The sequence below is a fragment of the Bidens hawaiensis genome, unplaced genomic scaffold (genome assembly GCF_021521415.1).
Source record: "Bidens hawaiensis isolate Kalapana, Puna unplaced genomic scaffold, B.hawaiensis_p1.1 tig00011151_1, whole genome shotgun sequence".
Lineage (NCBI taxonomy): Eukaryota > Viridiplantae > Streptophyta > Magnoliopsida > Asterales > Asteraceae > Bidens > Bidens hawaiensis.
Window position 1 is genome coordinate 409,038 of NW_027491863.1, and position 58,328 is coordinate 467,365.

Below are 58,328 nucleotides of genomic sequence, written 5' to 3' on the forward strand. Positions count from 1 at the left end.
ATAACCAAATATTCATAACTCAAATATAACAAAATATAGCAAATCAAATATTGTTTATTTTTGCTAATATCCTAACGGTATTTGTGATGTTTTCTTCACCGAACTCCATAATCAACCTAGATGCAAACCTGTAACATTTCATAAAATAAAGTTTATCAACACAAAGGTTGGTGAGCAATTCATAAGTTTGAACAATAGATATATAGTATGAAAAGCCACAAAACTAGTATACAAAACCATAAATAATAGCTATAAACTTGGATAAATAGTTATCGCTAACAAGTTAGCGACACCCAACTATAAGGGGTTGCCAAATAGTTTAGGATTTTATAGTTATCTTTAATTGCATTACGTTAACGACACCTTGCCATGAGGGGTTGCCACATGGTCTAGGATTTATAGTTCCACCATCCAAAAGCGATAAACACATAGTCAAATAAGCATAGAACACCAAATCGAGCAATTATTCAAGTAAGGTATACAACAACGTTTGTGGTTTAAGACCCCAAGTATAAAACATTTAGTTTAGATAAGTTGAAATGTCACCCCCAAAATAAAAGATAGAAAACGGGGTATGAAGTTACTCACGTTCAAGTAATAAACTTGAAAGATTGATTATTTGGAGATTTGCCGGAACGACGAGTTTAACGTATGAAGCCTAAATAAAAGAAAGTCTTGGATTTAGAAAGGTTGTCTTGAAGATCTTTAAATAAAATAATTGTTGCAAAAACTAAGCAATTAAAGTTCAAGGTTTAAAATGTAATTATTTAAGAATTTATAATAATAACCCTTTTAAAAAATGTAAGTTTGCTCAAAACCGGGTTATAGTATCTAACCTTAATATTTACTTAACCAATGTTAAGTAATAAGGTGGGGAAAATGCTAAAATGCAAGTTCCATTAGGCTAAAGATACTAAAACGGGTTTTTAACGAGTGTTCGGGTTGTCGGTTCGGGTCTTGACAAATGATCGAACCCAAAGTCAACTTTCCAAAATATTAATTGTTATGAGATAACTCATTAAAACATACTAACACTTAACCAAGTACGTAGATCTATTGTTTAGAACTAACAACGCACGTTAAGCGAGTGTTCGGTTTTGTCGGTCCAAACTATGTTATGAGATCAAGTTGGATCCAACTATTCCAAGTACTTAAGAAAAATAATTAAAATCAGTTTGTAAACTATTTTTTTTTAAGAAATATACAAGTCTTGATAACTAAAAACACACTTGTGTGTCTTAAGCGAGTAAAAGTCGGTATAGTTCGGTCTCCATCTCACAAATAGTTCATAGATGGTTTCTACATGCCCAAATATCATAGAACTTGTATATTGGTTTATAAATGAAGAAAACTTAAATTTTACAACAAAAAAAGTTAACTACAAGTCTTTTAAGCAAAAGTTTCGGTTTAGTTCGGTTTCCATCTCCCAACGAGTTCATAGATGGATTCCATATGCTTAATATCAAAGAACTTGTAAAAATGATTATTGAAACTCAAATCTAGCAATAAACATGTTTAAACAACTATTTTAACAAAACTAGTAAACAAAAGTTCGGTTTCCGGTTTGGACTAGTTTCGGTTAAACCGAGGTTAGTCTTATACAAACCCACACCATGGAACTTGTAAATAAGACGAACAAACTAAAGGGTAAGAAGTTAGTCATAAGTGATATGTATAATAAGTTATGTGTGTGTAAATATATATCAAGAACACGAAGTCCTCCATGAAGCCTTGCCTTATGACATTCGAAACTTAACCAACCAAAGTCGGTGAAGTAACAAATAAAGAAAACAAGGGGTGTGTATTATATATATGTTGTACCACCATATTCAAGAGTTAGTAATGTTAGATGAACAAGTTAGAATGAAAGACTATAGTTAGTTTGACTTGAGAAGTCAAAACTTCAAAAAATACATAAGAAATAACAACCTTGAATCTATGGAGTTTGAGAGAGTTTTTTGGAGATGTAGCAAGAGTAAAATGAAGAAGATGGGTGTGTATATATAGGGAAGGAGTGAAGGGTTGGGTATAAAGATTCTTTTGGTTTGCATAAAAATGGGTATGTTTAAATGGTCAAACAATGCATAATATAAAAAAAACAATATTTTATATATTTTAAATGACAAGATCCAATATTTTATATATTTGAAATGTTCGGGTTACAAACGGGTCGGGTTTACATAACAAAAGTGACCCAAAATTGACGAATGTCACATTTTTCCTTATATTTTTGTATATATATTTATATATAACCTTTATACACTTACTTTTGCAGTATTTTATATATAATAATTATTATAAATGTATATATTTGATTTAGTAAATTAAATTAAATCAAATCAATTTAAAGCTCGTTTAGCCTAGCAAGCTGACTTAAACCCAGGCTTATTCATTAAACAAGCTTATATTTAAGTCTGAGCTCGGGCTCGGGCTTGTTTAAGCTCGGCACAATCCGAGGTTTTAACAAACCGATCTCAAGTAGCTCACGAATGATTTGGCCCGTTTGCACCTCTAGCTTTTGTTAGGTATCTAATTAAGTGGACTTAAAGTTGTAAAACATATATAAGATTGCATTTTTTATAAGATGACTTTTATAAAAAAAACCATGCCTTTTTACTACGTACATTAATTTCAAATGATCTAATACTACAACTAAGTGCTCATCGGTTTTAATCTTGCTGGTTTTTATTTCTATAAATTTGAAACTTTTATAATTATATTATTTACTAGCTTTTGAACCCGTGTATTACACGGGATTTATCAAATAATAAAAATAAATTAGATCCATTATTTTAATTGTGTTTTTTAAAATACTTATAAATTAATTTAATGTAGATTTAGTGGAAAAAACAAACGGGTGGTTGACAAAAAGTACTAAAATAGCATGGTTTTAATGGAAACGTCAGATGTTGATCTGCAAGAAATTTAAAAAAAGTACAAAAGTTGCGTAAATGGTCAAACATCAGGTATGGAAATGAAACTTTAATTCAATAATGAATAAAATCCACACTATGTTATAACCCACTTGACAAAATGATTTTGACCCATGACTCATTAATAACTAGAATGAATGAGATGAGAGATTATGGATTAGAAGAAATGTAAGTTTGACACCTAAACTTCAACATTTTCTATTAGTATTGTAAGATTTGTGCAAAATGTTAAATATATACAATCATACAAATACAAAAATAATGAGCACCGGTACATTTATTATCATGGGAAGGGCAGACAAGAAATCTCCTAGAATAATAATAACTTAGTACGAATACTTTATTAAATGTGTTGATATCATTTATCTAGTCGTATTCATGGACAATTATTCTAATTTTAAAAGAGGAATTATGTTGTTTTCAAGAACAACCCAACTAAGATGGCTTTTAGGGAAAGGAAGTATGATTTCTTCAAAGATATGTTTTAATATAAAGAATAGTTAGTATATGTTATGTGAGTCTAAATAATAGCTTTGAATAACTATAAAAAAAGTATGATTTTTTAGCATTTGATCATGTAACGGATAAATTGAGAATAATTCATGGTTCATAAAGTACAAGAGATATAAGATAACTTATTCACTACAAATATAATAAATAGTAAAAGAACACACTGGCGAAACTTGGACATATACGTCGAGGGGGCCGGACTCAATATATATAAAAAATTCGTAAACTAAAGGGGGTGGGCTCAAAATTTCGGTCGGGAACAGGTAAACTTACACTATGTATAACAAATTTTGGCCGAAAAATGATAAATTTACACATCTGAGCAAAAAGACGGAGGGTCGGGCTCAAAATTTTCGGTCGAAAACAGGTAAATTTACACTATGTATACAATTTTCGGTTAAAAAGGGATAAAATTACACTAACGAGTGAAAAAACGGAGGGGCCCGGACTCAAAATTTCAGACAGAAACGAGTAGATTTACACTATGTATAAAATTTTCCATTGTAAAATGATAAATTTACACTAACAATCGAAAAAACGAAAGGGGCCACCCCTAGCCCCAAGTAACCTACGCCCCTGAAAGAAGAATAATCGTACATATAAAGTAGAAGAGACATAAGATATTAGCTTTTATTAGGTTTTTAACATTTTTATCGTAAAAAATAAACTCAGATACATAAATGTCTTGTGTATTACATTTAAAATAATATATATATACATATATTATCTGTTTTTAGAGTTCGCAACACATTTTTGAAACGGGAATGAACCGTCCTCGCACACTCTATATATACATATACATATAATTATGACTATAACAAACCCAGAAAACAAGACGTTTTCTACAGTGTTGGGTTTCTTTTTTAATGATGTTTATGGGCAAGTCAGACCTAGAACATTAAAATTAGTATAGACGGTTAATATTCAGTTTCAGAAATGCTCACTCAAGTATTATAGCAGTTCAAAGATGTTTAACAAAAAGAATAGTTATATATTTATTCTAATTCTAGTTTCTTGGAATAGACAATGAGTTAGTGTTTGTGTGAACATTGTCCAAGTCCAATCATCACACCCACCCTGTTGCCGGAGCTGACTGGTTTTATGCATTCTAAAGTCTCTTAACCACGTTGAATAAAAACAAAATATCTTAAAATCTAAGTATCCAACCCAACAAAATCACATCAACTTCTATAGTTGTATTTTTTTATATATACACGTACAATGTATAAACTATTTGTGTATATAAACATTAGTGTTACATAAGAATCAAGCAATATGTAACAAGTCAAACCAAAAAGTCAAGAAAAAAAAATTAAAATCAAGAAAAAAATAATAAGACAATCGACTACAAACCGCCAACTGTCACCGCCAAGTGTAATATAGAAGCAAGAATAAGAGCTGCGATCACTTTAAAACGAGTAATCTGCAATGACGAGCCAGCGTTGAACTGACCAGCGTTTACAACTTCACTTCTTCCGCCTATTGTGGTGGCAGACACGTTTACGGATGATGTACCTAGTAACATGGTTTTAACAACTGTTAGGATATTATTTAAAAACCAGACACAACATGTTTTGTTACATTTGATTATCACTTGTAAAACTAATATATGTAATGCTATGCAAACTTACAATCATAATCCGACCACCCGATCCGTTGACCGCCCAAATCATAAACAATAATCTTGTCTTTAAGAACAAGGTCTGCATCACCAAATAAAATCAAACAAAAATGTTAAAAAAGCCAAAAAAAATTGTTAAAAGTCGTAAAATCTTCGGTTTCTATGAAATATAATTATACCTCCTAAAATGGTAATTCCTTGATTGGAAATTGTTTGAAAGCCAATGCACCACACTTCAGCCCCGTTCTGCAAACACGTTTTGTTGTTAAAATAAAAGAACAAATATTATCATCTACTAACATAGTGATATTATAACTTATAACATACCACTGAATTCTGCTGAAGAAGGTAGTCCTGAGGTCTTAAACGCATTGAAGCCCCACCCGCGAAGTTCAAGCTTGCAGTCGGGAATACATCAGACACGCTGAAAATAACGTTAGAAGCTTCGTGTTATATTACCAAAATGAAATGTTTTGCATACACTAATCAGATAATAATCTTATTGTATACCTTGAGGTAATTAAATAACACCGGTTGCCCTTTGAAATAAGCGGCTGCACTGATTGTGAAACCGACTGTGTGATCTGCATAAACAAAATTAATATCAACATTAAAACAAAAGTGACATCTTGTACATCAAAACTAACATCATAAGTTAATTCATAAGTGTTTTGCAAAACTTTGAAAATATAAATATTTGAATTGTAAAGTTTTGTACTTACAGCATCGACAAAAGGCGTTTAAGCATCTTCTGCAAGGTATGTTAAAGTTGTTCCTGAATCGATTATGGTTCCACCTTGGTTGTCCGATATTGCAAAAGTGGACGGGTCAACGGGCAACGTTTGACCGTTCACAGAAATACTCTCCAAATTCACATTGTAATGCGGCCTAAAAACGTCGTAAATTAAAATCTGAGTTAGGAATATTATTCGCGTTTATTTGTTACATGCATACATTATATATACAAATGTTTGACACGTTTATAGTTTAGCGAAACTTTTTATTATATAGAAGTATAAAACATAATCTAAAGAAAACTTACTGTGATTGGACAAGTGGCGTATAAACCATGTTCGGGTCGATTATTTGACCAATTACCAAAATACCCCCACCACTGCCCGTGCCAACAAGGCAATGAGAGAATGAGTCAGGGGCAATCCCTTGTGAAGAAAGTTGTGAAATTATAGACAAACCATTTTGACCATACCCAAATATCCCTTCAACCGCTCTATCGGTTTTAGTCAAATCTCCTGTCTGCGACGTGCTACAACTGTTGCATAAACCCGTAAAATATTAAAAAAAATTGTTATAAAATATTAAATAAACAACAGTTCAATCCTTGTAATAATAATTTAAAAACTTACCCAAATACAACATTGGCTGATGAATTTGATGACTCTGGACCGAGACCGATTGTGTTCAAATGCATGTAATCAGATACATAATAACCAGAAGTACCGCTACCGTCTCCATACTGAAATTTGTAACTGCACTGGCCGTTAGAACAGCCCGAATCAGATGACCGGCTCGCTTGAGAACACCTTGAGTCTGAACAACTAACTTTAGAGCTCGTTGACGAGCTTGACGGGTCATAGAACTCTATAGGAATCTGTTACCAAAAAAATAAAAACATAACATCATTAATTCATAGTTCACTTACAAGTGACAATAAGAATATGATTCTAACTTCTAAATTTAGGTGCTTTAGAAGAAATATAAGTGATTGCATATTTGCCTGTGGTTGAAGTAACAAAGTTTCAAATTATTTTTAATTTAATAGCTCATGTAATATATAATTTGATTTTCTCAAACAACTTTTGCAAGTTAACTTTTTTAGAGAATTTAAATGCATAGTTTGTTTAATTTTTTTCAACATCATGATATAAATTTAAATGATAACCGAGTTCTTTCGAAATAATGTATTTTTATGACAAAAAAAATACATTTTGAGAAAAGAAAAAACTCGTTTTCAATAAAATTTATATCAAAATGTTGACAGAAAAATTAAACAAAACCATGCATTAAGATTCTTTTGAAAAGTTACAAGTTATTATCGAAAAATAAAATTATATGTTAAATGGGTTACCTAATAAAACAACAAAATACTCGATCTTGAAAGATTCTTGAATAAAATCAAATTATATGTTAAATGAGTTACTGAATAAAATACTCAACCGGCGCTCGAGTGGACCACCTAAATTTGATTAAAATTTTTTCGTTCACATAAAATCACTTATGTTTCCTCTAAAACACCTCAAAATGCATAAATTTATGAATAATAAATAACTAGAGTAATCATACTTGAAGTCCGCTAGATGTCGGGCACCCGTTACACGGGTTGCAACTGACCCATAACACATCCCTTCCGGTGTCAATTTGCACATAATAATCCCTTGGTGGAGTTCCTAGTTGTACTTTTGTATAATACGCCTACAATCATTAATCTCTAATCACAATTCCAATCATTTAAAGAATAATATCCAATCATCCCTTGACTTAAAAGTCAATGATAACCAACAATTAACCAGAACAAAATGACTTGAAATCTGAGCATAAAAGTATAAAACAATCAAAATTAAGGTAGAAATGAAACGAAAATAAAAATCCGAAACCGAAAAAATCGAATTAACCAAGCCGGAACAAAAACCAGCAGTTTGGTTTTATGTCTTTGTAAACTCGAGCATTTTGTTCAGTTTTAGTTTTGCATGTAGTTAAAGCTGAAAAAGGCATAACCGAAACGAACAAACTGACTTTTTTTTAGTCTTTTAAGTGATTTATAATAGTTTAATATATAATTTAACCCAAATATATTAACTCGAACGTATAATAATCAATTAATTCTTAACTAAAAAAAACTAAGCCTAAATTCATATTTTTTCCCAAAATTTTCAAACCCAAATGAATATTTTTTTTCCATTTTTGTCTTTAAGTAATTGATAATAATTTAATATATAATCTAACCCAAATATTTTAACTCGAATGTATAATAATCAACTAGTTCTTAACTAAAAACATTAAGCCTAAATTCACATTTTTTGCCAACCTTTTTATCTGGCCCAAAATTTTCGAACCCAAATGAATTTTCTTTTTCCATTTTAGTCTTTAAGTAATTTATAATAGTTTAATATATAATGTAACCCAAATATTTAGCTCAAGTATATAATAATCAACTAATTATTAACTAAAAAAAACTAAGCCTAAACTCATTTTTTTCGCCAACCTTTTTTTTTTTGGCCTAAAATTTTCAAACCCAACTAAAATAAAAAACCAAAAAATCCGAACCAAAACCAAACAGTTTTCAAAACTCTGTATTTTTGTTCCGTTTTATCCCAACCCAAACCGAACCATGCACACCCCTAAAAAAAATAAAATCGATTACCCGACACGATACGGGTCATAAGTCCCTTCAACCGGGAAGTCAACAACATCCGGATAACTCTGCTGCTGTAATATCCTCCGGTGCCGGAAACTATCTCTGTTCTTAAGTTCACCTAATTCTATCCGATGGTTCACCGGAAAAGCTCTTTCCAGCGTCAAACTCGCCGGAAACTCACCCAAAACCACCACCACCGTCTGCAGTAACAACACCAGTGCCGCTGCACCGGTTAATGTCAGTCTTGTCAGCATTTGATTGTCTTTTGTTACGTGAATTTTGTATGTGTAGTTTGATGGGTTGGGTTGAAATGTAATGATAATGAAACAGAGGTTTGAAAACTGTTTTTCGCTGGAATAATCAACGGGTTGATTATTGTTGTTATTATATATAGTATATTATTTTGTATATGTTTATTTGGTATAGCCGACAAAGGTTTTAATTCTAAAGCACGTTACTCATCTGGCCCTTCAATTATGGTTTAACTTGCACTTTGTAAACAAAATGTAAATTATTAACCTTTAGGTGTGTGTACGGTTCGGTTTTGGTTAAAATCGAATCCAAAACTGAAACTTCAGTTTGCAAATTCTGAAAATTTTTGGTTTATGTTTTTTGATTTTCAGTTTAGGCTTGGTTTGATTTCGGTTTTTTTTTGGTTTTGTCATCTGAGCTTGAAAATTTTGGGCTGAAAAAACCTTTGGTTCAAATAATGAAGCTGGACATAGATCATTTCGTTGGTGTGTGTAGTGGGCGACAGGGGCGATTTTCACTTGGAACACCGCCACCGGGAGACAAATGGTGTGATGGGGGGATGTGTTTTTGTCGCTGGTTTGTGTGTATGTTTTTATTATTATTATATTGTGTTTGTGTGATATATATATATATATATATATATATATATATAAAGCTATAACACCACTACACACCTAAAACTAAAACCCACAATTTGATGATTGGGCGTCACATGGCATAAAACGTCCTATTTTGTAGCTTATCCACTACACATAGCCTAATAACAAAACTGATTATTATAAATTTGGGTGAATAGATTTGAGTTGCATATTTATTAAAGTGTTATAATTTTACTTAAAATAAAAAAATAATTTTTTAGCAGCTTCAAATGATAAATTGCTTAGCCATGTCATCCGATCATTATCAACCAAATTCAAAGCAAAACCAAATTGAACCGTAAGTTCGTTTTTTACAAAAAAACAAAAAACCAAACCATCCTTTATGTTTCGGTTTTAGATATTTATCTTCGTTTCATGCCTATTTTAAAATCATAGAATTATAAAATTAGTATGTTTATCTAAACATTTACCCTTTTCCTTGGAAGTTAAAATAGAAATGATTAAATTTTCAACAACGTAACTTTTCATGCTAAAGTAGGTTGAAATCTTATAGGCAGTGTTGAATAACCGATTAAACGACAACAAGTAAGTATTAACAGCTACAAGGATTCAACTCGAACATGAACATCAATCGGTTTCTACTTACATCATCATGTGAACACGACACATTACAACAATCAACGAAACAAGAAAATACGATATATGTGTAATGACCCAAAGTAAAGGGGTTGCAAGGTTCATCATAATAACCTAGATGGAACCTTCGTAGAATATGAAAAGAAATTGCGTGCATGCCATCATCATATACGTGTACACCACCCTTTACCATTATTTCAATTTTGACCAAGAGCATTGAAGACTTGTACCATGTTCCTAAACTTGTTGTACCAAACTAGATATTATTTTCTATATAACTATATTACTAGTTTCTTGACTTTGGAATTTGACTTGGTAAATTTTATTTTCTGGACCTTTAGTTTTTTTGTGGTCAACGGGTCGTTTAGGAGAGTAGGTAAACTAATCCAATAAATATGATAATTTCTTGAAACTACCGAGGCCGGTTTGGGGCATTGACTAGTTCTTTTATAGTTTTATCTTCAATTATTAAAATTTATAACGAGTAGTTATGTGATATATAATATTATGTTTTATGATATAATACGAAGACTAAGGACATGTGTCATATCGAGTAGCTAGTGTCGTTCATTGCCATCTCAACTCTACAATCTAACTTTCTTTGTTTAATCATTCAACATATGTTACACCTCTCATTCATCATTCACTGTTTATATTTTAATAATATTTAATATACGTTTTATTCATCATTCCGTTTATGGCATCTCATGGGTGCGAGTGAGCTCACTCACCCATAGTCTCACGCATGAGCAATGTTTTCAGACCCTATAATGCCTACAATGCTCATATAATCCCATCTTTATTAAGTTGGACAACGATAATCTAACATAAGAAAATTGTTATCATTGATCCCACATTTCACACCATTTGTTTTCATTGGTACCCTGTTAAAAACTTAACCCCGTTAAGTGTTTTCTGGATTTCAAACTGATGTTTTAAGTTTTAAGGATTTTGATCGAGAAGATGAATCGATTGATGTAAAATTTACCTAAAAAATACTTCAAAAGTTCAAATGACGAAACTGTGCTTCAATTCAGGTGTCTGAATTTCTAATTAACAAAACTCAAGTTGTTTGAAACATCATTTCGAGGTAAGTTTTAGTGTTTCACATTAATCTACTCACATATTTATTCTATTTCAAAGTCCTTAAAATATCAGTTTGAAATTCCGTTATTTTTTTTAACGAAGATCCATTGGAAACAAATAGCAAGAAATGTGGGACTAGTTAAACCAAAAGAAAAAAAGAAAAAAAAAGTATAGTTTTCCTAGTAAAAACCAAAAGAGGGAGAAGAAAAAAAAGTTGTATTTAAACGAAAATTTTAGAGAATAAAAATAAAATCAGGAGACCCCATAAACAAAACACGTTGGTTTTATAGCTTTTAAACAAATAAGTGTTTTTGCCTTGTGGATGTTACTTTACTTAGCATGGTGGGTTGTCCCCACAAAGTAAGGTGAATATGGATTGAATACCAACTTTCATTTACATAATCAACTTTAAAACTTTAAGCCACTTCAAATTTATCTTCTGACTATGCACTTTGCCAAAAAGCATAGTGCACAATTTTTGCCTCAAACCTTTAGCTTTATTTGTTGAGTTGTCTTTTTAAACAAACACCTTGTTTCTTTAATTAATAATACTATGGTTTATTAATTTTGATGGGTAAAGCTATAGATATTCATTTATGTCCATTTGTTACTTTGTAATTAGGTGAAAGAGATTGGAGACCGTGTTTTCGGTGTATGCTCAGTTGCTATAAAGATCTGAAATCTTGTTGTGCCATGGTTTGGTCTTCTGGTGGGTTCTTCTACTATATAATGATGATATGATCATTAAGTGGTGGAAATTGTTGATTCAAAAACAAAAGAAAGATTATATCGGGTTAGTTATTTATGTCACTTGGTGGTTCATATAGAGATTCAAAAATGATTTACTGTTTGAGATGACTTGTCTCGATGTACAAATGTTATTTGAGAATATTTTGCATTTTTATTTTCATTGGTATAGTGGCAGGAATCGAAAATGCAATATATCTAGAATCAAGTGGATTAATAATAATTTATTATGTTATTTTCAAAGTCCTAGAGTCTTGCTAGGACAGTTCTTTATAAAATACCACCTTTTAGAATTCGGATGGTTATATTCTGGCCCTTGTCATGTTCCCGACCCGTATATATACACAACTTGGTTATCATATGTAGTTCGATTAGTTAGTAGTTAACCCATTGTCATAAGACAGGAGTTACCTTTATATGGAAATTATTAGTTATGGTCAAATAAACTTGATAATCAATATAATGATATGATGCCTTGAGGCATACGTTATGATGGTTTTGACTTTACTTTTATTCACTTTATGAATGTTTTCCGGGAACTTTGTTTTATATATAAAAAATGCAACGTTTGGCATTTATTTAAACACATGATTCACGTCCCTTTTTTCAGGTTTTATTATTCACATATAAGTCATCATATATTCGGGCTTATGTCTCTCACACCTGATTTCATGTTCGGTACAATAGAGATGTGAGTAATCGGGCAACAAGTTGCGCCGCAACCTCCTTTTGAAAAAAGTAGGCCCTTGTGTATAGCTTTTCTCAAATATCAACGATAATTATGAAAACAATAAATAAAATCCTATTATAAGCTTAAGGTAGCTCAGACAATGAATAATGATTTACACATACATGTTATTAGACAATTGGCTTGCCTTATGTTACTTAAATTTTTAAATATTTGTAGTTATAAAAAATAAAAAAAGAGCTTAAGTTACTTATGATTTTTTAAAAAAATGTGAATTTTAAGAACACATTCTAGACGATGGTTGAGCATTGTATATGCTCCCAAACGGCCCTTTTAGCATGCTACATAAAATATAGTTAAATGTATCATGAGTTGGGATAATGTATGAATAAGAACCACAATAAATAGTTTTATTGCTATTTGTATGGGCTAATATTATGGATTTTCTATCTATTTCTAATTCTAATCTTCCACCTCAATATAATATTACAAGTTGATATAGACCAAAATTATGTTGTTTAATTCTGATTGGGTGCAATATTTGAGAAAGTATCATTCTCATTTATAATTATTTTTGACATTTCAAAACTACATATCTGGCCCTACACGCAAGCTATCTCTTATTTCTCTACCGCTCTTTATCATGTTTATTTGAACAAACTTTAGTGTCATTGATTGTCGGGGGATTCTAAAAGACTTACCACTTGCATACTCGTACCCGAGTTTGAATCCTGGAACAATGCAACTAGTTGAACGCTCTTTATCTTCCTTTGTTCTCTATATGTTTGCGGATGCCAGTTACCATAAATTTTATGTCAGATTTTAAGTAAAAAAATAACACACATACTTATTTAGCCGTTCTAAGAAATCAAAATAAAAAAAGCAAAATTTTGTGTCTAAATGACAACTCAAGTAGCATAATTTGAACATACTTTGAACAACACATACGCATATCAAACACATGAATTTAGCAAAAATAACAAAAGTTTATTCATACGTAATACGGGTTAGAAAATCATATCAAACACAATGACAACGTAAATCCATCACCTGGTTATATTACTCAACCATAAATACAAATGTTAAAAACAACATGTCATATCGTAAATATCTCCATTCAATCTTTGTAGTAGTAATAATAATAATAATAATAATAATAATAATAATAATAATAATAATAATAATAAACTGAAGTAACACTTTAGGACTTTAACCTCACATACTTCACAATTTGTTGTGGGCCTCAAATAACTTTTAAAGAACCCAATCTTTTTCAAACGAAGCCCAATTTAGACTATATTATTTTTAAGTCCAATTGCACCATAACTTTCTACGTTTCCGTTGCCTGCATTCTAAATTCCAAATTCACAAGCAATCAAATTTAACAATTATGTGGTGTAAATTGTGAATTGACTAGACACATTTTTGTATCGTGTCAATTTGCTAAATCGATTTGACAAAAATTTCTCAGTGGTGCGAAATCTCTTTGACATATGCTTTCGGTACAAGGGGACATCTTGAAGATGTATAAGTTTTTAAAGCTTTCAAAGAAGTTGGCTAAACTCGTTCATGCTATTATTTGATTGGACTGAAGGTTAATAAATTTTTTAGATATATATATCTGTTACAAATTTTCTCTTAAAAATGTGTGGTTATATTCTATATTGTATAGTGAAACTAACTAATATTTGTGTGGTGTTAATGGCATGGCTGAACATATATACAAGTGGTTCATGATTGCTCACGATATTCACAATGCAATTAATTATATGATGAAAAAACAACATTGCTTATAATTTATAAACAATTGTAAAAAAACAAAAACCCCAAATCACATCATATGAAACAAATATTTATTAAAATTAATATTTGATAAACAACACACACTAAGATTTCTAGGTTTTCATGGACGCACACCTTTTTAATTTGCTATGCCAACTTGAATTTTCCGCACCATAATGATAAAATATGTTGCGTCAACTGTAACACGTACATGTCGCGCTCTACTTCGTTGGTAATGTATATATTATCTTAGGGGTTGTTTGGTTCATTCAGATCTGAATGAGTCAGATCTGAATGAATCTCTGTCCCATTCAGCAACTACATGAGTCTGAATGATTCAGACCCAAATTTTAACCATTCAGATGTTTTTCTATCTGGAACCAAACAATCTGAAGTCTGGATGAATCAGATGTGTCCATCTGAATGGTTTTCTATTCAGATGTAAACAAACATCCCCTTAGTCAAAATAGCTAATTGGGTGATTTTTAACTGAAAAAGACTAACACGTATGTTAAATCTTGGCTAGAAGACTCATACAAATACCTCGTAGCGCATGGAATATATAATATATCATCCATGATCAGTCTCACTTATATATCCGACACTTTCAAGCATATTTCAAACATCATATCCATTTTGCTTATGTAAATTAAATAAGGGACAAAACATAATTGTGGAAACTTATGTACAATATTAATACGGCCATAAAGTTGGTGGGGGACGGATAATAGTATATGTAGTTAGTGGCTTGATTTGTATATTTGTCTCATGGACTTTCCCTTATAATACATATATCATGGGATCCTATGCCATAAATGAATATATGATTATATGCTACATCATGTTTCTCCTTTATATGAATATTTGGCCGGGTACGTGAAAAACAATGTGTCTCGCATAAATCAAAGCAAAAAACTAAACGGCATAAAAAATAACGTGGATCGGTTAAGATGACCTACGTATGTCCATGAATGCAACTACACGGTTTCTTGTTATTGTTCAGTGCAAGATTACAATTATATATTACAACGGTATAAATAAACCAGAGTTAGAATTTAAAGTCGATGGCTACGAAAAGACCTTGATTAAAATTAATGAACCGGCCCACTCTTATCTTCATCTAGTCGACCACAAGCCCCAAGGTTTTACCAAATCCTAACAAGAGAGAAGGAGAGAGATCTCCTAAGCATGTGTGGACAGACCCACTACTAGAAAATTAAACATTTTTCTACGACTGATTTCGTAGGAAATCTGTTGGAAAACTCATTTTCTAATAATTTTTCAACAAAATGTGGTGTTAAAAAAACACATGTTTGAAAATTCTTTTCAACCATTTTCCAACAATTTTTCTTACAAAATTGCTACAAATACACAAGCATAAACATTTTTTTTTGCTACAAATACAAAAGCTATTTTCTGGTTTATTTTTCATTTGGGGTTAGTTTATACACAAGCATAGTAAAACAAAAGAAACAGTTGATAAATATTTTTTTTGTTAGAAGTTTGTTGGAAGTTAGCAACAATTTTCCAACGAAAATCTTATTGTTACTATTCTGTTGCAATATTGTAGAAAAATTAGAGCTAATTTTTTTTTGTTGGAAATTCGTTTAAAATCTGTTGAAATTACTTGTCGTAGGAATTTTGTAGGAAATGTTTGTAGGAAAAAGGACATGTTTTCTAGTAGTGGTAGACGCTATGGTCACGTACCGAGTTAGGCCGAACCCGGTCTTTTTTCGGTTATATATATAACATATAGTATCGAATCAATGAGAGAACCCATTCTTCTTCGGCGAGTGAAACCAATGTCATTCTAAAATGTTTTTGTAGTCATTAATTATGAGAATTCTAGTTAACCTTTTTTTAGTAATGATTTTGTTTTATAAAGTATAAAAAACTTTGAAAAATTGCTAAAAACATTATAAATGGTCGGGTCAATAATAACCCATACACAAATTATAATTGTAAATAAAGTTCCAAAGTATTCATAGAATTGTCCGGTAAACCCAACTCAATTAACATTTTTATACATAATACATAAGTGAAAATTAAATTAAAAAAAACCTCATCGATGATAAATTATGTTTCTATCGACCAAACGACCATCGCCTCGTCACCTTTGCCATTTCATCTCAAGGCTTCAACCAAACGACAACGGTCGGCCAACCGACTCTTTCTTTGATGAGCCTTCAATCAGTACATACCTCAAGACGAATCTTTATTTGATTTTGCGTAATTAGATTGATGACGTCTATATATATGATGTTTGCATTTGTTATATTGAAAATGAGTTCTTTTTTTTTAGTCGCGATTGCAGATGTTATGAATCATTTTCAAGTTACATGAAAAGGCGTAGGAAACAATTGTAATATGTAATATTTTTTTTATTAAGTATGACTTTGGGCCCAACTTGTTAGGGCCCGAAAACTTTAACGTCGGAAAAAAAACCAAGAAAACCGAGCACCGAAAAATACCAAACTCATAGGAATTTTTTTTTTGACTCCGTCACTGTTTGTGGACACGTCCAACAAAGATAGGGCCCGAAAACTTAACATAAAACTCATATCAATTAAAATTTTGCCCTCATATCAAAAAGAAGATAAGATGTGGGCACAAAACTGTACAAATTAAGAAGATATATTGTCAAATTAATAAACCATCTCTTTAGCTGAACTCATCCATATATATGTCATACCGTGTAAGTTATTGAGCCTCAAATTAATACATGCATGGCAAAACCAGATGTTCTTAAAGATGATCATGCCGATGAATCAAACAACGGTACCGGTGATCACGGTTGTCAAACTCCAACCTCCGATGATAGCAAGATCCAGCCACCATGCTTCCACTTATCTTGTTTAACTGTTATTGTGATTTCTATCTTCATTTTCGCCATTGGTACCATTTTACTAGCATACAAGTTTTACACGTGTGTCTGGAACTAAATGCCTTGGGCCTTGGCCGGGTCCAAAATAGTTAAGGTATATCAAACTTTGTTTTCAGTCACCTTTACAAGAACATGCAGGAGGAAGTTTCAAGAACGAAATGATATAACTCAACAAGTCGTACGCACACGATGAATTTAGGTTAAATAGTTCTCAATTATAACCAGAAAATACAACTCTAAAATTGATTACAAACTCATAACCATATGTTATGTATAGTACTATGAGTTGGTACAATTAGAAATTGACTCAAACTCCTAATTATAGAATAAACAAAATCCACATGTTTATATACTAATCTAATTAGTTATCATAAATTAAGTACAACCCAATTATTTATAATTTGTAACTGATTTAATTATTTAACCCAATTTTCATAACTCGGAAATTACGTTCAAGTATAGATTTTAAAATTTTATTTCAAAGACACCATCATATTAATTGTTAAGGTCCGAATTTTACATAATTAAATGTTTGATAACACGTATCATAATTTGTCGACACCTAAGAGCCTTTATGTTGTTTCATATAATTTTATTTGTCACAAACTACAATACCTTGAAAGGTAGATGCCATTCAATATATGGTTTTGGATGCAAAGTTGATGGTTAATTTGACTTTTTGCACAATAAGTTCTCTCTTAATATCGTGGCATGTTTCAACACCTTTTAACTTTACTTCAAATTAGTTTTATGTTTAGGATTTCATACAAAATCATAAAGGTTTACTCAGTAGTTTATTAAAAATATGTGAAAAATATATAATTAGTATAATTGTATAAGTAGTATTTTGGTGAATTAGACCTTCTATTTTCTAAGAGCACCTTCAATGTCGCGCAAGAACTTGAGGTCCGGATGTGATGGCAATGGCGATGACGATTTAGGCTCAGTCAACCCGTGTTGTGAGGGTGACGTCTGGGAATGAGGTCCGTGAAGTGGTGGGCCCTTCCTCACTCATACAAATATCTATAATATATATTAACGAAAACACAAAAATCCTACGTGTCGCGATGTGGTCGCTTCTCCTTTTTTGGAGTCACCAGATTTGCTTGATTTTTGAATGGAGGTTTCTCAATCATTTGACCCGAATTCACGGGTATAAGTCTTACCAAACCTAGATATTTCTTAAAACGGGTTATAACATCTCATTAAATTAAAAATTATTCTCACCAAATTATTGATGTGAAAATCCTATAAAATAGGAAATACTAAAAATTATTATATGATTTTTTTTAAAATATTATTTATAATTAAGAAACAATTTTATAGTAAAAAATATAAGCGGGTCTTGGGTCTTACCAAACCCAGATAACTTTTAAACCGGGTTATAATATCTTAGTTATTTGTGAAACATTTTTATCATCAAACTTTAAGTATATTGTAAATTTCATTACAATAAATAAAATTAAACCTAAAAAAATATATAAATATTAAAAACGAGTAATGTAAAACAGTCCTAGTAATACGGGGGATAAAAACTAGTTAGATATATAATTTAAATATATTTTTTAATGGTGGGTAATAGAGGTTTCGTGGAAAAATAAACGTTTTTGAGAAGGTTTAAAATATGATATAGCAGTATGTGGACTTATAGAGGTGCTTAACTTCGTATATTGGATTCTCATTAGGGCTAGCACAATCCTTTTGAAGGCCTAAAACAAAAGAGAATTTGAGGTCGATCTTTTTGAGTTTACTGTTAAAACGTAAATTAAACAACCAACCACAAATATGTTTATCTTTTCGAGTATCATTTAGTTACTCCGCCAGACCTGAACCTGATTCTCAGTGTCTCATCTTCTTATTCTGTGGTGATGGTCTCCATGTTGGAATGTTTGGTTTAAACCGGACTACTATGAGTGAGGTGCACATACAAACAAATAACATCGGGCCGGCTAGGTCCAACCTTTCAAAACACGTTTATATATTAGCCTGCAATGTCCTAATAATCCCCAGCTCACAAATTTAATTAAAAAAAAAAACATAAAACCATATTATTTAGATCTTCTAAGGATTAGATATGCATTTGTCACTATATCAACCTTTTTCTATGAGAAACATATCGTATAATTCGGTCTCTTATTGTTATTCCCGCCGCACCACAACCCACCCACCACTGTCCCCTAAACACTACAAAATATTTGTAACAATAGCACCGATATTCCACCTGCCCATAAAACAATAATTCACTTGTGTTTTATGATTTTCTATTGATTTAGAACATGATATTCTTTAAAACACATATTATATAAAGCTTTATATGATGAAACCATTTTTCAATAAAATTTTTAATTTTGTAATACAATATTTTATCAAGCTGAACCGAACTGATACCGCTCGAACAACATCAATACTTATATTCTATTTTATGGTTTTTGTTTCAATACGATTCGGTTTCAGTATTTGTTTAGTACTACAGGTACCGAAGTGGTAACGTGCTACCACATAACTTTATATTTACAATTTTATGTTCGTAACTTTTATTAATCTTTTGTTTTAATCAAATATTGAATTCCACCCGCAACGCACTGAGGCCCAATTTTTTTATAAAATAATTATATATATATATTGAAGAAAAATATATGTTATTAATGTTAAACCCAATTACGTACCCAATGTATTTAAGCACGTTTATATAATTCTTTTTTTTTCTCAAATAATTACCCAATAAGTCCATTTAAAAATTTATTTGTTTAAACTCAAAAACCCTTTTGCGTAAGACCCAAAATTTTCCTCGTCTTCAGCCAAAAAAATATTTAACGATTCTTAGGGACAACCCTGACGAGGAAAGTATCGAAACCATGTGTCGGCATCCTTTTTACCATATCACGTCTTTATATTTGTCTCTATGGTTTTTAATCGATTAAAACATGTGTTGATATCCTTTCAAGCATATCACAACTATATTTCTTCTTTTTTTTTTCGTTTGATTGCTATACCGAATGCTAGTACAATGATGAAACAAACCAAACCGATACCAAGTAAAACCAAATTCCCACCGCGAGGAACTAATTCAACTAGTTACATACTAATTTCAACAACCTTTGTAACTATATCTCAACAATATTTATCATAAAAATATGTGAATGATACACAATATCCACCTTTTTCATAATATATTATATTCCATCATTTATCAAATTATATATCATTAACATTTGGAATAAATTGAACATGATAAGAACCAACAAGCTAGCTAGTGACCCAATAATATTATACAAAGTAGATTGTCGAGGACCCGATCTCTTTCCTTCTCTCTCTAGCTGAGTTCAACCAGGAGTGCTATAGATCTTCCTATCTACTCCTCCGGCTAGCTGCAAAGGCGACTTCTAACGACATCAACTAAAGTTTTCAATCCATTGTAGCTTCATCACAACAACATATTGATAGTTTGCCATGTCAAAACCCGGTGATCAAAAGGAAGAATACGAATATAAATCAATTGATGAAGCATCAAAGTCAAACAACACGCAACATAAGGAAGAAGATAGTGATTACGCGTGCCAAACTCCAACAACCGACGATCACAAGATCAAGCCACCCCAACTGCCACCACCACCGCCACGAAAAGTTTTAAAAAAGAGAAGGAGATCATCGGATGATCATGACACGATGGAATTCTTCGAAAAGACTAGGCACCAAGAGGTAGATGAGTTTTTTCGATCGTTGACTCTTAGGGTTTCTTCATCTTCCTCTAGGAAAAGGCGTAGTCATAGTATATGAATATGATTTGTATGTTGTTTAGTAATATAATTTGTCTTATATTTATACATAAGTATAGGTATTCATTTGTAACAATAAAATAAATTTAAGAATCAACCATGTTATTCATGAAGTTATAACACTGAACATTTTATTTATATGCAATATCGAATAAAAAGTCTATATGGCTCAAAGCTTTAACAAGTTTCTAAGTATAGGTTATATATGATCCTTTTTATTATCAAGTTATGTTCATAATATGTTATCAGTTTCGAATATCTCGAACGAGTTCTTTACATTGGCATGGAGTTTTATGCTAAAATAGAGGACCATAATATTCTTATTCTCTGCTTGGAAAAAACTACTGACTGCAACTCAAGGTTATTATCTATAGAACTGTTTCCTTGTTTCTGAACAATCGAAAACCATTAATGAGCAAATGAATATTGCATTAATGATAGTTAATGAAATAGAAACAAACGGTAAACTGTTCTTGTTACGACCCCTACTCTCTAATTGAAAGTCGAAGACCCCTACCGAAAGTTTCATAAGATCGAAGCCCGCCCCCTACATATACTCATTAAAAACCTTGACATGCATATGTTTAAGTTTTTACACTTGTTTCTGTTTCTAATGTGCATGACACTTTGGGGAATGTATACATATGTTAATATGTTGGATTTCATTGATGAATGTACATTTGAATTTACATTATCATTCATTTCAGCTTTAAACATATACCAATTAAAAATCTATGTACGTATTATAAGTGTATGGTATTTAAATGCATAATAGTACTTTTAACATTTTGTCAAGTTTTCTTAGACTTTGCCTAGCTAGCTTTCATTTAATTTACTGTGTTAGGTATCTTTTCTTAACCTTTGGACTTACAAGAAGTCCATTAACATCCATGCTGGCCATTAAGCTCGGTTAAGATTGTCATGATATGCCTAGGCCTTCACATTGTAGAAATTGCAAGTCGTTAGTCGAGTGATGAGAGTAAGGACTAACAAGTCGTTAGTATAACTTGGTGATTTTGCTCTTTCATAAACTAATCAGTTAGGACTCGAGTCAGAAATGGTATAATAGCTCCTCATTGCTGTAAAGGGAAGACACATAACCGATCGTTGGTTGACATTCGGTTTAAGCTTGTCTTTGTTTTAAGTAGCAACTTCAGTGTAAGAATCAGTATCCAATTTGATATGGGATGAACAACCTGTTGATTGGGGTAGAGAAATTTGGGCTAAAACATCCTTTGTGATGTATTATAGGGTGGTAGATAAAATTAGGGTTTTTTTATTTATTTTTAAAAGAGGTATTTTTCATATAAGCATGTCATGTGTGTAAAAAATGGTCTAGGTAAGCAAGAAACAAAAGAAACAAAAAGATGATAGTTTGGAGTATTTAAATCATCTTAAATATTATATATAACATAAATCGAGCTACATCTAGATAATGGATAAGCGAGCAACAAGTTGCGTCGCTATCCCCTTTTGAATGGCAAAGCCTATTCTACTAAATATAAATCCTTGGTTTCTCGGGCTCTGCGAGTCACTGTGGACCACCTTCTGCACCCGCTCCAAGAAGCGAACCGCCTCGAGAGCTAGGGATCCAAATGTGTCGAAGTCAAATGGAATAAACACGTGCTGATTCTCCAAACACGCTGCCTCATGCTTAGCAACCTTCCAAGATTCCGCTCTCAAAACCGTCTGTCCCGGTACGAAGCCACTGTCTCTCAGCCCCACCAACGGGGACACTCTAGTGAGGTCAACACACGCATGCTTACCCCCTGCCAAGCCAAACGCAAGAACGTCCGCAGGACGCAGGGTAGATCTTCCCTCTTGTGGATCAGTCAGAAAGTTAACACGTGTCTCTTTCTTGGCTGAGATCCCGGCACGCCTAAGCACATCCCATAAGACATCTCTAACCCAGTCATGACAATACTTGAATCCGGGGAATTCCTTACAGTGGAGGGCATGCTCACTAAGTCTATCCAAACAAGCTTTTTTACAAATGAGGCATGATTCATCTGGAGGGAAAAGAGGAATCATAAGCCGGTATTTAAGGATGACTCTGTATTCAACTGCCGACAAGCTAAAACTGCCTTTTGTCTCGCGGTCATATCGAATCGCTCCTCCAAATCATGTACGTGTTTACTATAAAGAGCACTCGCCAAGGTTTGTTGAGGTTTCTTGGGGGCGGTCTCCTTATCAGTAAAACCGTCTAGATCAAGGTCCGGGAGAGTTGTTCCAATATTACTAAGTGCAAAAGAGTAGTCAGGATCTACCCCCATAACACCAGCGTTTCGCAGGATGTGGTCCTGCAGTTTCCACGACTGGGACCTGGAAGCCACAAAGGCATGTGCGGAGACATCCTCAGCAGAGAAACTTCGTAGCCTCCGCAACGCATAGGGAAGGAACCAACTGGAGGTCCCCAAAATACGGTCCTCCACACACAACAATATCTTCAATTGCCCCCGCAGCCCGCATCAAAGATGGACACAGCCTCTTTAACATGTTCAGGTTGACAGGTCCGGCGCCCAGTCACTAACTTAGCAACCCCCATGCTTGAGCGCAACAAAAGGAACTCACTTTGGGGGTCCCTCAGGTCCGGCAGGCGTTTCATAAGTTCAACCGCCCTCAAAGCTCTTTTAGTTGCCAAAGACCGGATAAACCCTGCATCCCGACTAACCGCTCCCCCATGAGTTTAACTCCTGTCACAGGCCTGCTAATCTCGCCAGAGAATAAACTCGGCACTTTCTTCGAATCATCACATGACGGCTAAAAAATTTCCGTTTTTTTGAATCCAATAGCCCAAAATACAAAGTGAAATGAACATTAAGTTTCATATGAAAGTGTATTAGTTCTATATGCATTTCTAATTATTTTAATTTTTTTTTTAAATTAATGATTATTAATAAGAAAAATATAACAAGTTATGATGAATAAGTCATCTGCGAATACATGTGTTACATTTACTTCATGTATTTAACTTGATATTTGGCTCCGTGTTGTCATCAATCTGTCAACCAGTAAATACGATTCGTTTAACGCCCTTATAATATTAGCCTATTGTAGTTTTGTAAGGTACAATCGATCATCAAATAATTGCACTTGAATAATAATTGAGACGGATGTGTTAATTGAACAACAATAAATGAATAAGAAATAGTATAGTATGCAATATGAGTGAATCGAATGCTTAACATTAATCAAAGACAAAATGGCAAAACTAGTCCTTTATGTTTGCACGTTTTTTCAATAGTCATCATTTAGCAAACTTAATAACAGAAAACATCATTTATATTCAAAAACTATATCATGTTACGTCCTTTGGCCCTAACTCAGTTAACTTTTCTTGTTAAATCCAGTCATGTGCAAGACGCATGAAGGTAATTTTGTAAATCTACATATTAATTTAATTCTTAGAAATTTATAATTAAACAATCTCTTTCTCTCTCTCTCCCTCTCTCTCTCACACACACTCCTCACCCTATCCCTAACATTAACGAACACCCGTTCCGGCCAACAGCTCGGAACCGACGACCACCAAATACAACTCCACCACCATATGACGGCAACCATAGCAGTGAGTGTCATCTTCAGCCGCCATTGTTAGAAATATGAGTGAACACGAGGAAGACAATCTGGCTGATGACTTTAGTAGGTCATACCCTTAGCGGCGGTTATGGTTTCGAATCAGTTCGCTATTCCAGCGACCACAAATAGCGATATTCAGTTCAGCGCTATTTCCGTCGTCTTTCTCCCTCTCTATAGAAAAGCCCCAGATGTGCAAGTCTTCTGTTTGTCTCCAACCCGCACTTCTAGGATTTCGAAATCTAGGGTATACATGGAAGAAATACGTGTGTGTCTTTGGCCAATCATTATCGGTTTTTACTTACCTAACGACAGGTGGTGAGCGGTGGTGGTGGTGGCGGCGGTGGGTAACCGGTGGAGTTGGTGACCTAATTTGACAATTGACACATCCCTAATCTTTTATTTCATAATTTGTTTCACTTTGATTGTTAATCAAGGATTTTATGTGGTGAAATTGGGAGTTAATAGGTTTGGTGGTATGAGGATTAAGAGATGGTGGTTGGTGGTGTAAGACAAGGAGGGGGATGGATACAGCAGAGAGTAGAGAGAGGGGATAGAGAGAGAGAGAGACGGGAGATAAAGTGAAAGAGAGGTGGGTTTTGTCGGTGGTGGTGGGAGGTTGGATGGGATGATGATGATGGGTGGTGTTTGGTGTTTGGTTGTGGTGGGTTATGGTTATTTGGGGAAGAAGATGAGGGGGTAAAAAGAAAAAAACTTTTATTTATTTAAAGCCAAAAATTTTAAGTCAAATACACATAAACCCCTAAGAGGATAAAAAGACAAAACTGCCCTCACATGAGGTGCACATGACTGGATTTAACGAGAAAAACTAACCCTCGTTAGTGAAAAGGACGAACCATGCAACGTTTTTTAAACATAAAGGTTGTTTTCTGTTATTAAGTTTGCTAAAGGACGACTATTTAAAAACCGTGCAAACATAAAGGACGTCTTTTGTCATTTTGTCTTAATCAAAAGATTACAATCATACATACATACATACATACATTTTAGTCCCACCCCAACATAAGATGAGCTTCCCTCGAGTGGCTTTCTCACACACCAAAAAAAAAATAATAAAAAAAAATGGTCAACACATTCACAATCTTACTTGCCAAATATTCATACAAATCCACATCTGTGCGAAAAACCGAAAACTTCATTTATTGTTTTCACTTTTCACAAGCAAATTCAAGTTTTCACAATCCTCTATATCAAATCAAGTTTTCGCTTTTGCCTCAAGTTTCGCTTTTAACTGATATCAAAATCCGCATATATAAAACAAAACAAGTTACTTTTGTTTCTCTGGTCGAAAAAGACACTTTGTTTTTAAATGTTTTTAAGTGTTATTAGATAATAAAGTGTTCGAAATAACGGGATTATTGAAACTTGAAACTATTTTTTTGTTACATTGATTTCTAAGATAGTCTAGCTATCATGTTCTATGGGGGATAAGCGAATATTGAAAATGAAATAAATAAATTATAAAATTAATTCGTTTATTAAATTTAATAACTAAAACATATCCGAATCAATTAAAATAGTAATATATTAACGCAATTATAGTTTATTATTTATTCTAAATACAACAAATAATTGAATTATTAACAAGGCTATATAAACCCAAATAATTATGAATAACTATGGCGGAGTCATAATCAGTGCGCCGCTAGTATATTTGTTGGATGCATTTCTAATAATTCGTCATAATATTTTTAACGAGATTTGTACTAAAAAGATCACATCAATCTAGAAAAGAGGAATAATTTGCTAGATAATCTCAATCATATAACAATGGGGTTGGTATCAGTTAGCAAAGCTAAAGACAAAAAATTTAAATACATCAGGTTAGACGGGTTCAAGTCTCATAGACATTAAAAATTAAAAAAAAAATACTTTGTCGTTAAAAAAATAAAGTTAATCTCAATCATATATAATAAAAAAAGGATTGCTATCTGAAATCTAACCTAAAGATTATTATTTCTTTCAAAAATAAATTTTAATTACAAATTTTATATGCTCAACTTGTCCATTTCTCTCAAGAATATGAGTATACGTGACAGTATGATCAAGTCCTATCTAAGTGACCGTTAACGATAAAAAATTTATACAAGTTTAAGTTTGCTCATGTAGATAACCGATTAAGATGATTGATGTTAGCTTGAGTTTGCACTTCAATTTTTTTATATAACACATACTAATCATAACCATGTTTCGAATCTAAAAAAACTTATTTTTATAATAATAGCTTCAACTTAAAATTCTTACATTCTCCACAGTTTAAAAAAAAAATTAATATGCTATCACTCTTTCACTTGACTTTTTAAATGGGCTAGCAAAAAAGTTGGGCTTATTGTTGAGATAACTGGACCATGAGATAAGCAAAAATTGGGCTAATAGTTGGTACCGAGAGTCCGAGTAGGTGGGCCTTATGCTTTTATACTTTTAATATTTATATTAAGTTTAATGTTACCGGTTTTCTAGTCCGGTCTGATCAGTGAACCAATAAGATAGTTGATTTGATTACGCATTGCTAGTCCGGATTTCAAAACGTTGGCCGGTTATTTTGTGTATGTATAAAATAGTCAAGTTTCAATTTTGTATTTATACAGAAGATTCAATCCCATAATAATGAGTTGAATACAAAACAAACTTCTATAGTTTTATTTCCAAACATGTGTGATAGAATTCCACTCGAACCCATGTTCGATACTTGACGTGAAAGAGATACATGACGACATTAGGTGGTTGTTGTCCCTAACCAAGAAAGTCGAATTTTGTAAGATGGGACGAGAGAGAAAGACATAAGCGTATTTGAACAGAAGAAACAACTGAATGGTTTATGGGATCGGTCTATCCACAAGCTAACAAACGATGCACTGTACAATTACCCTTGCTTCAAGGCAAATAAAAACATTCATGAAAGAAAATTCATTCATACTTAAATAAGACAATAATTGAAGTAACCAATCAAACCAAATCACCTTCTAGTACCTAAATCCACATCCATCCAAATAACATACCCAAGCTCTTCAATAATACATCCATAAATAGTCATCATCAGTATAAGTGACGGGCTCAGGATTTCTACTTATGGTTCACTTTTTCTATGTCGGGTCTGGTTAGATAATGGGATCGAGTTGGAAACATAAAAAAATACTATAACATAAAAACACAAAATATTACGATTTCATTAGATAAAAAAAACAACAAAACTTTTTAGTTATTCATAACGAGTTTCTCATATTTTGAAAACAATCGATTGCATTTTCAACTGAACTTAAAATTCCCGTTCTAATACGTGTGGGACGCCCAATGTCATCATCAAACACAAAGTTTTAATCAATTTCACATAAGATCTAGGAGATTTATGCAACAATATAAACCCTTCAAATGGTAGTAAAATTAACTATCTTTAACTGTTACAATTAACTATAATTTCACTGTTAAGAATCAATTACGGGTTAAATTCTTTGAATTTTGGTCTCAGTTGAAGAAATAGTCTTCGCATAACCTTCTTTTATTATTAAACTCACAATAATTAATATTTGTATGCTGAGTAATTAATATTTATATGCTGAGTAGGCACCACCAACGCCGGCGATGGAATCTGACACGTGTCCATCACTGGTGGCGGTTGGCGCCAATTCGGCAGCGGTCCCGCCATGAGAAGGTTCTGCAGCAACGGCCCCACATTCTTCACCGCCTCTAGAAACTTCCCATTTTCCGGCCACCCCTCCGGTGCCGGCGACGGTGTCGGAAAATTCACCGGACTTTCTATGCTTTCTTCACAATCTGATGAACAAAACCCATAATTTGTAATGGGTTCATCTTCAACACATGACACGCCGGAGTACGGCGGAGCTGCGGTGGTTTGACGGCGGCGATGATGGAGTTGGTGCTGGAGAAGCAAGAGGGTTTGATAATTGTTTTGAATTTGGTTTCGTTGGCAAACGGCGTCGTTTAGAAGATGTTCGAGTTGAGCTAACCGATCATCTCTTGCTTTTAGCTCCATTGTTGTTAGCCATAGTGACTGCTTTAGTTCTTCTACATTCTATTTCATTTCAAGATTCGAATTAGGAACCTATCAAACACGAGGATTTAATTTGGTTCGGTCTGGACTGACCTACTTTTCACATCGTCCACGGGTGACGATTAGATATTATTTTTAAGCGACAACTGATTACAAGTACATATGAAATGCATATACATAGAGTACAAAATTTGGTTACACGAATTTAAATTAAACAGTCTGGGAATGGGCTAGGGCCAGCTACACGTACATAAAGCAAGGTTGCAAAAGCCGCTAGACGGACCCTAGGCGGCCGAGTGGAGAGTTGGGTGTACTCGGGGAGTACTCGGAAATGGTAAATATAAAACAAATTAATTTTTGAAGATTATATTTACGTCAAATATAACAAGTTTATTAATATTTATAATAAAATAAGTGAATATCAATATAATTGGAGAAATTCATTTTCAAATACTAAATTATTATAAAAATTGCTAGTCATCAATTTAAAAAAATGATATTTTTTCTTTAATATTACAGAAATACAAATTATGTTTTGATTTTTTAAGTCAAAATCGGCCCAAGTTGACCGACTAGGTGTGATTCGGGCCGAGGTTGACCAACTTTAATCTATTCTTAGTAACTAGACGGAGTTAAAGAAACTCGTCTCAACGTCATACCTTGTAGCGAGACTCGGGGAGTACTCGGCCTTGTAGACCTAATTTTACAAACATTGACATAAAAGTACTACGAACCCAACATATAGTTCAATTTAAATAAAAGTTGTGGAATTTGAAGTAGAAGTATGGATATCAAAGATGAAAAAGTGATAAAGTTGTGACCTTTTCTTGGTACAAATATGTGGAATCAAGAATGCAGTTGGGGTGATCTTCCATAAGCTTGTAATAAAGAGAGTGTTTGTTTCCAAGTGTGGGGGAATGGGTTGTGTAGTAGCCTTATAAAGACTCATTTGTGTCACTTAAGTCTTTCGACTCTTGTCTTTTTAATAAAATATATATTGGAAGTTGTTGAAAATGAATTGATTGATTACAACTATTTGCTCTTAAAGAAAGATGGTTAGTGATTATAGGTTAAGAGGGTATGTATATGTCAATATGTCATTTTAATTTAATAAAATTTCCATAAGTTCCACTCTCTTCAAATACAAAAGGAAAAAATATTGACTAGATAATTCCTCTAGTTTAATAACCACTTTCAATTAATCACTTGTTTATAGTTGTAGGCCATTTTTTTAAAATATGTGATAATGATGTCTATACTCTAATCTATATTTAAAACTTTGTACGCTTTGTACATTAACGTCCTTTGTACAATTATCTGCCAACGTGTGTGCGTATGGAACATATATGAAACAAGGAAATTAATTTTCTTTCGCGTCTCAAAATATTGAGCCATTTAGGATGGCTCACGTGGCACACCTTGTGTGTGCTGTGCCCCTGAATGTATTACTGTAACTAGGAATAACTAATGAAGAAGTGTGGTATAGGTTTGTAAGGTAGTTTACTAAATTTGTTAGTTGTTAGGGGTGAGTCCTTGAGTTGAGGGGTTTAGTGGCTTCGTAAGTTATGTAAATTTAAAGGTGAAAACGAAAACGTGACTCCGAGATAAAATGTAACAACCAAACTAGTGTCATCGGTTGACTCATACACGTCTAATGTCAACTTAGAACCATAGTACATGTAAATGCTGGCCAACAACCTATGACTTGTAAGGCTTCCTTCAATATAGGACAAGTTGTCAAAAATAGGGTTTTCCAAATATCTTGTTGCGCTTACTGTTCGCTTGGAAATTGTTCGAAAATGCTCGCTTGATTTCGGTTTGGTTTGGAAACTCGCCGATCGGCTTGGTTCTGTTTGAAAACGAGTTAAGCCTCGCTCAGTTTGGGTTGGTTTGTTTTTGCTCGAATTATCTTTTAGTTTATTAAAATTTTTCTTTTGTGTTGACTTCAAAGTTCAGTTTTAAACTCTAGTCCACAATTCCACTTTTCCATAACGTTTCGTCTCGTTCCGTTGTTCGATACATTGTTGACACCTTCGAAACCCTAACCGTTGGTTCTCGTCACGCTTGATACACGAATTGTTTATTCAAATGTTAGGTTGAAATATCGATTAGGTATCGATTATTGTCGAACTTATTATGTATGCTTTCTTGTTAACTTTGAGTTCTAGACACTTTAGAGTTAGATGTTTAAACATTTTTAAGTTAGAATTTAGAAGTCATGAATTAATTAAATTTTGGAGTTTTAGAAAGTTAAAGTATAAATACAAAACCAAGCAAAAACAAACCGAACCAAGCTACACACTTTCAAACCAAATAAAGTTCAAACATAAATATATCAACCCATGAGATGTAGAAGTCACACTCACCACACCTCGGGATATTCTACTCTAGTATTCACTTTTTTAATATCCAAACTGATCCAAAAACCATCAGATTATTCTGTTAGGGAATTAGGTTATGTTTAAATACTAAACATGTAATATAATATACATGGTTTTTTCAACTTTGTTGAAATGTCAAAGCCATTTTAAAATTAAAAACGATAATATAAAAACAGAGTCCAATTTAGCCCTATGTGTGATTGTTAGGCCGAAATGGCATGTACAGCTTATTAAATAAATGTCGTTTTAGGAGTGCCTTGATGACTAAATGTTCACTTATACTAAATGTTCACTTATACAGTTAACTAACTACTAATAATACCTCTAAACAATAACATTTGTTTAATCAATTTTTAATTTCAGTCTGCCATTCAAGAGGTTTGATCCCTCACCACTTGGTTACACCTAGATGCAACCGGGTTAGGGTTCATCAAGAGTCAAACCGTGTTAGGGTTTGAGGATTGTAATCAGTTTTTTGAGTTATATTTTCTGATTATAAACAAGATTTATTTGTTTATATCATGTTTGATTATCGATCCGGGACTTGAGCAACAACCAATCTTTCCATCTTAACATTTTTAAGCTAATAATAAGGTTTTATAAAAGAAGTTGCGAGCTATCTTAAATTCTAAAACCATCAGTCTTCATGACTTCATGTATGAAGATAACATAAATGAAGATATACATATGTGATATGTAAAAATCTCACGTAATTGGAAGAATTAATAAGTATTAAATTTAAATTAAAAGGAATTTTAAGAGAATAAGTCGATATCGAGAGGGAATAATAAAAAAATGTATGTGTATTTATAAAGTGAAGCTCAAGCGCCAAACGCGGAGTAAAGATGACTTTGATGATGTGAAGTATGGATATTTATAAATTGATACTCTTTAATTTAAACACTAGGGTATAGGTCCGCGTGACACGCGGTAGAATAACTTGTCACTAAATATATTGAAATATATAAACCTTTTTTTGGCCGTCATTTTATACTTAACAAATTTTATACTCTTCTAAAACAACCTGTTTTAAAATATTTTCAAAATAGTTACAAAATATAAAAAAATTGGAATTAGTCAACTTTAAAAAATTATGAAATTTTGTTTGATTTTTGACAAATTATGGTAAGTATTTATAGTTTGACAATCAGTATTTTGAATATTAAAATGATAACTTATTCTAGTTAATGCCAAATCACAAAAATTAAAATTAAATCGGTTTTAATTTTACTAATATGACTAATTAATTTAGAAATAATTACCAAAATGAAAATTAAATCGGTTAATTTTAAAAACTTCAAAAAGTTATGTAAAGATTTTGAAATGAGTTTAAAATTATGTAGAGTATTAAAACTTTTAATAATTTGTTGAAAGATTGGTCAAAGTTCGAATTTAAAAAGAGTTTAAATATGTTAATTAAAAAGGAGTTTAAATTTTGTAGTTTTAAGTTTGAATTTGGTCTTCTATGTAAAGATAGAAATAATTTGAAATATCTTGATTCATGGAAATAATAATATTAATAAATTATGAAAAGTTGTCATGTTTAATAATATTCACAAAATCATATGTGAAGAATAATATTTGTAAATGATGATAAAACGGTTATTTAATTTATGATATATTAAGTATTGATTATTAGAAATTATGTCAATTTGAATATTGTGTTCTAAAATAACACGGTTATTATTTACTAATATGACTAATTAATTTAGAAAAAACTACAAATATGAAAATCAAATCGGTTACTTTGAAACCCTAAAAAAATTATAGAAAGATTTTGAAATGAGTTTAAAATTATGGAGAGTTTTAAAACTTTTAAAAATTTGTTGAAAGATTGGTTAATTTTCTAATTTAAAAGAAGTCTAAATATATTGTAATTAAAATCATGAAAACTTTATAACTTATTTATTGGGTTTTCCATATATAACGTAATTGGTTATATATAGAAAATATAATGTATCTTACAATATAATAACATAATAATGTTTTAAGTCAAATATATCGAAATATAAAAATGGTAAGGTGTAAATGTTATTATTTCTGTCAAAATAAGATATAACAACTAATTAGAAAAGGTAATGAATTAATAATAACAAAATTACTAAAATTATAATAATTATTATAAATTATAGAGATTATCATTAATAAATAGATAAATATAAGATACAAAAATAAAATTTTCTTTAATACATCGGTTCTGATTAAAATATATTAAATGGACAAACCAACAACTATATATGATTGATTATATAAAAATCAAATAAATTACATGAATTGTGAAAAATACATAAATACATGAATAATAACAAAAATATACATCAATATTAAACAAAAAATAAGATCTCTTATCAACAAATCTTCAACCCATGAAATTAGCTATATCAACTTGGGAACATAACCTGAAATGAGAAAATTAAATATTAATATTCGTTTTACAAATAATAAATTTTAATCGTGGTAATGTTACATGTTATGAAAAATTTACCCAATAATTCATAAAATTCAACTTTAATTTAAATTTGGAAATTTATAAATTTTAAATTGTATCGTTTTAGAAATAATAAATCTTAGTGATGGTAATTTTAGAAATTATGAATGTTTGTTTAATCACCCATTTAAAAAGTTCAACTTAAAGTTAAAATCAACTTTATTATTTGACCAGACAATTTAAAAATGTTTAACCAACTTAAACGTTTGACCATCAATTAAATAAAAAAATCAACTTAAATTTAAATTTGGAAATTTAAAATTTTTTAATCAAATAGTTTTAGAAAATAATAAATTGTAATGAGGGTAAGTTTAGACGTTATGGAATATTGACCAACCATTTACAAATTTCAACTTTAACTAAAATTTGGAATTTAAAAGTCGAAATTGTAATCGTTTTAGAAATAAAAAAAAATTGTCCCGGTAATGCTACATGTTATGGAATGTTAAACCACTAATTTACAATTTATTATTGGCCTTACCGGAAAAAGAATAATAATAATGTCCATGAATTAAACTTTTTATTTAGAACCTAGAAGAACAAAATGTGAAAGAAAAAAACAAATATAATTAATGCATTTATGGCGTCAATCAATTAATGTTCCTAATTAATAATAAACTCCAATAATGTAAAATCAATTGTTTTGTTTAATTAAATAATTTTTTAACCCTAAATAAATGGTAGAATTAACAAATATAATTTTAGCTTTTCCTTTTTCTTTAAAAATTCGTAATTATTTCAATCAATTAATGTTCCTAATTAATAATATACTCAATTAATGCAAAATCAATAGTTTTGTTTAATTAAATAAACTCAATTCATGCAAAATCAATTAATGCAAAATTATGTCAATCAATTAATGTTTCTAATTAATAATAAACTAAATTAATGCAAAATCAGTTGTTTTGTTTAATTAAATAAATTTTTAACCATAAATAAATGGTAGAATTAACAAATATAATTTTAGCTTTTCATTTTTCTTCTAGAATTCGTAATTATGGTGTCAATCAATTGGATTTTTGGAAACCGTAATTACAGGGCCAATTAATTGAATTTATATAAACGTCGTAACCTTCCAAGTTCTTACTCCAAATTGGCGTTCACGGTTTCAAATGAATCAGATAGTGGTTCGAATTTATAACACATGAACGAAAAAACTTACCGGAAAAACGTAAAAACGTAGAAATATTAGCTTCATCGCCTTTTTTGATTTAGAACCTAAACTGATTTTAAAAAAATCAGTTAACAATGAAAACAAAGATAAAAAGGTTAGATCTTCAATAACCGGAAGAAAATATGATGTTGCCGGAAAAATACAAACAAAAACGGAAAACAAAAATCTTACCGGAAAACCGTAATAACTTCAAAATATCAATTCAATCTTGGATTTTGATATACTAAAGAGATTATTACAAAATCATATAACAACTAAAATAAATATAAAACCATATCGGAAAACCTTACCGGAAAAGATATTACCATGCCGGAAAATCAAATAACATTGTTGGCCATTACCGGAAAACGATTAATCTCGATGGTGGAAATTACCGGAGAGAGAGAGAGAGGGAGGGAGAGAGAGAGAGAGAGAGAAATTATAATGATTAAAATGATGGTGGAAAATTATAATGTTTAAATAGTATGTGAGATGACACATGACATCATATTAGAGAGTCTTAAAATGAAAATGAGATGACATGGAGGCCTAAGTGGACACCCTAGCAGAAGGACATATGGCAAAATTGTATTGATTTAATAGATTAGTAAGATTATTAAAAATAATTTATGAACAATGGATATTTATATAATACGTTTAGCGATTTTTAATTGATAGAATTTGAGTCAAATAATTGCTACCTAAATAAGCACCTCGAGAAAAGTCAATACCTATGTTTTTATATTGTGACGGTAGAAAATGTTAAGAAAAAACAAGTGTAGAGTCTAATCAGACGGACTTATTGACTCTAATATTTGACCACAAGCAACTTATATCTTATATCTTGTTGGGAAAATTTCGTAAATGACCCTAAAGAAGAAAGAGAAAAAAAAAATCCTATTTCACTCAAGATTCCCAAAACAATCTGAAAATATATACTGAGGCGAAATCTTGGAGAAATAAACGACGGTATTTGTTAACCAAACAAAAGCTGACACGTGTAAAGATTCTGACACACCATACGAGATTTTTAAAAAATCTCGTCTGTTCCAACCCATCTCATAACCACACTTTAGCGAAATGAAGTATAAGAGAGGAGATCGAGTAGAGGTTGCGGATTTGGGTCCCGGGTTTTTGGGATCGTACTACGGCGGTAACATAATTTCCACGTTTGGAGATGAATATTATCAGATTCCATAAAATTAATTGAAAGCTAACTAGAACTTGAAGATAAAAAGGAAGAACATGAAGAGATGAAGATGAATCAAAGACTTGAAGAAGTTGATAATTAAAAATGATAGTTTAATTAGGAAAGTGGGGTCTACCTACAAATAACTAAAAATACCGTCGGATTAGACGGAATAATAAAATACATGGTCGGTCAAGACGGAATACGAAAAATCCTATCGGTCCAGACGATATTTAAACTTTTATAACCACCAAATAAGAAACTTTGGAATATGAACTTGGAAGACGAAATTCAATCCAAATGCGTCTACCAAGACGAAATTAAAAAAGCTCAAATCTCAAGAAAAAAATAATATGTACGGAACAGACGAGAAACATAAAAAACCGTCTGGAGAGACGGTTTTTTAAAAAGTTAATTAAGTTAAAAAAACGGTCGGAACAGACGAGATTTTTAAAAATCTTGTCTGGTGTGTCAGAAACTTTACACGTGTCAGCTTTTGTTTGGTTAACAAATACCGTCGTTTATTTCTCCAAGATGTCGCCTCAGTACATATTTTTTGGATTGTTTTGGGCAAGGTTGCAAAAGTCGCTAGGCGGACCCTAGGCGGCCGACTGGGGAGTTGGGAGTACTCGGCCTTAGTCGGTGAGTACTCGACCTTAGTCGGAGAGTACTTGGGGATGGCTCACCGAGAACTCGGCCTAGGCGGGGATTACTCGGGGATTACTCATTGAGTACTCGGCGCATAGGCGCGATTTTTACAACCATGGTTTTAGGAATCTTGAGTTAAATAGGATCTTTTTTTCTCTCTCTACTTTAAGGTTATTTAGGGAATTTTCCCTATCTTGTTTGATATATGATTATTCTTAGATAAAAACTGTTAAAATAGTACAAACAATTATATATACACTTATTGTTGTAAAAACAGTCTAGACGGTCAAGTAAGTATTCAATGAGTAATTGCGTTGGCCGGGTAGTTGACGAGTATTTATTGGGTACTCTTTAACTAGGTCGAGTACAAAATATTACATACAAGTAATTATATGATTCTCATGGTTTTCTAATAAAAATCTTTTTCTTTCTAATTTTCCTCCATCCTCAGGAATATAGAATTAAACAAATAGAAATAAGTAATAAGTATGAAAAGTAGGTAATGTTGTGCGTGAAACTTTGACTCGTTAAGTGTATAATATTAAGTTGTTTGTTTTTATCTTTCATAACTAAGTTCTTTCATAGGGTCATAAATAAGAAAATAAAATACAAGTTAAAATAACAATATATACGGTTTAAATGTAAGGTTCATTATAAAATAGTAAACTTTTATGAGAATAAAGATATATAAAATTAAAGCGTTTCAATTCATAATTTCCTAAGTTTATATTCTATAAACTTCTACTTTTTACCTAAAATATGTATGTTAAGTACAAAATATGTATGTGTTTTTATAAAAAATTTAACCATTTATTTACAAATGTGTATGTCGTGTTACTCGGGTATAAGTGCAACACGATTTTCACAACGTATTCTGCGCGATAACTTGTAGGTTGTACAACGTTGCTTTAACATAATATTCTATACTTTGTCAAGAAAGTATGCATACACCAAATAGTGTAGACCAACACATGTTAACGAAGAAGTTCAAAGAAAACGTGTGATAGTGCTTTTTTGTTGTGACATGGTAATGATTATAGATATGAAATTTCTAAAATATTACAAAAAAGTACTTTTAACTTATTTATTCTTAAATAGAATTGTACTTTTAGGTGTTTAAAAGAAGCTTAATTATATTGCATTTATTCTTATACTTGTAGGTGATACGGATTATTTAATAAGTTTTTCCATAATCAGTTTCCGTATATAAACCTATAAATTGTATTGAGAATAAACCGAAAACTTGGAAAAACTTTAAAATAAATAAATAAATAACTAAATATAGATACACGTAACAATTTAAACTGATTTATGGGGAGCTCGAAACCAATTGTCGGGTTGTTTGATCAAAAGCTTGTAACTCGTGGTTCACATGAAATTGATTCGGGAAAATAAAAACTCAAAGCAAGCTCGTATCTTAACTAATTGAGCCGACTCGGATCAATTTCCAAATGAGTTAAGCCAGTTTATTCAAAATATACTATTATTCAAAATATACTATTATTTCATGAATCCAAATGAGTTGAGCCAGAGCATTGTACACAAAGAATATTCAAAATAATAAATAAGGAGCAATTAGTTTAGTGGACATCAAAGTCAATGATAGTATGATTAAAGATTAATTAAAAAGCGGTTAGAGTTTCCATTAAGTTTATATATAAAGTCATCCCAAAAAATCATAAACTTATTCAATTAAATTTCATTATATTAAAATTAAGAAAAAAAGATTAAAGCTGTCTTCCGATATATCATTGCTATCGTACTCGAAAACCTTTTGACATAAAAACGTGTTTTATAAGTTCTATCTTAAGTTTCTTAACACTAGCACACAAATTTGAGTTTGTATTGTGTCCCATATATAATCCTAGTCATTGTCTCTTGAGACAAAGTTGATGAGTATGGTATCATATTATCTAAAGTAACAAGTGGATACAAAATAGGCCATTAACATTATCATATAACTTTGAGCTTAATCATTTATAACGGTGCTTTAAGTCACATTAACCCCAATTATTAAACATAGAGCAGAAACATAAAACAAAAACACATCAAAATAAGAAACCATCCAACATTTAATCCCCATATGTAGCAACCTGATCCATCATATTAGTCACACTATTCTTCGACTCCCTCAGCAACTTCACACTCCGGTTAAGCTTCTCCCGCTTTCCGGCCACCACCGGCGACTCCTCTAGCATCCTCTCAATCCCACCACCATGCGGCACCATCATCTCTTCCACAATCTCAACTTCCAAATCCTTATTAACAAGACTTTGAATACTAAACAGCATTTGAAGAGCCATACAATCAACCATCCTCCTAAGCACAATCTTCCAGTAAGCCATCATCCTCATTTTCATATCAAACGCTTGCGCCACCACATCACGATCGCAGCTTCTCAAATGCGCGATCCCAACTTTAAACCACTCGATTTCAAGCTCTACCGGCTTTGTAACATTAGTGATAGCCTCCATGAAAGCGGGCTGATGAGCCATGAGTGTCTTCCAAATAACAGTATATTCTGGATTACAAGTTTAGTCGGTTATCTTCTCCATTTCAACCATCTCGTTCACTCGGTTAACCGATACATTCTTCATCTTGCCAATTAAACTTTGTCCAGCTCTCCTCATTGAAGCTTGAAGCGGCGGGAAGTTATCCGAATGACGCATTAATACACTAATCACAACCTCCTCAATGTAAAGCCACAAGTTTCCGACAAACTCAACCGGCATACCAGATATGCCGTTGACTTTTTTGTTGAGAAATGTGAGAAACGCAGTTCTTGGTAAAAAGTTAGGTAAAGCAATCCCTTTCGCTTCTTCCAAAACCCTAATTTCTTCCATAAGGAACAACTCCTTTCGTCGAGTTTCGTCACTCGCTTGTAGTTTAACCGAGTACTCATTCAGCATTTTTGATAACCGAGCGGTGCAATGCATGGACTTAACATCCGGATACTCCTCAAACTCGCCTCGAATCAAAATCTTCCTCAACGATTCCTTAACGCACCCGATAATTCTCATGAACACCATCATGGCCTCAGCAACAGATGTCATCTTTCGAGGTAACTTGTCTAGTTCACCAACGTAACCGGTGAGTTTATCGTTTATCTTCTTTACAATATCTGGAAGACACTTAGATATAATCGTCGATTGAATCTCGACAAGTTTATCTGCCAAAACTGGTATTCCAACCATCGATTTATCAACTAATCGAAGAAGCGGGTGAGATTGAAACATCTTGGACTCTTTAACTCTTGCTTCTTTATAAGTCTCATTACCAACTCGATTCCTTACACAAATGTAACCAAGACCGATGTTTACATCGTCCGCGGTCACCTTCTCTAGCAAACCTTCAGGGTTTTTATCAGCATTTGTGACAACTGCTAGAGTTCGTTGTCCGGTAACATCGACACGCTGAGACATTCGAATGGATTCACATGTTGAAAATCAACAAAAGCCGAAAGAACGTTTAGTATTATGCTTTCTTCGGGGGTTATATACTCGTTAATTATCGCGGCTATTTGCTCGTATATGTCCTCCGGTTGGCCATGTACCGGAACCCGAGTTATTCCAGGAAGGTCCACCATTGTAAGATCCGGACACCTTTCTTTTTAACAATTAATGTTAATGGAGTATGTGATATGTTAAACCTTAGACAAGTGAATCAAGAACACCAAACACGATATTGCATAAAACGTTTATGCGACTCTTTTCATTACTAAGAAACAAGAACAAAATACTTTCTACTCTTTCTACTCTACCCAAAAGAAAACTAATGACGGGTTTATATAACACCCACAATTCTAATCATACTCAAACTAGGAAACATAATCATACTAGACTTCTACTTTATTTAATAATAAATAAAAGATAACTATGACACCAAGTTATTCAACTTGGTCCCTGAATTTTGGATCTTTACCAAACCGCCCATTGAGATCTTCCGTACCACCCTTATACTTTTCGTATTAACCATTCGGGTCCTTCAAGTTGGTGTTGCTCCAAGTTTTACACTCCCTCTCAATACCAACTTCCATTGTTCCTCCAAGATCTTTCACACCTTTAATCGCTCTCACCTCTTTGAGCTTGATTCTTGGATTCGACTTTATAACCCTGCATTCAGGTTTCTTTTTCCTGTTATCAATTGAGCTAGTTTCGAGATTACCATTATTTAGAACTGCATCACCTGGTTCCAGATAGGAAACAACTTTTGCTTTCTCAACCTCATGACCAACTATCATGATACTTAAAGCAATTCTTCCATCCTCACTTGATGCATGCTCCCTCTCGAACTCAACTTCTTCATTCATTCGTTCATTCGGATCACCCGAACTTTGCATGAACTTCATGCATACTTCAACATCAACTTTGTTGGTTTGTTGATCATCAACGTTTTCCATTCCACCATGACAACCCAAAACATGAGACGGAACTATCTCCTCGTGCACTTCATTCAACAAGGTTTCTTTCTCGTCTTGTTCGGTTATTATCACGGTTACGTTTTGATCAACCGTATTTTCTTCTTCAACCACAATTTCCTCATCATCTAGATTCAAAATAACAATATATGATTTCATGATTACCTTCAACTGATTCGACTCTGGCACTGCTTCCTGACTTGTCCACCAACAGGAGCCTTCTTCAAACCATTCATCTACCAAGTTCGGTTTGAATTCGGTGACAACTGCGTATTTTTCTTGAACCTCGGCCATATTAGCCTCCACATCCCACGGTTCTTCTTCTCTAACAACAGTTGCATTACCTTCCTCCTTAGGTTCTCGACAGTATTTTTCCATATGCCCTTTCCGTCCACATTTATGGAACCTGAAAGGAAACTGCTTTGGTTGATACCTAGATTCCTTGTCTCGGTTCTCTTCGTCCGATGAATCTTCTTTAGAGTTGTCATCTCGACTCTTTCTGGTCCATTCTTTCTTCTTCGATCGTTCACGTTTCTCGTTGTCCCAAGACTTACTCTTGCCTTTCTCTCCATAACGATTTTTATTTTTGTAGAACCGATGCTTTTCCTTCCTAACGACATACAAGGCTTCGCTCTCGGTTTTAATCGACACACCGGCTAACTGTTTTGCCAATGCTTCTTGTCCAGCAAGAATATTTTCGAACTCGGTAATACTCGGTTGGGTCGCCCACCCTTGAATAGCGGTAACGAAGCTACGGTACTCCGGCCTTAAACCATGGATGAGTATCCGCTTCATACGAGCATCGCTAACCCGAGACTGTGGATCGAGTTCTCCAATCTCGCGACACGGATTCTTAACTTTACGAAAATATTGAGAAATTGGAAGATCCAAAATATTGGGAAATTGTCATCAGCTCACCTTCAACTAGTTGCAATCGAGCATCGTTCTTCTTCGTGAATAAGGTCTCAAGCGTATCCCACGCTTGCTTTGGGTATTCGAGATCTTGAATGTGATCAAGAACATCATCATCCACCGTTGTCTTGATGATAAACATCGCACGGCCCTCTTTCACCTGCCACTTCCCGATACTACCGTTAATATCGTTTGCGGGTTGTCTCGTATCGGTACCGTTCGTTACCTGCCAAAAATCTTGACCTTGAAGATACGATTTGATGCACGTCGACTATTGTTTATAGTTAATCTGGTTCAATTTCTTGATTCCTCCTACTACCTGTAACTCTGCCATTGTTTCGAATTCTGTTATTGACTGATTACCACTTCTGATTTATGATCGTACAGAAACCTTGATTAATTGTTGATTGATGGATAGCAACAAACTGTTGGCCGCTGTAGTTATCTCACAAACAAAGCAATTCACGCTATTAATGATTGCCAAATAAATGGTGGCAACAATATTAATAATATCGTTGTTATCACAAATATGGTTGACTTTTCCTTGATCCCAATTTCCTAGAAGATTGGTGAGGACCTTGATTAACCTCAAACACCGTTCCTCTATTTCTTTCTTTCTTCGGTGGGGCTACACACATAGATATAAAACAAACCTTTCCTATTTTGTTTTTGACTTTATGCCTTAACCGAACAACCAATAAATATACGGACCTTTTTAAAACTTCCCGACTCTTTTCTGTGATCGAAAACTTCAACACCTTGGATCGGAACTTCAACCGTGACCGGTTTCTTGGCCTTTTATGCCTTTGATTGGAAACTACTACCTCAATCAAGACTTGCAGATCGGAAACACGAGTCTGGATCGTTAGGCTCTGATACCACTTGTTAAACCTTAGACAAGTGAATCAAGAACACCAAACACGATATTACATAAAACGTTTATGCGACTCTTTTCATTACTAAGAAACAAGAACAAAATACTTTCTACTCTTTCTACTCTACCCAAAAGAAAACTAATGACGGGTTATATAACACCCACAATTCTAATCATACTCAAACTAGGAAACATAATCATACTAGACTTCTACTTTATTTAATAATAAATAAAAGATAACTATGACACCAAGTTATTCAACTTGGTCCCTGAATTTTGGATCTCCACCAAACCGCCCCTTGATATCTTCCGTACCACCCTTATACTTTTCGTATTAACCATTCGGGTCCTTTAAGCTGGTGTTGCTCCAAGTTTTACATGATATACCTTTACCATGTCCCGCAATCTCATCGGTGGCGGAAATAATATCCTCTTCAATACGCGACTCATCAGTCACAACCGTCTTGTCATGATACTCCAAGTGGAGTATCGGATGTGGGCCCGGGTGGTGTTGAAGCCTCATGATGAGTGGGACCCTCATGCAAATGCCTTGGGCCCTTGGGAGGCTGATTTGTGCGAGGGACTCGAGGACACTTGACTTGCCCGACGATTGATCGCCCACGACGACAATCGTAGGGAGTTGGATGCCTTCTTGCATGACTTTGAGTTGACGGAGTTTGTCAATACAGTTGAGCAAGGGGCGGATGCGGTCGTTGTAGGTTGATATAATTGGTGCAGCGGTGTCAGCCTCGTCGACTAGGGACGAGTAGTCATCGCTGTCGGATGAGCTGCGGCTATGGGTTCGTCTTTTGGATGCACTGCTCTTGGATTCTACTAGAGCCATGTTAGATAGAGATTGTGATTGATGGTGGATTTAGTTGTTTTAAGGAAGTGAATGTAGGTTACTTATTTATAAGTGAAATGTAGCAACTATCATTGTTAATTTCATATTTATTAATAGTGTAAAGTTTGGTTATCAGTATTTGGTTATTAGTGGGCAGTTTCAGTTATGTAATATGGGAATTAATGGGATCTCAAGAGTTTCATACCATTTTTTAGTTATGGTAAAAAAAGATAAATTTAAATACAGGTCTCAAGAGCTTCTTCATGTGAGGTTTCAACAAAAATGAAGACTAATAAGGGCTATTGAATATATGTTTTTATTATTAATGATGGTATCTTGATCATGTAACAAAAAAATAAAATAGGCTGTGTTATACGGAAATATAAATTAAAACTGATCCTGAATCCTATACCCAAAAATCATAATTTCATAATAATAACAAAAAAGTTGTTAAATTTCTTTGGACAAGTATATAGTTTGAGTCGTAAAAATAATGTTTAGATTGGTCAACTCTCATAAACACCTAAACATAATAATTGTTTCTTCATGTGTTTTTTTTAACATCAAATTCTTTCCAACATAATATCCCCTAAACCTTGTATTTATATAGGATAGGTCTTACATATAGACCACCACAGTATACTAATAGGTCATGGTTTCACGAGTTTACATGAGTTATGTTATATAAATTTGGATATTTATTTCAACTATGATTTTTAAACACCCTATGAGATTCTATCATCTTAATATAAATCCGTACATACTAAATCATTACTTTCGACCTCCAAACTCTCATGTGAAGTACAAATATGTTAATTAATTCTTTTCTAGAACAAATATGGGGTTTTCTAGAGACACCGCCCATTTTTATTAAAAAAAAACCACACAATACGTCCAATATATATAGGGCTATACGGGGCATATAGGCTCTCATATATGCCCCGTATAACCCCCCCTAAAGAGGGTGTGAGGTGTCCTAGTAGGACCAAAAAAGATCCTCTAAAGTTTAAAATCACGTATTGTTAGGGAATGCTGATTAATTATAAAATTTATGATCTCACGTAGTACTATCAAATGATGTTTAGATCATTGTTTTAGGTAAATCACCACGTAGGGATGGGGAAAAATTCCATAAATGGACTATTTGGCACATAAAATTCATCTATTTATCACATCACCATTTTAGAACATCGTTTATTGAATATTACTATATGCTTATTGCTTATTGATGTATGATAATTCCATCTTTAAAATGTTTGCTTTAAAGCACTAAACCCCAAACTTGTATATTTATTTGAATCACACTATAAAACTTGTCAGTTTCTTCAACGTGATTTAAAAATCTTAAAACTACCTAAATCCTACTCATTTCTTTTAAATTATTCCTTTTTGATAAATTCAGATAACTTGTTCCGACGCAATCCAATAATTTTATTTCTTACAATATGGTTCACGTTTGAGAAACAAAAATAACTATACGCTAACTAGACAATAACGACATTCTTTATAATGTGAAATCCAGCTTCAAAAGTGTCACACCCCGACTTAGGGCCTAGGCGTGTGACCAATAGTTGGTACCTGTTTTGTAAATAAATCAGAGTTGGGGTTTCATTTTAGCGGAAGTCTTTAATTAAATATTATTATATTGAAAACTTATTAAAAACTCGGGTTTAAATACCCGTTTGATATTTCAAATACATTTTTTTTATAAAACATAACTCGTTATAATATTTTGAAATAAAATATCTGAGCCATCAGATAACATCTAATGACTATAACTCCAATCTTCTATTCCTTCTTGTTTGTCTGTTCTAACCTTTCTTGTTTTCCTGTAAAATGGTTAGAAAATACGTCAGCACACAGCTGGTGAATGACGCTGACTTTAAAAATATATTTTCAATACCATTGTGAAACCAACAATAATACCTTTGTGACTACTCATTAGGCATCCAACTACATTGGGATCAAATTACCCTAAGTACCTTGTACAATTAATTATATACACAATATCATTTCTCTGAACAGTCCTGTAGACCTTCAGAGGCATGTTGATGATATGCATGGCCTCGGAGAAATGCCGAGTCACCATGTATGTTTGGATCCAGACACATGTATTCTCTTAATCAGAGTGTCTGTTTCTTATTATTGTACACAAAGTTTTAAGGATTCGTAAATCCTACGCAAGCATTCAGACTCATTATAAAAGGTTTGGGGCGTATTCACCTTGTCTGTTTATAATCAGTTTCTAATACTGATTCCTGTTTTTCTGATTTCTGCTTCTTGTTTTGTTACCTTGGACCTATAGTACGAGAATAACATTTTTGTATAAATATCTAGATCAACGATCTAGCTTTAGACCTTTAGTCTATTTCGTATAGCTTTAACCTTGATAAAAACATTTGAACTTTTAGTCATTTTCTTTATTTACCATTTATATGCTACGTTTCTTCTTCAAGAAGAAATGTTTATACTGAGTTTCTTCTTCAAGAAGAAACATTAATTTCATAACTATAATCTCTTGTATTATATTTCTTAGTCATAAAGAATTACTATTTTGACTATAACCTTTGCTTAAGAAAAGTTATTTTATTCTTAATCGTAATCAAGGTTTGGCTATAACTTCGACTATGGTCTAAGCCATTTATAATAATAATGTAATAACTTAGGCAGATTCCCTTACCTCGCACGGTATTCGGAGTTAGATATTCCTAAGTTTATACGGGCAGCACTTCTACTCTATATGCACATTTATCGAGACGTTCTTGATCCACCTTCCTTGGCATGCAAATCGAGGTGATGTTCACGTGTCGTCGGGTCGTGCACGTACTTCGAGGCGGAATGTCGGGTTACTTCTGGATGGCACGCACTTCGAGGAAAACACCGGGTATTTGGTACGGATTACGAGGTCATGATTTTCGGGTCGGTGGCACGCAAAACGATGTTCGGCACGCAAACCGAGGTAGAGAGAGAGTGGCTGTGGTGTGCATGCAAATGAGCCGACCCCTTTCTATTTATAGCCACCGCGATGGGCACCTTTTTCAACTCCGTCGCGTACCGCGACGAGTACCATTCTGACGCGTGTCGCCACGTGGCCTGACACATTCTGCCACGTGTCCTGGTATGCTGCCACGTGTCGCCGGAGTGCGACACGTGTTGATGACTCATCACGGCCCATCGCGGTACGCGATGGCCGTTTCCTTGGACTCGTCGCGTAGCGCGATGGGTCTCTGAAAATTATTTTTTATTTTCAGTCCCTGTACTTTGATAGCTTGTCATTTCTAGGCTAATTCTCGATGTGAGCGTGCAAAGTGCGCCATCAAAGCGCCACATTGCGCCCAACGCCCTTCGCCGTCATCCTCCTCCTCATCCTCCTCCTCGCCCGAGCCCGAGCCCGTGCGCGTCAGGTGCTACGCACCCTCCACTAGGACCACTTGGTGCATGATATTCATAAAAGAATATGACTATGGAAATTCTATCTCTTATAAAGAGCTTTCATTTCTTTACCACTTCCAATGTGGGATGGATTCCATTTCCTTTATTTATACCTTGGTGGAATGCTTCCACTTTCTTACATCTTCCAATGTGGGATGAAATTTCTTTCATGTAAGTAAACTTAACTTAGGAAATATTTTTATTTCCTTATTTTAATTATAATTCCTTATTAAATATCTTTTCATGTCTTGTCTTGATATTATTTTTGATCCCTAAACTTTCCTAAGTTGTCAAATTTGGATCGAAATTTTGGGGATGTTACAAAAAGCAACCCTGCTGATAACGTGTTGTGAAATAACGACCTAATAGCAACCAACATGCATACTACATAAACATTAGATAATAGAGAGCATATAGAATGGTGAATGAGATGAGTCTTCTCATTGGGCATATCTTACAAAATACAATAGCACACTATATATATGTCTTACATTAATACAAGAATAACTAAAGAGATTTGAGTTATGTATGTAGAGAGTAACCACGTAATGTACACGGGGCTCAAGCTAATATTGTATGATATAGTATGATATAGTATGATACGATACGATACGATACGATACGATACGATTAGATAAGATACGATACGATACAATACGGTACTGTATGATACGCTATAATACGATACGTTACGATACTATATGATATGAGATGAGATGACATGCAATAATTGATATGGTATGGTATGGTATGGTATGGTATGATATTAAGTAGTATGGTATGACATGATATGTGTGTGTATATATATGGGTCATGTATTAGCAGTTTATCTTCACTCAAATATAAATAACTCTTTACTTCTCAATTTATTGTATTTTTAAGGTGTGTCCAAACATGACTTTAACTGCATCGAAGATGACATTCTTGGTCGTGTTGTTGTTTTTAGTATATGGTAATCTCAATCTATCGATCCTTTTTATTTAAATATTTCAGCATATTCCTAATTTATTGTTGATGAACTATATGTCGCAGGTTTGCATACATCATATGTTTTCGCTGATGAAGGATCGCCATAACCCTTCAAATTCAATCAAAGAACCTATATGATGGCATTATTATACCTTGTAAAACAGATGACGATTGTAATAAGCGTTGCCAGATTGGTGAGGGCACCTGTATCCACGATGCTTGTCAATGCTATGAAATTTATAATTGAGAAAACACAATTTGGAACACCTATAGATTATAATAAAAGATAATAAAATGTTATTTCATTATTGTTTAGTTTTCCTTTCCATGAGTGTCTTTACACTTAAGAGTGTCGAGCGTTAATAACCGGTAACAAGTCGTCGTGTAGGTTTTCGAGCTTTAATGACGGTGAAGACGTCGAGCGTTAGTGACAAGTAAGCATAGTGACAAGTAATCATGTTGGGAATACCATTATTGTTAATTTTCGTGATAATATATGCGCCTTGAATAATGCATGGATGACATCATCATCATCGTACTCACTATATCCCGCCAATAACAAAGCTATGGTAGACTCTGAGGAGGGTAATAATAGACAGCCTTACCTCAATCTCATAGGGATAGAGAGACTGCTTCTGAACTTTACTACTAAGTGTTCATCTTCGATCTTTATTGCTTTTGTGAAAAGGCATCTTTATTGCATATTATACCACCAATTTTAGCTCAAAATTGAAAAGGCATTTTGTTCTTAGATGTGGTTGATGTGCGAATATATATATATAAATAAAACACGAATCGCAACTAAGCTTTAAAAAAAACCAAACAACCTATCATAGTTCACACAAACGGCAAGTGTACCGGTCGCGTATAGCAAAGAAGAGGAAAGTCCGGATATCGAACTCGAAGACATGTGAGAACGGCTCAAATAATAGACCCTAATCCAAGTCCTGCCCTAATAATATTTGTAATTGATTTTATTATTTTTTTAGTTTATTTTAATTAATTTAACTAACTTACTTAACTTAACGAAACTAACGAGAAAACTTAATGGCACTAACGAGGTTTTAACAAATATGGAGAAATGACTACCTAGGCAAGAATCCTATTGACAGTTCAACGGCTAATGGGATTAACTAATCACACGACACCGGGATCTTAAAATAATCAACTAAGGCTCATTAAAGTTCGCTAGATTACCTCTCGGTCTCACCAACTAACCCTCACAAATCTAAGAAGATTGAATAAATGCACCGGGAAAAAGATTACTAAGGTACCCTAATGACGCATCTCCTCTCGGACTCAACGACACAAAACCCGCTAAAAATTGGTACTAGCAATTCTAGGGATAAAGGGGTAACAATATCTAACCCAATCTAAGACACATATTTGCACGCAAAACTAAACCGGATAAGACCAAAACTCGCTCTCGCGCAATTCTAACCTAACCGAATAAAGACGCGAGACAAACCGACTCCCTATTACCTCTCGGTCGCAAGGAAGTTGAACATATTGAATTTTAATAATTAATTACACTCAAGATTCCAATGGTCGCGCTAACCACAAACATATCAAAAACACCAAGTCTAAGACCTAAACGTAGAACCCTAACCGAACGACACACAATCAATCAATCAAAGTCAAACGCGGAATCAACATGCAAAAATTATATTAAAACAATAACTAACACACCAAAGATCGAATTAAATAAAGCCTTTCAATAATAATACGTCGTGTAATTAATTAAAACCTAATAAGCCGCTAAACAATGTCAATAATCATCTCAACCTAGGTAGTGCTAACAAATTTAGCCTAACATGATTTTTGGACAGCAGCTATAACTCTTAATAAACACCATAATACTCATCCAAATCATAGTCAAACTCAATCCACAATCAAGCATAATCAATAACAATTCAATCGTAAACTCAATCGCAAAATAATTCAACTTCAAGATCAAAAACAAGAGAATTATGAAGCATAAAACAAACCAAAGTGTATGGAGATGTAATATAGAGTTTATGGATGCTCTTGGCTGTGAAAAACAATTATGAAAACACTCAAACCTTGCTGTCCAAGTTCTTTTCTTTCTTGTTCTTGGCTGTCCAATTTCCTTGCGATCGAAACAGAGGGGTCTTTTTCAATCAACTTGATGTTGATTTATATTTTATTCTTCTTTCTAGTGCTGCCCTATTTGCTTGCTGCTATTTCGCGTGGGATTTAATCCCACCACACAAACAAAAATAAAGCCTTTCTTAAGACCAATAAAATTCAACAACTAGCCGACTCCTTCACAAACAACAAACTTGATTTTCTTCTTCTGTCCGATCGAAATTAGAGGGTGCCCCCTTTATGGTGTTAGGGTTTTTATTTTTTTAATGCATAATATATAATATGCATGTAATGGTCTACACTTGTGGGCTTGGGTCGGGCTTCAACTTGGTTCTTCAAGATTTGATTAAAAAGGCCTCCAATGTCTTCAAAAACCCGAACCTTTTTTTCTTTAAAACTCGTCACCTACACAAAATAATAAACTTTGTAAGATCATATAAAAACAAGCCATAATTATTATTTATTATACGATTAAGCACTTAAAACATGATAAAAAGAATAGGAAAAGTAAGTGTGTTTTACAACACATCAGTGGTATTATTAGTTTGCAAGGATTTTGGCATTCTGTTCATGCATAAGTCCATTTTTTTCTCTTTCTTATAATTCTTGAGGGCAAGATGTTAAACGTAAACAATATTTGCTTGACGTTCAAGGGCGGTTCGGTTTTTGATCTCATGGAGGTGGTGGCTTGAAGGAGATGCGAAATAATGATTTAAATAATTGTTATCATATCTTTTTGATTTAAATAAGGCAGTAACCAAAGTCCTAGTTTGATTAGGAGTCAAATTGTATGGGTATATATAGCCCACGTTCATTGTTTATTTTGTGGGGTTTTGCTTTCTATTTTTCGTTTGTTGAGTTAATCAAACAAAGAGTCACTTGTTGAACAAAACCTCCTGTTTCTATTTGGTTGTGTATATGTTGATCCACCTGTGAAGGCTTAACACAAGAATCTTTAAAGAGAGAGAGAGGGGGGGGGGGGGGGGAGGATTGTTACGTATTAAAAGTGTTACTTGTAACCGTTAGCTCGTTTAAGTAGACGAATTACTGATCATCGACCGATTCGAGTGTTCTTCTATCTCTTAATCGATTATAATGACTTAATTTGAACCATAGCATATAATCAATTGTTTTTTCGTGACGGATGCTATTGAAAGACAAACAACATTTTAAGTGGATGACGTGGGACTGGAATACCATATCTTTAATTGAAAAACAATCGTGTTTACACTTATTTGTTTTTTTACTTTTTACCAATATTGGACGATCAAGAAAAATTTGGCGGGTCTCATGAACTCTCACGTACACGCCCTTTTAAGGAAAATTGTAAATTTAGAAGAAAGACATGTTGTCAATTTTTAATTTGACAGATACTCACAATATAGAAGATAAATGAAATTGAGTAAGATAATAAACTCACAATTTATTTAGTTATTAAAGCCAACTCTACAAGCTTTTTCCATATATATAACTAGACATGGTCTAACATTACGTTTAGTTATACACTTATACCTCACCTTTTTATATCTACAACCAAATTATTTGTTAACCACTTGAGATGGGGTATTAAAAAAATATAAAAAAAACTCTTGATTTGATGTTTTTAGCCATTTAGGGAGTAGGATGAAAACTTAAATGTTCTTAAGAATTAAGATACGAACACATAAAGGAATAATGCTTTTTTTCTGGTAATATTCTTTAAAGAAGAACAAAATATATAACCATCCTAAGAAAAGGAAAGAAAATTCCTTCACACCTACAAATTATAGCCTTTGAGTGAACAAATCAAAGTATACTAATAAGATGATAGATAAATGAACTAAAATTAAACTGAAAAACTGAATAAAACAAAAGGGAAAATTAAGTCTAACCAATTATAAAGGAAAAAAATAAATTTTAATATAAAAACATTATATAAGGTTGAATACACTACTTGTGTAAAAATTCATATATCTTATCATCTCAAATCCTCTCTAGTGAGCACTGATGGCCCAAGTTGTTTTTCTTCTGCTTCTCCTTGCCCTCATATGTCACTTGCCCTTCTCGTTTCCTAAATCTGAAACGCGTGATCCCGGTTCCACAAATGTTGAAAGACCACTAAGACTGCCCGTTCTTGGCGAGTCACTTGCGTCTATTCATGATCTGGCTCATGATGCTGGATATGTTAAGATTAAGCTCAGTATAGGTGCAAGGTATGCTTTTTTGGTTGTCATTGTTACACACCCTATTTTGTTAAACTGAAGTTCTAGTTGCGAAGCGGAGAATGGTCCATTCCATTTGACCAAACATGCAGAAAATGCTAAAAACAAATATAAAATAAAACAGTAACACTAATTTGATATTTTAATTATGTTAATTTGCACTTTGCAGGATGTTTTACTATTTTTTTCAATCAAGAAACAGTAAGGATGATCCTGTGTTTATATGGTTGAACGGAGGACCGGGTGCTAGCGCTGCATTAGCATTTTTGAAGGAAAATGGTCCATTCCATTTAACCAAACATTTTTCTGGTCTGGAATGAGTTTGGCTGGGATAACGTCCGTTACTTTACACATTTTATTATTGAAGTATCTATATTTGATAAGCATGTAACAATAATATTTCAATTTCAAATTGGTATGTATGACAGGTTTGCAATATTATATACGTTGACCAGCCTACTGGAACGGGTTTCAGTTACAGCTCTAGTAAGAAAGATATTCGACGTGATGAGAAGGGCGTGAGTGAAGATCTGTATGATTTCTTACAGGTTTGCAAACTGATAATTAGTTAGAATTTATTAGAATTATAAACATAATTAGGATTATTATTATGCTTATTTGTAATAAATACTGATACTTATGTTATTATTATTAGGATTGGTTAATATTTATTATATGTTGGGTAACATAAACACACGGCTGCGGACACATATATCCAACGGTTGTATTTGGCGCCTAACCGTATATCATTTGATCCTTACCAAGATCATTTGATCCTTTATCAATAAAATCATCGTTTACAACGTCGTTGTTTCACTGCATTCTATTCTTTTTCTGCACATTCTCGATAAACACTTCGATTATCATTTTAGTTTTAATCAAATTATACCCAAACTAACAAAATTGTCAAAATTCCAAACTTAAAACCCTACTTTTGATTTTTGAAACAGGGGTTCTTCAATCAACACCCTGCTTACGTAGAAAATGATTTGTATATTACTGGAGAATCATATGCAGGGCACTTCATTCCAGCTTTGGCTACACGCATTATCCATGGGAACAGGAACAAAGACGGGATTCATATAAACTTAAAGGTTAAGTTACATATTTGAATTTGTAACTCTTTTGAGATTTTCAATTTTACTAATGGGAGTATGATAATTTAAATAGGGAATTGCAATAGGCAATGGACTCACTAAACCTGGAATCCAATTTTTATCAGTTACTGATTTTGCTCTTCAGAATAAACTAATTAACCAACAAGATTACAACAGAATCAATAAGATGATGGTGCCTGAGTGTGAAAAGGCAGTAAATCAATGCGGTAAAGAACTTTAAATAATTTTGTTACTTTCTTTTCAATCATTTGTTCATTACATTTTACTTGTAGGGACAAATGGACATAAAATCTGCGCTGATGCCTGGCGCCTATGTTTAAAGATAGTTTTAAAGATTGAGAACATTAGCCATACTTGTGTAAGCACTCTAATATCTTACAATCCTACAACCATAACTAACGTCTGAACTTAAAATAATTTTGTGTTATGTGACAGTGGTTTGATATTAGGAGGCAATCTTGTACTGAAACACGTGATGTCCAAGAATTCTTAAATAAGGCATATGTGAAAAAAATATTAGGGGTACCGCAGGATGTAAAGTTTGTTTCATTAAGTGAAGTGGTGTTTGACGCAATGAAGGAAGACAAAATGAGAAACCTTGAAGTTGGCCTTCCGGAGCTTTTGGAGAATGGTATTAAGATACTTATATACGCGGGAGAATATGATCTTCTTTGTAACTGGCTTGGTGAGATTCTTAATTCTTTCATGCTGAGTTCAACAAATGAAAACATGAATAATGTTTATGTGAATATACAGGGAGCTATAGATGGGTCAAGGCCACAAAATGGTGCATGTACCCTTGTCTTTCGGCTATCAACGCCACCACATAATGCCAGATTAACCTTCCGCCACTTTGAACGTTATTTCCACGAGATTAGTAAAATAACGTCTAAATTAGTGCAATTTCATTTTTGCCCACCCGAGGGTTCATATATATATATATATACACATTAAAAGTACACATAAAACCTCATAATTGATTATATTTAAAATAACTAGACTATTCTTGAAATAGCACATTTTTGTAAGCACATTTTGACAAATAACAAATCATCTTTTGGAAGGCAGTAGTATTCTTTAAACATAATACTGAAAAGCCTGTTTCTGGTAGCATTCTTTAAAGGAGAACAAGTAAGCACCCTGATAAAATAAGAAACCACTTATTCAAGCTTAAGAACTATAGCCTTTTTGAGATAAACAAGTCCAAGATTTCCTAAACAGATCTACCCAATCGTTCATCGAGAGCGACACACAACAAAAGTGTGTACTATTTATAGCAGTTTACACTTGTTGGATCATGCATTTTCATTTTCATGTTACTCGTAAAACAGCATGATCGATTAACTATAAAACTTCACCTAGAAGATAAACTACATGCCATCACTCTCATTAGGTACTAATATCGACATGTTTTGTGTAGTAATGCGTATATTTAAACCGTCTGTATATCCCTAAAACTCATATCCGGAAGCAAATAGCAAAGCAACACTAAACAACCTCAATGGCCCAAGTTATTTATTGCATGTTTCTGTTTGCCTTCACATTTGCTAAATCGCAAACGCGTGATCCTTCTTCAACTTCACAGCATATAGAAACAGAATTTGCATTCAATATTAAGGCATTAAACCTGCACCCAAAACTAGATGCCAACATATTTAAACCAAACGCTTCCGATTCTATCAGCATTTCAAATTCCAGAGTCGTTGAGAAACCGTTAAGACTCACTGTCCTTGGTGAACCAGGTGCCACTATTCAAAATCTTGCTCATTTGGCTGGATATGTTAAACTTAATAAAACTATTGGTGCAAGGTATTTTTGTTATCACCACAATATGCAAAAATTGCTATTAAAAAACCAGACTATAACTATATTTTTACTATGTTTGCAGAATTTTTTACTACTTTTTTCAGTCACGAACCAAGAAGGACGATCCTCTTGTTCTATGGTTGACTGGAGGACCAGGTTGTAGCGGTGCAATAGCACTTTTTATAGAAAACGGTCCGTTCCATTTGATCAATAATTCGTCTCTAACATGGAATGATTTTGGTTGGGATAAGGTCTATTATACACTTATGCATAACTTTATATATATTATGAACATTGAATCAACATGTAACAGTATTATTTCAACTTCCTATTGGTATATATGACAGGTTTCCAATATTATATTCATTGACCAACCTACCGGAACTGGTTTCAGTTACAGTTCTAGTGATAAAGATTTGCGACGTGATCAAAAGGGCGTGAGTGATGATCTTTATGATTTCATGCAGGTCCGTAAATTGAAATTACTTAAAATTTGAAACCCTCAAATATATAGAAGCTTAGTCGGTTGTCTAATGTATCGTTGTGGATGTCTTTGTCCAATAAAAAATAATTGTAGTAATCAGGAGTAAGATCGTCTCCGTAGGAAATTTATGGTTGGTTTTAGTTTCTGTGTTGTTTTAACTGATTACTAAAAAATTTTAGTTTTGAAAACTATTATGAGAAAAAACAATCTTCTCGGGGCTTCAGGTTCATTAATCACAATCAATCCTATTAACTAGTAGGAAGTCGTTAAATGTGACTAGTTAACAAATTAGTGGTAATTGTAAACCATTAAAAATAACTAGAATATTCTTAAAGTAACATATTTTTTGTAAGCACATTTGACAAATAACAAATTTTTTTTTAAAGGCAATAGTAACAGAGCTAAAGTTAACAAATTAAGTAATGAGATAGAGAAACATAGTACAGAAGGACCAGTTTCTGGGAGCATTCTTTAACGGAGAACAAGCATTATAATAAAAGAAGAAACTAAAGGCCCGGATCGAATTAAACACGAGAATATATTTGACACAACTCACCAATTTTATTAATCAAGAAAATAACTCAAAACTTGATCAATTCTCTCTCAACCCTTACATGAATTCTTTGGGTTTATATAGAGGCTCGATTACAATTAGAGTAAAACACAAACTCCTAATTATCTATTAAATAAAATTCCATCTCTATCTAATAAATAAAATAGATAATTATCTCTAACTGCAATAATTAAATAATTAATGAGATCGATCCATTGACTCGAACCGGCCCCACCTTCCCGACCCATAACTCGGTTCGGGAATTAACTCCAACAATCAACCCCTTAATTTCCGAACCGGAATAGGCGAACCTTTAACCTCGAGCGTGTCTCTTTTGTTCTGTTTAAGTTGACCCATGATCTTGACCTTCTCGGCTTTCACAACCATACTGGTCCTCATCATCTTGGTCTTCACTTCTTGGAACTTCTCTTGATCCATGACTTTGTTCTTTCGGCTCTCCCGAACTCGACCTCCTTTATGACCTTGTCCCCGACCATTCCCTCGGCCGCATGAGCTCGCATAACCGCTCCTTTGGTTGCGATTCTTGTCATGTAATCAAGTGAACAGCAGTTTTCCTTGATCCCCTTTTGTTCCCAAATCGTTTAACTTAATTTGAATCGACGTGGATTTCTTAACATAACCCGGAACTCCCAAGGTTAATTTAATCGTGTATAACCGGCTTCTCATTCGAAACGCCTTCATCATAAGTTTACCCTCGTCATCGTACAAGAGCAAATAATCTTCCTTCATATGAACATTACACCCGTTCCCCGTTGCTTGACCGAGACTTAATATATTATCTTTCAAACTTGGTATAAAATAAACATCGGATAAAACCCGATCACCTCCGGTTTTCGATTTTAACAAAATCTTTCCTTTACCGCATATATCAACACATGACCCATCCCCGAATTTTACCTTACCCGTTATAATTTTGTTGAGTTCAAAAAAATACGACCGTTTACCTGTCATGTGGTTCGACGCTCCGTTGTTGAGATACCAAGTGTCCTTTTCCACTTTCTCGGTTTCTAGCCATTTCGGGTTAACTCGTTCTTCGTTTAAGTAAACTGTCTCATGAAGATTAAATAACCTGCCAGATCACGATCGGCTGGTTCATTCGTTTTAGTGAGATTTGCTTCCTGATTTTCTCGTCTCCGTTCCGGACATGAGGACGCAAAGTGTCCCATCTCGTCACACCGAAAACATTTAATCTGGGAGCGGTCTTTCCTTTCTCTTACCCGTCCTTCGGTTTGGTACGATCCTTGTCCTCCGGTATCCTGGCCTCTTCCACGTTCCAATAAACTCGACCCACATTTACCTCGGTTACAGGAGTGATCATACGATTTACCTTTGTAACTACCTTCTGATCGATTGAAAAGTAATCGACTTTGAGACTCAGAAGCACGCTCTCTTCCTCGTAAACGTTCCTCAAACGCTTTAAGTCTTCCTACAGCATCTTCAAACCTCATACTATCGAGATCAACAGTTTGCTCGATTGAGGCTACCAGGTTGAAGTATTTGTCTGGAACTGCGTCGAGTAACTTCTTCACCAAAACATCATGCTCGAATACATGACCAAGACCCGTTGCCTTTGAAACCATACCGGTTATTTTTCCCGCAAACTGATCAACAGTCTCATCTTCCGCCATCTTGAGTTTCTCAAATTCACTTTTCAACGTTAGGAGTCGAGCCTTTTGGACTAGCTCGGCCCCAACAAACTGTGCCTTCAAAGCCGCCCATATTTCTCGAGCATTCTTGTATTGAGCAACCTGAAGAAGAATATTACCTTCCATAACTTGGAACAAAAACGACCTTGTCGTTTTATTCTTCTTCGCATCAATAGCAGCGCCCTCTTCCGGTTGAACGACTTCCCATAATCCTTGATCGTCCAAAATCGCTTCCATCACAATCGCCCATGTGATGTAATTTATTCCGTTCAACTTTGTAACCTGCACTGATATCCCCCCGTTCGCTTTGGGTGGGATTATCGGTCTTTCTCCGGCATCTGCCATTGACGTCTTTTTTCTCTTCCGTTGGTAAACTTTTAACGGTGTCGAACTCCCTTGCTCCAGTCCGTTGGAACAAACACAAACAAATCAGTCCCGAACCACTTTCAAAATTGAACTCGTTTGCTCGCAAACACCCCAATCACAATACCACTTGAAGAAAAAACAAATCTTGTGCAAAAGAATATATTTGCAACAAAATATTATGTATTTTTCGAAACCTGTGTAAACTTGAATTATCCAAAAACAAA

General features: G+C 33.4%; 2 protein-coding genes and 3 pseudogenes across 3 annotated transcripts; 2 read left to right on the forward strand and 3 right to left on the reverse strand.

Annotated features, from left to right (window-relative positions):
• Positions 1-4,667: 4,667 nt before the first annotated feature.
• On the reverse strand, positions 4,668-8,811 carry LOC143537219 (aspartic proteinase 36-like; annotated as a pseudogene). The gene is made up of 10 exons (XR_013136007.1): positions 8,444-8,811; positions 7,366-7,510; positions 6,429-6,673; positions 6,107-6,334; positions 5,787-5,952; positions 5,575-5,648; positions 5,392-5,488; positions 5,244-5,310; positions 5,075-5,146; positions 4,668-4,958 (listed from the first exon to the last, which is right to left on the reverse strand). The product of XR_013136007.1 is annotated as an aspartic proteinase 36-like (transcript).
• Positions 8,812-38,373: 29,562 nt separating this feature from the next.
• Positions 38,374-43,608, reverse strand: LOC143537189 (dynamin-related protein 4C-like; annotated as a pseudogene).
• An 8,285-nt stretch (positions 43,609-51,893) lies between these two features.
• On the forward strand, positions 51,894-53,833 carry LOC143537190 (serine carboxypeptidase-like; annotated as a pseudogene).
• An 896-nt stretch (positions 53,834-54,729) lies between these two features.
• On the forward strand, positions 54,730-55,937 carry LOC143537233 (serine carboxypeptidase-like 48). Its single transcript, XM_077031048.1, has 4 exons — positions 54,730-55,037; positions 55,117-55,285; positions 55,382-55,501; positions 55,905-55,937. Exons 1-4 carry the CDS (start codon positions 54,730-54,732, stop codon positions 55,935-55,937), a joined length of 630 nt encoding a protein of 209 aa, XP_076887163.1.
• Positions 55,938-56,626: 689 nt separating this feature from the next.
• Positions 56,627-58,083, reverse strand: LOC143537234 (uncharacterized). Its single transcript, XM_077031049.1, has 3 exons — positions 57,763-58,083; positions 57,310-57,660; positions 56,627-56,989 (listed from the first exon to the last, which is right to left on the reverse strand). The coding sequence occupies exons 1-3, from the start codon at positions 58,081-58,083 to the stop codon at positions 56,627-56,629; spliced, it is 1,035 nt and encodes a 344-aa protein (XP_076887164.1).
• Between the last annotated feature and the right edge of the window lie 245 nt (positions 58,084-58,328).

Coding starts and splice junctions, on each gene's coding strand:
- LOC143537233 (XM_077031048.1), top strand. CDS start 54,730: ATGGCCCAAGTTATTTATTGCATGTTTCTGTTTGCCTTCACATTTGCT. Junction 55,038..55,116: donor AATAAAACTATTGGTGCAAG/GTATTTTTGTTA, acceptor CTATGTTTGCAG/AATTTTTTACTACTTTTTTC. Junction 55,502..55,904: donor ATCTTTATGATTTCATGCAG/GTCCGTAAATTG, acceptor TTTTTTTTAAAG/GCAATAGTAACAGAGCTAAA.
- LOC143537234 (XM_077031049.1), bottom strand. CDS start 58,083: ATGGCAGATGCCGGAGAAAGACCGATAATCCCACCCAAAGCGAACGGG. Junction 57,661..57,762: donor GGGCCGAGCTAGTCCAAAAG/GCTCGACTCCTA, acceptor ATGGTTTCAAAG/GCAACGGGTCTTGGTCATGT. Junction 56,990..57,309: donor CGTACCAAACCGAAGGACGG/GTAAGAGAAAGG, acceptor ATAACGGGTAAG/GTAAAATTCGGGGATGGGTC.